The 72,089-nt window shown below is 40.5% G+C and overlaps 4 protein-coding genes and 1 pseudogene across 7 annotated transcripts in view; all 5 read left to right on the plus strand.

Annotated features, from left to right (window-relative positions):
• Positions 1-7,768: 7,768 nt before the first annotated feature.
• Positions 7,769-18,580, plus strand: LOC129846017 (sushi, nidogen and EGF-like domain-containing protein 1). 3 transcript variants are annotated; one of them, XM_055914017.1, is made up of 13 exons: positions 7,769-7,829; positions 7,958-8,030; positions 8,129-8,152; positions 10,357-10,395; positions 11,636-11,674; positions 12,432-12,470; positions 12,953-13,074; positions 15,247-15,525; positions 15,705-15,800; positions 15,971-16,097; positions 17,066-17,104; positions 17,795-17,860; positions 18,149-18,580. In XM_055914017.1, exons 2-13 carry the CDS (start codon positions 7,964-7,966, stop codon positions 18,286-18,288), a joined length of 1,077 nt encoding a protein of 358 aa, XP_055769992.1. In that variant the 5' UTR covers positions 7,769-7,829; positions 7,958-7,963; the 3' UTR covers positions 18,289-18,580. The 3 variants fall into 3 exon arrangements, with proteins under 3 accessions (XP_055769992.1, XP_055769993.1, XP_055769995.1); XM_055914018.1 differs by lacking the exon at positions 17,795-17,860; XM_055914020.1 differs by lacking the exons at positions 11,636-11,674; positions 12,432-12,470.
• An 11,469-nt stretch (positions 18,581-30,049) lies between these two features.
• LOC129846018 (guanylyl cyclase-activating protein 2-like) lies at positions 30,050-36,728 on the plus strand. Its single transcript, XM_055914021.1, has 4 exons — positions 30,050-30,551; positions 32,488-32,637; positions 33,543-33,654; positions 33,953-36,728. Exons 1-4 carry the CDS (start codon positions 30,345-30,347, stop codon positions 34,090-34,092), a joined length of 609 nt encoding a protein of 202 aa, XP_055769996.1. The 5' UTR covers positions 30,050-30,344; the 3' UTR covers positions 34,093-36,728.
• Positions 36,729-51,679: 14,951 nt separating this feature from the next.
• LOC129846021 (guanylyl cyclase-activating protein 2-like) lies at positions 51,680-56,359 on the plus strand. The gene is made up of 4 exons (XM_055914027.1): positions 51,680-51,874; positions 53,775-53,924; positions 54,833-54,929; positions 56,238-56,359. The coding sequence occupies exons 1-4, from the start codon at positions 51,680-51,682 to the stop codon at positions 56,357-56,359; spliced, it is 564 nt and encodes a 187-aa protein (XP_055770002.1).
• A 5,673-nt stretch (positions 56,360-62,032) lies between these two features.
• LOC129846016 (guanylyl cyclase-activating protein 2-like) lies at positions 62,033-65,907 on the plus strand (annotated as a pseudogene).
• Positions 65,908-69,723: 3,816 nt separating this feature from the next.
• LOC129846020 (golgin subfamily A member 6-like protein 6) overlaps positions 69,724-72,089 on the plus strand; it is a 51,306-nt gene continuing 48,940 nt past the window's right edge. Inside the window, exons 1-2 of one of the 2 annotated variants that reach the window (XM_055914026.1) lie at positions 69,724-69,914; positions 72,081-72,089. The exon at positions 72,081-72,089 is cut by the window's right edge and continues 54 nt beyond it. The gene's annotated coding sequence lies outside the window, so the exon portion shown is untranslated. The remainder of the gene's footprint in view (positions 69,915-72,080) is intronic. The other variant, XM_055914025.1, reaches the window with a different exon arrangement.

A 72,089-nucleotide genomic window follows, 5' to 3' on the forward strand; every position in this document is an offset into this window, starting at 1 on the left:
GATTTTTGATTCCGTCTCTCACAGTTGAAGTGTACCTATGATAAAAATGACAGACCTCCACATGCTTTGTAAGTAGGACAACCTGCAAAATCGGCAGTGTATCAAATACTTCTTCTCCCCACTGTATATGCATATCCTAGCTTCTGGGCCTGAGTAGCAGGCAGTTTACTTTGGGCACGCTTTCATCCAAAATTCCGAATGCTGCCCCCATCCTAAAAAAGTAAAAAATCTAACTGCACAGTCCAATTTACAGTAGCTATTACAGTGAAAGAATACCATGCTATTGTTTTAGGAGAATGCACAATTTTGAAAATGAAAAGTTATTTGCATCAAAGCTGGGCATCATTTACAAGTGATAATATATCATTCACAAGAAATAGCTTAATAATGTCACCATCACACTATTCTTGAAGTAATCTTGTCTTTACATATACTAAATAATATAAGTGAGAAATTTGTTTTGATTTAGAATGGACCATTGTCATGCACCTGTCTCGAAACGGGGGCAGCAGAAAAAAATGCATTTAAATAGTGAAAGGAGGACGCTTTTCACGTGGTTCATTTTCATGCCAGCCAGGTAGGCTATACTCCTGTTGTAAAGACACCCAATGTGCTTAATATTAGGAAAGTTGAGAAATACAGAAAATGAGTGTGTAACCCTAACCTTGCATCTAATGGGCATGAAAGAATCCTACATTTACTGATTAGACGTAGAAGTGATTATTCTGTTAACCCGGAGTTCTTCGATGTGGCAGATAATGTGGTCCAAAAGGGTTACTTCACTAGAATTCTTTAACTTCTAATGGCTGGGGGGCAGTATTGAGTAGCTTGGATGAATAAGGTCCCCAAAGTAAACTGCCTGCTACTCAGGCCCAGAAGCTAAGATATGCATATTATTAGTAGATCTGGATAGAAAACACTCTAACGTTTCTAAAACTGTTTGAATGATGTCTGTGAGTATAACAGAACTCATATGGCAGGCAAAAACCTGAGAGAAAATCCAACCAGGAAGTGGGTAATCTGAGGTTTGAGGTTTTTCAACTCTTTGCCTATCCAAGATACAGTGGAAATGTGGTCCGATTGCACTTCCTATGGCTTCCACTAGATGTCAACAGTCTTTAGAACCTTGTTTGAGGCTTCTACTGAGAAAAGGGAGAGAATGAGAGCTGTATCAACCAGAGGTCTGGCAGAGTGCCATGAGCTCAGTCTCGTGCGCTCCCGAGAGAGGTATCTGCGTTCCATTGCATTTCTAAAGACAAAGGAATTCTCCGGTTGAAACATTATTGAAGATTTATGTTAAAAACATTCTAAATATTGATTCTATACATCGTTTGACATGTTTCTACGAACTGTAACGTAACTTTTTGACTTTGTCTGGACCTAGTGCTCGAGCCTCATGAATTTGGATTTGTGACCTAACAAAAAGGCGGTATTTGGACATAAATTATGGACTTATCGAACAAAACAAACATTTATTGTGGAACTGGGATTACTGGGAGTGCTATATCATATTTATGTATCATATTTATGCTCATATATATTATGTTAACTAATAGCAAAGAAAAGTTTTGGAATTAGCCTAATCAAGACCAAATTAAATCTGTGTGACATGATACCCTTTGGATTTATCATTTTAGAATGTCAGTGTACTAGGTAGTACACAGTGCAGGTTTTAATCATGACCAGAGGGACCGTCTAAGTGCCAAATTATCCCTGGTAGATTTAAAACAGAATAATTCTGTGGTTCTGGTGAGAACTGGCAAAATGTTTCACAAACTCATCCATGTTGAGGGAGCATGCCTCATTGACTCAACACTGAGAATTCCGAGGTGACAACCTGTCATCAACCATTATTGTCCTAAGGTGGGTTTTAATCCGTTTTAAAGCTGAGAAGCTTCTCTTGCAAGAAGCACTGCTGACTGGTGTAACAACAAACATCTTACAAAGTCAAAATAGCTCATGGAAGACCTCTTTATAAGGTTCTAGAAACACAACCATGTCAAGGAGAGTAGACGGTCTGTCCCTTCCACGTTTCTCTCTCCTATCAAAAAGCCGCTTGGTTTGATGAACCTCATCTTTAAGGTCCTCTAAATCTGACTCAAGGGTCTGAGCAAAGGCAAACAGAGGCTCCTCATTCAAGAATGCTGTACTCTTTGGGTTGCTCTGCAATCTCTTCAACCTCTTTCCATAGTTCTCCAAAGTAACCCTCACTTCTGTAGTCCTGTAATTTGTCTGTAAGGGAACCTGCTAGACCCACAGCTCTTGCTAGGTCAAGAGAGCTTGATTGGAGTATGTCAGAAAGACATTTGGCATCACCAAGCACTTTACAAAAGGTAACCAAAATCCCTATGAAATGTAAATCTATCTGAGAAAGAAGGCCCCTTGCCTCCACTGATCAATCACCGCTATTTTCAAGTGTGATATCCTGTGGCACTCTCAGGACTGCTGGAAACCTGTCCCTCAGATTACGGCATGCCATATATCTGCATGCCCACCTTACATCCGTAAGTCTCTGTAGCTTCCTGGGCTGCTGTTGTGGATACAGCTCTTTATGAACTGCAAGCCACTTCAGATGAACCTATGAGCCAGATACAAAGTTATAAAGCTTCTGCAGGAGAGCAAAAAAGTTAACTGCCTCATGCACAGATTTTACAGCATCGACAAGAACCAAATCCAAACACTGTGCCTTACATCTTGCACGGATTTTAATCCGTGCAGACACAGCAGAATGCTTTCCGCTCATGACGGATGCAGCTTCATAGCCTTGTGCACCACAAGATTATTTCTGTAGTCCAGACCATGTTTTTCAAGGCAATCAATGATCGTTTTTGTGAGACCTGCTGCATCTAAGCTTTCAGCTGACTGAAAGTGTAAAAAGCTTTCGTGGATGGCCCCGTTGTAATAGTACCTCACAACTAAAGACATTTGTTATTTTTCTTTAAATCTTTGGTTTCATCTGCAATTACAATAAAAACTTCACTTTCTTTTACGTATCTTATTATTTCACATTGTACCATCTCAGCTCAGCCCTCAAGAACTTTGTTCTGGATTTGGTGGCTTGTGTACTTAGCATTGCCACATGCATTCATCCTTTTCTCTATGAGAGGGTCATGCTTTGTTATTTCTTCTAAGATTGTAAAAAAAATACCCTTGTTGTGAGAGTCATCAGACTCTCGATGACCACTCTGCGCTATATTTTGAGTGGCAATGAATAGGAGCACATCTGCATTTGTTTTACTGTAAGTACAGTTTTCCTCCACTTTCTTTTTCCGGTCCTCATTTATGACATCTAACATTGATGAGTTGCTGTCAATAGCCCTTTTATGCTGATTCCAAGCATACCTAGATAGCATTGATATGATGCTCTGCCTTCGAATGGAGCTTAAACCCAGAATCTTTAAACAGAGCCTTTTTTCCAGTTACAAAAACCTGACTGTGATGTGAAGGCAGATTCAGGTGTATTGGGCAGAGAAAAATGCCTACAGGCGAAACAATAAATTGAATCTTGATTTACAGAATATTCAAGCCATGAATTGTCCTTATACCAGGAGCTGTTGAAAACCTTTTCCTAGTACCATGCTGAGTTCTGGGAAATGTTTTCAAACACGGCTGTACAGGACCCTCTTCTCTGGATCTTGACATGTCTGAAATATACATTAAATAATGTGTCATATCTCTATGGAAATGTATAATTAGGGGATCCACAAGATTAGATACTAACAGCTGATAACTAAAATGTGTAGTTTAAAGTATTGACCTGGCCTACCATTGGGTCCTTTTGTAACAGAAGTCTGATATCTCTCCCTTTCTTTTCATGTTTAATTGACCCTATGCAAAAACAAGACAGTCTATGTTTACCTCTAAGCATCCAATTACCAACATTTTAGTCCAATCTCAATCTTAATTACAAATCCCCATTATCATAACTGTGCCTTAAAATCAACTACCAGCCTAAGTTACTTGTTAGATCATGGCTAGCCCTACTCTGCAGTAAGTAACTTAGCTAGCTATAATTTCTTTCACCTTTACGATAGCAAACAGGCTATCTGCAAATTGTGGTAATCTTTTGAGTAACATGAATAGATTGATAATAACAATTGTTCGTTTTCGAGTTCAAGTACGAAAATCTAACTGAGTTAATGGATTTCAAATAGATGAATGTTAAATTGCTGAACACTGACAGCTGTAGCCTACTAGTTACCCCACATTAGAATGAATGTTAACTTGCTGAACACTGACAGATGTAGCCTACTAGTTACCTCACATTAGAATGAATGTTAACTTGCTGAACACTGACAGCTGTAGCCTACTAGTTACCTCACATTAGAATGAATGTTAACTTGCTGAACACTGACAGCTGTAGCCTACTAGTTACCCCACATTAGAATGAATGTTAACTTGCTGAACACTGACAGCTGTAGCCTACTATTTACCCCACATTAGAATGAATGTTAACTTGCTGAACACTGACAGCTGTAGCCTACTAGTTACCCCACATTAGAATGAATGTTAACTTGCTGAACACTGACAGCCGTAGCCTACTAGTTACCTCACATTAGAATGAATGTTAAGTTGCTGAACACTGACAGCTGTAGCCTACTAGTTACCCCACATTAGAATGAATGTTAACTTGCTGAACACTGACAGCTGTAGCCTACTAGTTACCCCACATTAGAATGAATGTTAACTTGCTGAACACTGACAGCTGTAGCCTACTAGTTACCCCACATTAGAATGAATGTTAACTTGCTGAACACTGACAGCTGTAGCCTACTAGTTACCCCACATTAGAATGAATGTTAACTTGCTGAACACTGACAGCTGTAGCCTACTAGTTACCCCACATTAGAATGAATGTTAACTTGCTGAACACTGACAGCTGTAGCCTACTAGTTACCTCACATTAGCTAAACATTTGTATACTGTAACTTAGGACACTGCACTGTATATGCATGTATTTCTAGCACAGATATAAACATAATGTTAGGCTAAATTGGGAACCGATCTCTCTTATCTGATTAACTGTCTGTTAATGGAGCCAAAGGTCTAACGTTAACTTACACAACAACTCAACTTTCATAAAAGTTGTTCAGGAAACCTAAACCTGATGCTAAACCTTAAAACTTACTTCAAATATGATGCCTTCGCCAATCGCGAAAAGAGCTCGTTTAGCTGTGGAAATATTCTCTATTCTTCTTCTGTATGTTCTTCTTATTCTTATTCTTCTGTATCTCGCAACCAACATTAATATTATCTCGTCTCCGATTTGAAAAATGCGCTGCCGAACGTCAAAATAAATGCTTCTTTCAACAAGGGGTGAAATGGGATGTCAATCAGCATCAAACTGCCAGTAGCGAATGAAATTTTGGGGTGGCACACGGGGTGGCCAATCAGATGTCAGGGGTGTCCAGTGCCACCCCGGACACCCCTTTAGCTCCGCCCCTGCAAGTTTGGTGGGCTATTAATGACCATCAGCAGTGTTAGAGCTTGGAGAAGCCTAACTACTGTGACTAAATGGTCACGTGGAATTTGACTGCAGTCATGACTTGTGACTGCCGGTGTGTCGGTAATACAGTCACCATATCAGCCCTAGGTCTGGAGATGGTACAGTATGTACCAGTTACGAGCTGGTATGTTCTGACTGACGCCTTTTACACTCAGTTATCCCAATAAAGGTCAACCTGCCTCCCACACATCTATTAAGGAGGATGTTCTCCCCATGTCACACACATCTGGTGAGGCAACGTGTTTTTCCAGTTCGCATTTTGGCTACCGATGATGACTAAGAATGCTCTTCTTCAATCCTATGAGGTCAACTGTCATTCACAACTCATTGTGTACCCATGTCTAATCTATTGTGCATTTTCCACGCCTGCACTGCATGTCACAAAGGCCCATGAATGTCAAGATTCTTAACATGAACAACAACATTCTTCTACTTAGTCATCATAGCTACATTCCACCTTATTTACCTGCCTTTAACTTTCTTCATACTGCAAGCAATGAGATAAAAAATGGTATCCACAAGTATATCTGAATCTGGGTAAGTAGACAAAAGGTGTCATTGCCAGAATATCGCTGAATCCCTTTATTTACCTGTGTATAGGCTACATATACACTCATGCCCATATGTATTTGGACAGTGAAGCTAACATTTAAAATGTATCTCTATACTCCAGCATTTGCAAATGTTTGGTCCCGCGTCAAATGAAGTGTAGCTTATAAATGCGTCATAAAGCCTTAATAAAGCCTTCATAAGCACTACATTAATCTGTCACAAATCATCTATAACTATATGTCATGCTCTATAAAGGGTTCATAAATGTGGCATAACTGTGTGACATAACCAACCATGTCAAATGTGACATAACCCACTATGTCATATATGACACAAACCTGTGCTTTATAAAGGGTGACATGAACACCTTAATAAAAGCTTTATAAATTATATAAAATTGAGGCATCACAAATTTAGCTATAACCTTGTCATGCATGTTGAAAGATTATTTCAGGGACCACCCATGCGTAAAAATGTATGTGTAAAGGTATTGCTTCCATCCCTCTCCTTGACCCAACCTAGGCTGGAACGATGGACCCTCTGAACACGACAATAGTCACCCACAGAGCATTGTTACCTATAGCTCCACAAAAGCAGCGGCAGAGCAAGGGAAACAACTAACTAGCTAGCCATTTCACACTGGTTATAAATGCTTTGGATAAAAGCATCTGCTAAATGGCATATATTATATTGTCTATTTATATTACATTTCTAGGATGGCCTAAACTTTTTACTTCTTGGGTGCACAGCCAATATTGGATGTGACTCCCTAGAATGCTGTGCTGCAGGATGACACTCTAAAGTGCAGTCACGCACAGCGTAAAACATTGGTAGGGCCCTTAATTATTATTATTATTATATCTTTATTTTGCCTAATTCAGTTTTTTTTCTCCCAAATTCCGCTTTCTCGGTTTTGTTTTGCAAGGATTCGTATTTCCCCCATTTATTTCTAGCTTCGCTCTAATAATCACATAAAAAAATTGATATAATAATAATAATAGGGTGATCTACACACTAGGGGGATTTTTTAGGTCTAAATTTTTAGTGCACCTAGTACCTAGCACTGTTGTTTAGTAAGCTGTGTTTCTGTGCATGTGACAGAGTTCACAAATCAAAATGCCCATGTGTGGTGATACGGGTAAATTAGCTCATTTATATTACCATAAATATAGGTTAAGTGTTTAGATAGATTATATGGCTACCTCAATTGCTATTTCAAATAATTTCAATGACTTCACAGCTGCTAGCTAGCTAACATTAGCTATACCAATGCTAAATTTAGCTAGCTAGCAGGCTCAGCTAAATAAAAATCCCCATAGATACTTTACTACAGTATACCTCATAGCCAAGTTTCAAGCCATGTCATGAGATTTGTAAATTAAATAGGACTAGGTTGTCTCTAGCTAATAACCTTTTATTTTCTATTACAGCAAATCAAGTCCTGATTAAGATATTGAAGGTGAATATAGCTAAGAAACCAGTTAGCTACCCAGGTCTAGGCCTAATTGTTTTGTAATCTCATAATTGAAATGTATGTATTGCATTCCATTTGTTGTTATTCCACCATATTAATTTGATTTGCATATAAAATACATAAGCCTGGTGCCAACACCTGCAGTAAGTGTCCTTGGGGTGATTCATGCATGCCATTGACTATAGGAGTTGGCCACATTCCACCTTATTAACATTCCTACGTATAAACTATACCTAGGAACCAATAGTCCCAACCCAACAGAACTACACAGAAGAAAGGGTGAATACACAGAAACAGGTGAGCTGTTCTAACACATCTGTTTTTTTTTAGAATAGAACATGTAAAATGCAAATGAAGACAGTTTTGAAGAAGGGGATAATGATATTCATGGTTATGACGATAAATATAATAATTTTTGCTTCTAGATTTGAATGGACAAGGAGCTTGTGACAATGAGGAATCAAATTATGCTTTTTGTGCTGTTTCTGTTGATGACGAGTAAGTACTTTATTCACTTTGTATGATGATGATCGTGTTAGTATTTTACATGTGAATTTAAGCTTGCTCACCTTGACCCCCCTCAATTGTTTCAAAAGGTAAAGTGACCACTGCTGATTTTGGTGAGTTTACATTACATCCAATAACTGATTTCAATCCACTTTTCAACTCGGACTAAATTGTAACTGAAACCGTCATGAGATACTTACATAACATGAAACAAGCAGAGATTACATCACTTAGTCTTAGAGGCATAGGTGGTAGTTCCTGAACTAGCACAGATTCATCGATTTTACTTCCTTATTCTACCGAAAGAATGCTTGGTGTGAAAACTACAAGTGTGAAAACTTGGCCTACAAGCATCCTAAAATAACTTATATTTAACTTATATTGTGACAATGTCACAGGTGTGCATGGATGTCTGTGGTATGTGTCTACCACAGGAGGTTGGTGGCTCCTTAATTAAGGAGGACAGGCTCTTGGTAATGACTGGAGCGGAATTAGTGGAATGGTATCAAATACATCAAACACATCGTTTCCATGTGTTTCATGCCATTCCATTGACTCCGTTCCAGCCATTATTACGAGCCGTCCACCCCTCAGCAGCCTTCACTTGTGTGTACACGTGTACTTGTGAGAGAGGGTGGGGAATAGGGAGAATACTGGAGCATGCCTCACTCTCCATTGGCTTGCATTGGAATTGCTTATACTGTATAATATACATACACATTTTGTGTGTTACAGCCTGAATTCAAAATGGATTAAATATACTTTTGTGCTCACCCATCTACACACAATACCCCATAATGATAAAATTAAAACATGCTTTTCGAATTGTTTGCAAATTTTTTGAAAATTAAATACAGAAATATCAAATTTACATAAGTATTCACACCCCTTTGCTATGACACTCCAAATTGAGTTCAGGTGCATCCAATTTCCTTCGATCATCCTTGAAATGTCACTACAACTCTATTGGAGTCCACCTGTGGCCAATTCAATTGTTTGGACAAGATTAAAAAAATAAACACATCTGTCTATAGAAAGGTCCCACAGTTGACAGTGCATGTCAGAGCAGAAACTATACCATGAAGTCCAAGGGACTGTCCGTAGATCTCCTCATCTCGGAGATCATCTGGGGAAAGGTACAAATGTCACGGTGTGCGCTACTGGTTGAAGGTAAGTCAGGTGCAGGAGAGCAGAGATGGGTGATAATAGGCACACTTTATTCATACACAATGAAAATAGCAATATATGCCCAAAGTACACAAAGTACGCCCAAAGTACAAAATAACCAAAACACACAGGCCAAACACAGACCCGGTGCTAACCAGCCTAATACGGGCTACATGTAACAAACAAACAATTTCACACAAAGGCATGAGGGGGAACAGAGGAATAAATACATGTAGTGTGATTGGGAATGAAAACCAGGTGTGTAGGGAACAAGACAAAACAAATGGATAAATGAAAAATGGAGCGGCGATGGCTAGAAAGCCGGTGACGTCGACCGCCGAACGCCGCCCGAACAAGGAGAGGACCCGACTTCGGGGGAAGTCGTGACAATAAAACCATTTCTAGAGTGTTGAACGTTTCCTTGAGCACAAAATATGGAACTACTCAGACTCTGCCTAGCGCTGACCAAACTGAGCAACCGTGCAAGAAGAACCTTGGTCAGGGAGGCGACCCAGAACTACAGTTTTTATCATATTTGTACTGTGTATTTGAGCTTGTGTCCTCAAAAGTGACTACACCGCAGCAATTTATATTTTTCTTTACCAGAAAGGTGAGATTTGTACATTTCTTGGAGTATGCAGCATTAGTAGTTATTATTTATGCCCCTTCATGATAAATAGTTACTTTTGGGGATTACAGTGATTACATTTGAGATAAAAAATTTGTTACATTTAAGTGGTATTGCATATACTATAGGAGTGTGTGTGAGAGAAAGTGTGTGGCTTTCTTTAGATATTGTTTTATATACAGAATATATACTGTAAGACAACATGTTGACAATGCTATGTTGAAAGAACACTTGGACCCTAAGCCCATTATGGATTGGTCACTTGCTGATGTGCCTGATAGTGATCACTCGAGTATGCCACTGTTTTGGGCAAAATGAGAATTGAGACAATACGCACTTACATCCCAGCTGCCACGTGTTCGTATTCAACAATTCAAGACCCATTCCTGAGCATCTCGTGTCCCGCTGCAATCTAAAATCAGTGGGGCTTTAAGCGTTTATAAGAGACCAAATCTAGTATTTTGGGGGCTACGGGGCTTTACAGGAAGTGCTACATTTCTAACCTCTGTCTATATACTCCAGGGAACACTTCAACAACTGATGGCCCTTCAACAACCCCTGGTGAGTTTACATTACACCCAATAAATAGCTGATTTCAATCCACTTCTCAATTCTCTCTTACTGGATTGTAACTGACTGAAACCGTCTCTCATCTTAATGAGATGTTATGTTATATAACACATATTATATATAGGTGGGGTTGTCAGGAAAGAGCTGGGATTCGATCAGTAAAGATGTAGGTGTGACGCGGGCTTGCCACTGACTGGTCCGCCAATCACTGTGCATCACGATTTACATGAGGTTTGGGTTTGGATTACAATCATGTCAATGTTTTGGGATTTAGTGACTAATAATTTTTACACTATGACTGATTACGTTTTCTTATGGCTTTGTCCTGTCCCTCTGCAGCAGACACATTTTGGGCTTTGGGTTTTGGCACTCTCTGGAATGTTGAGGGCTGGTGGCTTTTGCTCTTGCTAAAATATTATTTTTTGAATATTAGAATTAGCAAAAAATGAATAAAATCAGAGCAAAGCGAATCTAATCTATGGAAGTCAACCCCAATTTGGCTCGGTGGTGAATTATTGTTGCTGTCGTGTTGATACTCTTGAAATGTCACAAAATACTTTTTAAATCAACTGGTGGTTGAAGCATGAAACAACGCAACACATTACTCTTAAAATTTCAAAAAAACATTTTAAACCAACCAGTGGCTGCAGCAGGGTAGGGTACTAGGGGTTAAATAGCCCCCTGCAGAACTCCCCCCCCCCCCCCTCCGTAATTCACATTAGACCACAAGATGTCACCAAACTATTTTTATGAATGTGCTTCTACCTGTCATTTAGACCAGGGTTTCCCAAACTTGGTCCCCAGGACCCCAAGGAGTGCATATATTTTTTTTTCCCCCATCACTACACAGCTGATTCAAATAATAATCTAATCATCAAGCTTTGATCATTTGAATCAGCTGTGTAGTGTTAGAGCAAAAAACAAAACGTGCACCCCTTTGGGTCCCGGGGACCGAGTTTGGGAACAGCTGATTTAGACAATGACTAGCCCAGTTAGCGCTAGTTTATGCTAACTTGCTAGCTAGCAACTTCACAAGCAGTAAATACACTTACATCCCTGCTGTCACTTGTCCATATTCAAAAATTCAAGACCCATTCCTGAGCATCTCGTGTCCCGCCGCAATCTAAAATCAGTGGGGCTTTAAGCGTTTATAAGAGACCAAATCTAGTATTTTGGGAGCTTTACAGGAAGTGCTTGTGCTAAGTTTCCAACCTCTCTGTCTATCTTCCAGCGACCACTTCAACAACTGATGGGCCTTCAACAACCCCTGGTGAGTCTACATTACACCCAATAAATAGCTGATTTCAATCCACTTCTCAATTCTCTCTTACTGGATTGTAACTGACTGAAACCGTCTCTCATCTTAATGAGATGTTATGTTATATAACAAATATTATATATAGATGGGGTTGTCAGGAAAGAGCTGGGATTTGATCAATAAAGTTACAGTTGTGACGCGGGTTTGCTACTGGATGGGTGGCCAATCGCTGTGCATCACGATTTACATGAGGGTTGGGTTTGGATTACAATAATGTCCACTTGCCCACTAACACTAGATTAAACAGATGCACTGATTGTGCTCTATCCAATCGTAGCCTCCAGGCAGTGAGACAGCCCTGTCCATTACACAGTGCCTTGGAGACTCGGCATCATTTACATAAAACATTTACATAAAACATTTACATAAAACATAAAACATTTACATAAAACAACAGGTTGACAATGTTATGTTGAAAGAACACCATTCCCATTATGGAATGGTCACTTGCTGATGTGCCTGATAGTGATCACTCGAGTATGCCACTGTTTTGGGCAAAATGAGAAGTCAGACGATATGCACTTACATCCCAGCTGCCACGTGCTCATATTCAAAAATTCAAGACCCATTCCTGAGCATCTCGTGTCCTGCCGCAATCTAAAATCAGTGGGGCTTTAAGCATTTATAAGAGACCAGATCCCGTATTTTGGGGGCTACGGGGCTTTACAGGAAGTGCTACATTTCTAACCTCTCTGTCTATATCCTGCAGTGAACACTTCAACAACTGATGGCCCTTTAACAACCCCTGGTGAGTTTACATTACACCCAATAAATAGCTGATTTCAATCCACTTCTCAATTCTCTCTTACTGGATTGTGACTGACTGAAACCAATGTTATATTAAAAGAACACCTGGACTCTAATCCCTTTATGGAATGGCCCCTTGCTGATGTGTCTGATAGTGATCACTCCAGTCTGCCATGGTTTTGGGAAAAATTATAATTTAAATTTTGTGCACTTGCATTCCAACTGCCACTTGTCAATATTCCAAAATTAAAAACCAATTCCCAAGCATCTTGTGCCCCGCCGTGACCTGAAATCACTTTGGCTGAATTGCTGAAAAATCCCAAGAGTTTCTTCTCCCTTTAGTGTGTGGCATCACCCAAATCAACAACAAAATAGTTGGGGTGAGGATGACAATGCAGAAAGTTGGCCGTGACAGATTGTTAGATATTCGCTGTATGGCCTAATTGTAATGATGTTATTAACGGACCATTTTGTTCATCTCAGGCCCACTCTATCCATTTGGGGCTGGAGACACAGTGAGCTCCCGATCCGATGATGGAAGTTCCCCTCCTATTACCCTGGAGCAGCCATTTGTTTATTTTGGAAAACCGTATCAACAGATATACGTGCGTAAAAATACATGTTTTTAACCTCTCTGGGATAGTATATACATTACATACATTATGGAGTGATAGTAGTACATACTGTATTTATTAATATGTTGCATGTTTTTTTATTTTATTTTTACTCCACCACCCGGAGTACAAATGTCTTTTTGTTTTTTTTAACAGCTTTTCGGCTACATATACATACATTTTACATACACATTTTATATACATGGTACTTTTATATAAAGCAGTCACATAACAATAATACATTACCAAACATAAGCGCTTTAATCCCACCCCTCAGCCACTCTCAGCCCATCCCACCTATCACCATAGACCACCCTCGTTTGGTTTCCATGTGCCATATATTTATCAATTGTGCTGTGATGTTTCAGATCCTTTTTTACCTTTCTTTCCCCTGGATTTCTAACCCCTTGATGTTCTTGTTGGATCTAATTTTAATAGCTAGCATTTCAAAGGCCATAATAAATAGATATGTAGACAACAGACAGCCTTGTTTTACTCCTCTTAAAAGCTCAATACTTTCTGAGAAGTAACCATTATTTACTATTTTACACCTGGGGTTGCTGTACATAACTTTAACCCATTGTATAAGAGATTCACCAAAATTAAAGTAATCCAGGCATTTATTTAAAAATGCTAGTCGTACTTTATCAAATGCCTTTTCAAAATCTGCTATGAAAACCAAGCCTGGTATTTTCAGTGTTTCATAATGTTCAATTGTTTAAATTAATTGTCATATATTATCTCCAATATATGGTCCATGTAAAAATCCTGTCTGATCAGGATGAAAAATATCTGGTAAAACCTTTTTTATTCTATGTGCTATGTATTTCACCAGGATTTTCACATCACAACATTGAAGCATTAGAGCCCTCCAGTTTTAAAATGGACTGGATCTTTATACTTACCACCTGCATCCTGTTTTAGTAGTAATGAAATCAGACCTTCTTGTTGAGAACTTGAACGTCTACCATTTGTATAGGAGTAATTAAAATATGCTAATAATGGATATTTGAGTACATCAAAAAAGTTTTGATATACCTCTACTGGTATACCGTCAAGCCCTGATGTTTTCGAGACTGAAAATATTTTATTGCCTCAAAAAGTTCCTCTTCAGTAAGTTGGCCTTCCCACAGGTCTTTCTGTAAATGTGTTATTTTTAAATTATTATTATTATTATTAGGAAAGAAATCCTTACAGTTAACATCATTCAGTGGAAATAGAGGAGACTGAAAAGAAAACATTTGCTTAAAATATTTCGCTTCCTCTTTCAAATTATAATTTGATGAATCATGGATAACTCCATCATTTGTAATGAGTAACTGTAAATTATTTTTGGTAGAATTTCTATGTTGAAGATTCAAGAGAAATTTTATGTATTTTTCACAATTTTCCATCCAATTCACTTTATTTTTGTAATACATTACACTTGATCATTCTTGAATAAGTACCTCAATTTCTTTTTGTTTTTTCTCTAGCCCATTTTGTGCCTCTATAGTACAATTTCCATTACCTTCTGCCTGCGCTGTTACTTCCTCTATTTCCTTTATTAGTCTAATCTATTTTGACCTAAACTGCTTGTGTTTTAATGATGAGTATAGTATTGAATGGTCTCTAAAAGTACATTTAAAAGTGTCCCATACAATATGTGTAATGGAGAATCATACCAGGCCACACAGATACAAAACAACAAACGACACGTGAAATACAAACCGAAACAGTTCCGTGTGGAACAAACACTGACACGGAAAATAACCACCCACGAAACCCAGGTGAAAAAAGGCTACCTAAGTATGATTCTCAATCAGAGACAACTAACAACACCTGCCTCTGATTGAGAATCATACCAGGCCAAACGAAAAAACCAACATAGAAAAACGAACATAGATAACCCACCCAACTCATGCCCTGACCATACTAAAACAAAGAAATAACAAAAGAACTAAGGTCAGAACGTGACAATATGTTGCATGTACTTTATTTATTCACACATGCATTTTGTCTGATTTTCATTTACTTTCACTTGTCAGTGCTGTAAGCGATGCAAAACCATGATCTTCTCCAAAGATCTGTCCTTACAAATAAACAAATGATGAAGCATAACCAGTTGTGTCTAAACTGTCATACAGGCTTTATTTCCATTTCAATTAAGTAATTTCATTTCAGGTGAACCACAATGGACATCTGACCTTCAAGGAAGCATTTGCCAGTTACACACCATACCGATTCCCTGCATTTTCCTCAAGAAATCTGATCGCTCCATTTTGGACCGATTTGGACAACAGGTGGAATGGTACCATCTCTTACCGGCAGTACAGCAGTGGCAGTGTTCTTCAACAGGCCACACAAGACATTAATCAGTACTTCCCAAACCTGGGCTTCTCTGTTAATTGGGTCTTCGTTGCTACATGGGATAAGGTTGCCTACTACAACAATTTTGGAACAGTAAGACTTTTTGTTGTGGCTCTGTTTCTATTGTCAGCTAAAGTGATGCTTAGTTATTTTTAAGTCGATTAGTAAAAGCCTGTGAAGCTATGATATAAGATGCACATGGGCAAGATTGGTACATGACACAGGAGGCTACAGTATGTATTAAAATGTTTATCTAATTTCCTTAATATAAGGAAATCACCTTCCAAGTGGTTCTGATTGCTGGTGGCCAATCTTCCTTCATCCTGATGAACTATGGGGAGATTGCACCAACAACTCAAAATGTTCAGGTCAGAAGAATGAATGCATATTATACATTTTCATGAAGAAAAATATATGGGTTTATATTCATTATCATGAGCATAAATTGCATTCCTGATGTGAATTATGTATGGATAGTATTTTATCTCTGATACTTTTCATATATTATAATAACGATCTATGATATGTGTATTTCTAGGCTGGCTATGACACAGTCAACTCCATCCACTACTTCTCGATCCCGGGGTCATTTCAAAGCAACGACACAACTTTCAGTTACACCAGCAATGTCAATGTCGCTGGTCGCTGGGCCTTCCAGACAAATGGTACTTTCAACAAACCTGGCTTCAAATCCTATTTCATGTATTTCAATTACTTTAAATCCATTTCAAAATAATTATGCAAAGTTTTTTTAAAGTAGTTTACGTGAACGTATTTGGAAATACATTTGTAAAGTATTATATTTACAGCTACTTCTACTTGATGGCTATGTTTTTGAAACTATGTTTTGAAGTAAAAAAAATATAAGATAAGTTCACCAGGATACACTTTGACATCATCTGGTGTGCAACATCACTTGATAACATTAAATACCACTATTATCACGTTTCTGCACCAAAACTCTGGTATTTCTCCTTATTGGATTTAGCGACCAATAATTTTTACATGGTCCTTCGAGACGGATTTAATGACCAACCGTTTTTTACATGGTCCGTCATTTCTCCGGATTTAGCGACCAATAGTTTTTACACTATGACTGATCAAGTATTATTATGGCTTTGTCCTGTCCTCTGCAGAAGACACATTTTGGGCTTCCTTGGCACTATCTGGAATGTTGAGTTGTGCCGGTGGCTTGTGCTCCATGCTAAAACATTATTTTGTGAATTCTAGAATTAGCAAACAATATGAATTATTGTTGCTACCGAGTTGATACTCTTAAAATGTTACAAAATACATTTTAAAAGTATCAACTGGTGGTTGCAGCAGGGTACAACAGAAAACACAAGAGTGGGACAAATCAAGGTGATCTGCCTCCATTGAAAATGAATGACTTATGGACTGCAAAGAGTTTAATTAAGTAGTTAGTGGAATTTGTCAAAATTCAGGGAGAGAAAGGGGAGCAGGTGATAGGAGTTTAAACAGCTGTACTGCTCTATACAATCGAATCAGCAGGATCGAAGGCGGGTGGGGCTTTAAGCGTTTATAAAGGAGTCCAAATCTCATATTTTGGGGGCTACAGGACTTTACAGGAAGTGCTTGTGCTAAGTTTCCAACCTCTCTGTCTATCTTCCAGCGACCACTTCAACAACTGATGGCCCTTCAACAACCCCTGGTGAGTTTACATTACACCCAATAAATAGCTGATTTCAATCCACTTCTCAATTCTGTTTTACTGGATTGTAACTGACTGAAACCAATGTTATATTAAAAGAACACCTGGACTCTAATCCCTTTATGGAATGGCCACTTGCTGATGTGTCTGATAGTGATCACTCCAGTCTGCCATGGTTTTGGGCAAAATGATAATTTAAATATTGAGCAATAGTAATAAAAAGTATTTTTTTTAACTAACGAGATAAGTTCACCAGGATACACTTTGACATCATCTGGTGTGCAACATCTCTTTAATAACCAGTAAAAGTAGACTTTGCCTTCTTGTTATAAAATAAAATCACATGATGCACGCTAGATGATGTCAAGTGTTAAAATCACTCAAAATTATTTATTTTCATTTTGGGAAAAATGTTAAGTGGGTTATCCATGAAACAGTAAATAAAATGTGTATAGCCTATGACTGATTGATAATATTAAATAGCACTATTATCCCGTTCCTGCACCAAAACTCTGGTATTTCTCATCCTTATTGGATTTAGGGACCAATAATTTTTTACATGGTCCTTCGAGACGGATTTAATGACCAACAGTTTTTTACATGGTCTGTCATTTCTCCGGATTTAGCGACCAATAGTTTTTACACTATGACTGATCAAGTATTACTATGGCTTTGTCTTTTCCTCTGCAGAAGACACGTTTTGGCCTTCCTTGGCACTATCTGGAATGTTGAGTTGTGCCGGTGGCTTGTGTAATGGTAAATACAATTCAAAACCCATTCCCCAGGATCTCGTGTCCAGACTCAATCTAAAATCAGTTTGGCTAAATTCTAGAATTGTTATTAAGTCAAAATTCTAACAAAATTATTCTCACTTTCGTGTGTGGCATCCGCTCCATCAACAACAAAATCGTTGGGGGTGAGGATGACCCTGCAGGAAGTTGGTCCTGGAAGATTGTTACATAATTGCTCAATGATGTAGTTGTTACATTGTTATTCATATTATGCTGCATCTCTGTATCAAACCTCTGTCTCTATTCCTTCCAGCTCCAGCATCTGATGAGCCTTTCGCAATTGATTACTTCTGCATAGATTCCATTTTTTGTAAAGGACAGGGTTTGTCTGGTTCCGTATATATGCTGAGCACTTTGTTAATTCTGGTGTTTCTTACCATTTTAAATAATTGATTCTTACTTTGTCGCAATCTATTGGCAGCCATAGTGCATGTGCTATTGATTCGGGAGATTGCTCTTTCAAAGTGAAGGCTGGAGTGCCCTGGAAGAACGAGAGTGGGGAAGGAGGGAGCCTGTTGTCTAATATTCTAAACAGGATTGTATGTGCAGTCGCGCCTTTGAGTTACTCCAGATCCACTCCCATTTTCCTTGAGCCCTTCTTCCTGGGTGTTTTAATGGGCCTAGCTATTGTATTGATTTATTTGTGTCGATGGATAACTTGAAATATATTTACCTATTCATTAAAGTGGCAAATTCCAATGGAAACAAAGCGATCACTGTGTCACTTTTTGATAAACTGTTGAGGAATGGGGCTGGAGAAATGTAACCCAAATTCATAGGATGGAGCTATGGGTGCAAGGACTGACTGATAACTATGTTAAACTGTTGAGGAATGGGGCTGGAGAAATGTAACCCAAATTCATAGGATGGAGCTATGGGTGCAAGGACTGACTGATAACTATGTTAAACTGTTGCCGGACAGCGGTCAACTCAACGCAGGAGCAACACAGATGTGCTGTCATTTAAAAAAAAATCTAACGTATCCAACGTATCTGTAGCCCAATGTATCTGTAGCCTACAGATGTGCTGTCATTTAAATAGAGTTGTGTTGATTTACTTCTGAGTGTCTGTTTATATTATTTTCTATCATTATTTTGGCCAAGCAGAGTGATGGTAATTAAATGATGGTAATTATTGAGATCTGGATCTGCCCTGCGAAGGATAAACGTTGGACATATTCTTACTTATGGGAGCAATTGTTAACCAATCTCTTGACATACATTTTGTATAGACTTAGCTTATAGACTTAGATAAGTGAGTATCTTTTTACATTGAAGACTTCTGGTATTTTCTCTTTGATAACTGTATTCTTATTGCACAACTGTAATTTACCTGATTACTTTTAAATACATATTGGAACTCTGATTGCAAGTATTAGCTCAAAGTACAGATGTCTTAACTTCTTCACTCTTTGTGGCAGAGAATTTTCCTGCTGCATCAAGACATTCAAATGAGCCTTGTGAGTCCCTGAAAAAGAGCACTTCTCTTTCTCTCCGTGCTGGGGCAGTCGAGTCATTCGGATCAGGGCTTGCACTAAAAATATTTTTCTCGCTCTCAAACGTTAGACCTATGTCCTATTAGGTGATTGGGGACACTGTCCTGTATAGGGTGCCGTCTTTCGGATGGGACGTTAAACGGGTGTCCTGACTCTCTGAGGTCATTAAAGATCCCATGGCACTTATCGTAAGAGTAGGGGTGTTAACCCCGGTGTCCTGGCTAAATTCCCAATCTGGCCCTCAAACCATCATGGTCACCTAATAATCCCCAGTTTACAATTGGCTCATTCATCCCCCTCCTCTCCCCTGTACCTATTCCCCAGGTCGTTGCTGCAAATGAGAACGTGTTCTCAGTCAACTTACCTGGTAAAATAACGGTAAAATAAAAAAATAAAAAATAAAAATTACTGCAACATGTATCTGTAGCCTAACGTATCTGTAGCCTAACGTATCTGAAGCCTAACGTATCTGAAGCCTAACGTATCTGAAGCCTAATGTATCTGAAGCCTAATGTATCTGAAGCCTAACGTATCTGTAGCCTAACGTATCTGAAGCCTAACGTATCTGAAGCCTAATGTATCTGAAGCCTAATGTATCTGTAGCCTAACGTATCTGAAGCCTAACGTATCTGAAGCCTAACGTATCTGAAGCCTAACGTATCTGAAGCCTAACGTATCTGAAGCCTAATGTATCTGAAGCCTAATGTATCTGAAGCCTAACGTATCTGAAGCCTAACGTATCTGAAGCCTAACGTATCTGAAGCCTAATGTATCTGAAGCCTAACGTATCTGAAGCCTAACGTATCTGTAGCCTAACGTATCTGTAGCCTAACGTATCTGTAGCCTAACGTATCTGTAGCCTAACGTATCTGTAGCCTAACGTATCTGTAGCCCAACGTGTCTGTAGCCCAACGTGTCTGTAGCCCAACGTGTCTGTAGCCCAACGTGTCTGTAGCCCAACGTGTCTGTAGCCCAACGTATCTGTAGCCTAATGTGTCAGCGTGGGTTTGATTCCAGCCTGCACCCTTCAGGCACAAATAACTCCATCCCCCCGATTGACTTGATCAGGTTACACATTTCAAATATGGACAGTCCATAGATATTTTACCCTCTCTCTTGATAAGAAATGGCCGTACCAGACACTTTTCGATGACATAAATAGGAAATAAATAAAATAATAACAGTAGGTCTGCCCATTTATTATTTTTCATTCATACAAATAGTCTAGTAAATTGCCACCGTAGATTTGCTTGGTAAAAAATGACATTCTTTACCTCCGCTGTACAGGATGCTTGTCATAAATCACCCTTAGTCTGTTCAAAAAGGACTACGTTGTTACAATTACAATACCAACCAGAGGGCAAACATATCTTGAAAGACTTTGGTTCCAAGCATGACTAAGGGAAACACCGATTTCCTCTTTTAGGGAGCGGTAAGGGAGTGAAGTTTACTCATAGTAACGGTTACGTGGAGAAAATTGGACCTTTGAAATGAAAATGGATGGCCCTCCCTTCAACAAAATATATTTTTACCTTAATAGTACCTAAATGCAAAAAAAAGTATTTTAAAAAAGTGACCCTCCCCTATATCCAAAATAATAATTAAACATAAAGTGGGTAGTGGAGAACATGTCTACCGTTTACCATCACTTCCTGGACAGACCCGAGTCCAGAGCCTTAGATTGCAGTTTAAGAAGCTGTTCTTCGTTCTGTATGCATTACATGGCATTGCAGGAATTTTGATAGTGTACAGGACTGGGGGCCAGGTTTTGGGTTTGCAGACCTGTTAGCAGAATCTTTTTTAATACCGCACAAATCACAGACTGAGAATGGACAGAGAGATAGGCCTATGTGTTCATCATATCATAATTCTCCAATGTCAAATCAGTGTGTCTTGTTTGCAACGAAACTCTCCATTTGCAAATAATTTAATCTGAGACGTCATTAGGAATCTGAGAATGGTAGTAAAGATTTTTATAACTAACCCAAGATGGACCCCACCTTGTCGTTTCTAATTGTCACATCTACTCCCGCTCTGGCGCTCAACGTCACCGGTCTACTAACCACCGGTCCTGGCAACCCATCATTACGTACACCTGACGACCCTCATTACACACACCTGGGAACCCTCATTACGGACACCTGGCAACCCTTATTATGCACACCTGCGCCCCATCATGAGGCACATCTGGATTTCATCACTCCCTGATTACTTCCCCTTTATCTAGCACTCCTTTGTATCACCCATTAGGTAGTATTATTTCCTGTTTTCATGTTTTGACACGTCTCCTGTTTTTGTATTTACTCCATGTTTGTTCCTATTAAACTCACCGACTGCACCTGCTTCCTGACTCCCTGCGTCTCCTTTAAACCAATGGGAATAAATGAGTCATAGAGAGCAGAACAAGCAACGAGGTGGGCAGAGCCAAGCACAAGTTAGAGAGATCCTATTGGCGCGTTCTAGCAGGAATTTGCATATTCCATTAGTGAACACCTACTTTAAAATGGACGTGTGCAATAACTCAATTTGCCTTTGCACTCCTAAACAACACGTTTATTTTTACTTTGGCACTTTCTACAAAACTTAGTCCACTCTGTTCGTAACAGATTCTAGTTTTGGGAACAGAAAACTCTATTGAAATCAAATGTTTCGTTGATGAGAATTTGCAGAATGTCGGCCAAAATCCATCTCATTCCATCTTCTCCCACTGCTGGCCACTGGGCTTCCTGTCAGTACCATATTTGGTAGTGAGTGGAAATGCCAAACGGATGCTTCACATTTATACATCCGGTGAAATATCTGTCTCATAGTTCTATCTGTGATGTTACTTTCAAAAGTTAGGCCTTACTTTCCACCCCAGACAGAGTAGGCTTACCAGCACATAAGCTTTACCTGCTGGCTACTCTTCTTCTGTGGCTTAACCCAACAAGAGAAGGTCACATGTGTTGCCCTAAAAGCTGTCTGGGTTTAAACATCTTCTATTGTACGGAAACTAAAATAATTTAATGAATTGACAGTGACAGAATTAGATTACTTCCCAAGAAAAGTCCCCAAAAATGATCCTCGGCTATCGAGGGTTGTAGCTCAGCCTCTGAATATCAAAGAAACTAAACAATGATATCCCCATATGCATCAGACGGTGTCACGCCTTTCCCAGGTATTTTACAGCTTGATCCTAACATAAAGTCTTGCAGACCAAAGTACTGTTATAGACCACTTTATATAATCAGATCCATTTTATTTTCTTTAAAATAACAAAGGGTAGGCCTGTGTTTAAAACAATTTTCTTGAATTAAAGGCCTATGGGATAACCTCTCATACACCCTCAATTCGAGTCTTGGTTTTAACTTAACAGCCCTTCAATGACACTGAGATAGGCTATTTAAAGAGTGCACGGTGGGTGGAGGAATTGACCGACAAATCCATGGCTATAGCAGCATATTGTAACAACTTTCCTTCGGATGAAGAGGAGCAGGGATTCGACCAAAACGCAGCGAGGTATGATGACATGATTTTAATGAAACAAGACGAAAAAACACGAAACGAAATACACTTGAATAATTAACAAAATAACAAAACGGAGTAGACAGACCTGGAACTTACATAAATACACGAAGAACTCACGAACAGGAACAGACTACATAAACCGAGACAGTCCCGTGTGGCGCGACAAACACTGACACAGGAGACAACCACCCACAACAAACAGTGTGAAAACACATACCTTAATATGACTCTCAATCAGAGGAAATGAAAACCACCTGCCTCTAATTGAGAGCCATATGAGGTCACCCTTAAACAAAGATAGAAACACATAACATAGACTACCCACCCAAACTCACGCCCTGACCATCAAACACATACAAAATAACAGAAAACTGGTCAGGAACGTGACACATATACCCTAATTTCGTATGTTAAACAGGTAGGCTTACTCTCCTCCTGAACTGCCACAGTAGGCCTCCTATGCAGCACAGCCATTGTTTAGGCAGCACACAAACGCTTTTGATTAGCTAGCGCAGAGCAGGCCGGGGCTCAGGGTTGGAATATCCATTAGCAGTGTGTAATGCAGCCTAGTTTTATTTACACCATCCCACCAGCTATCCATAATGTCTATACATCCCATCACACATACTGTATATACATATTTACTTTTAGATTTGTGTGTATTGTTGTGAATTGCTAGATATTACTGCACTGTTGATGCTAGGAACAAAAGCATTTCGCTACACCCACAATAACATCTGCTAAATATGTGTAGGCGACCAATAACATTTGATTTGATTATCTTAGAAATATAACTTTGCTCTGTGCTTCTACAAGCATGCACTTCGTAGCCTATAGGCTATGGATCATTTGATTGAGACCACACTAAATAGCCTATAGGCGCACTTGATATTGCGTGCCCAGTGGCGAATCAGAGATGAGTGGCGACATCGGGGACACAATTGTTACTCCGTATTTCGTATATATTTTTTTATCAACTTACCTAGTAAATACATAGTAATAAACGGGCTGTAAAATGAAGGGGGGGGACTAGCTGAGTATTTGCACCTGTATATTTTCAGACAGGTATGTTATCTTCTACAGGTATGTTATCTTTACAAATGGTTTTAAATACATAAAGGGGAGTGAATGAGTGCACGCTGCATGAGTGGGAGTGAATGAGTATACCTGGAGTATAGCACTATAATGTCCTCACTGACTCTTCAGAGTAAAACACTATAATGTCCTCAGTGACTCTTCAGAGTAAAACACTATAATGTCCTCACTGACTCTTCAGAGTAAAACACTATAATGTCCTCAGTGACTCTTCAGAGTAAAACACTATAATGTCCTCACTGACTCTTCAGAGTAAAACACTATAATGTCCTCACTGACTCTTCAGAGTAAAACACTATAATGTCCTCAGTGACTCTTCAGAGTAAAACACTATAATGTCCTCAGTGACTCTTCAGAGTAAAACACTATAATGTCCTCACTGACTCTTCAGAGTAAAACACTATAATGTCCTCACTGACTCTTCAGAGTAAAACACTATAATGTCCTCACTGACTCTTCAGAGTAAAACACTATAATGTCCTCACTGACTCTTCAGAGTAAAACACTATAATGTCCTCAGTGACTCTTCAGAGTAAAACACTATAATGTCCTCACTGACTCTTCAGAGTAAAACACTATAATGTCCTCACTGACTCTTCAGAGTAAAACACTATAATGTCCTCACTGACTCTTCAGAGTAAAACACTATAATGTCCTCACTGACTCTTCAGAGTATAGACAAAGCAAAAGCTCTCAGGTGGGTTTTTGTAGAACTGAATTTGTGCCACGCATGCTTATCACAAAATATTGCGTATTCAGCCAAGGCGTGGCTTGATAGTGATTACAGTCATTTAACATATGTCATTGGCCATGTTTGAGTCGTCTAATAGGAGAAGACCTTTTCTCTTAATCCCTAAACTCTTAGGAAAAAAAGTGCTAAATAGAACCATATAGGTTTGTCCCCACAGGGGAACCTTTTTTGGTGCTATAGGTAGAACCCATTTCAAAGAGTTTAGCTAGAACCCTCTATGTAGGGTTCTTCATAGAACCCCGTGTATATAGTTATATCTAGAACCCTCTATGAAGGGTTCTACCAAGTACCATTTTATCTTTGGAGGGTTCTTCCTATAACCATCTATGAATGGATCTGCCAGCCTTATTAGCCTTTAAAATGCCATTATTTATGACAATATTTACATACCATAATGTCACACCCTGATCGGTTTCACCTGTCCTTGTGCTCCACCCCCTCCAGGGTTCACCCATCTTCCCCTTTATCCCCTGGGTACTTAAACCTGTGTTTTCTGTCTGTCTGTGCCAGTTCGTTGTGTGTGTTTCAAGTCAACCAGCGTGGTTTTCTCGTGCTGCTGCCTTTCCTATTCTCTTTTGCTAGTCTTCCCTGTTTTGACCTTTGCCTGTTTTCTGGACTCTGTACCCGCCTGCCTGACCATTCTGCCTGCCCTGACCTCGAGCCTGCCTGCCATACAAGTCAGAAACCATTGTTCTAACATGCAGTCAGTAAGGAAAGCAAAGGCTAGCTTTCTCAAACAGAAATTTGCATTCTGTAGCTCTAACTCCAAAAAGTTTTGGGACACTAAAGTCCATGGAGAACAAGAGCACCTCCTCCCAGCTGCCCACTGCACTGAGGCTAGGTAACATGGTCACCACCGATAAATCCATGATAATCGAAAATTTCAATAAGCATTTCTCAACGGCTGGCCATGCCTTCCTTCTGGCTACTCCAAACCAGGCCAACAGCTCCCCCCCTCAGCTACTCGCCCAAGCCTCCCCAGCTTCTCCTTCACCCAAATCCAGATAGCAGATGTTCTGAAAGAGCTGCAAAACCTGGACCCGTACAGATCAGCTGGGCTAGATAATCTGGACCCTATCTTTCTAAAACTATCCGCCGCCATTGTTGCAACCCCTGTTACCAGCCTGTTCAACCTTTCTTTCGTATCGTCCGAGATCCCTAAAGATTGGAAAGCTGCCGTGGTCATCCCCCTCTTCAAAGGGGGTGACACCCTAGACCCAAACTGTTACAGACCTATATCCATCCTGCCCTGCCTATCTAAAGTCTTTGAAAGCCAAGTTAATAAACAGATCACTGACGATTTCGAATCCCACCGTACCTTGTCCTCTGTGCAATCCGGTTTCCGAGCCGGTCACGGGTGCACCTCAGCCACGCTCAAGGTACTGAACGATATCATAACCGGCATCGATAAAAGACAGTACTGTGCAGCCGTCTTCATCGACCTGGCCAAGGCTTTCGACTCTGTCAATCTTATCGGCAGACTCAATAGCCTTGGTTTTTCTAATTACTGCCTCGCCTGGTTCCCCAACTACTTTGCAGACAGAGTTCAATGTGTCAAATCGGAGGGCATGTTGTCCGGACCTCTGGCAGTCTCTACGGGGGTACCACAGGGTTCAATTCTCTGGCCGACTCTTTTCTCTGTATATATCAATGATGTCGCTCTTGCTGCGGGTGATTCCCTGATCCACCTCTATGCAGACGACACCATTCTGTATACTTCTGGCCCTTCCTTGGACACTGTGCTATCTAACCTCAAAACGAGCTTCAATGCCATACAACACTCCTTCCGTGGCCTCCAACTGCTCTTAAACGCTAGTAAAACCAAATGCATGCTTTTCAAACATTCGCTGCCAGCACCCGTCCGCCCGACTAGCATCACCACCCTGGATGGTTCCGACCTAGAATATGTGGACAACTACAAATACCTAGGTGTCTGGTTAGACTGTAAACTCTCCTCCCAGACTCATATTAAACATCTCCAATCCAAAATCAAATCTAGAATCGGCTTTCTATTTCGCAACAAAGACTCTTTCACTCACACCGCCAAACTTACCCTACTAAAACTGACTATCCTACCGATCCTCGACATCGGCGATGTCATCTACAAAATAGCTTCCAATACTCAGCAAACTGGATGCAGTCTATCACAGTGCAATCCGTTGTGTTACCAAATCACCTTATACCACCCACCACTGCGACCTGTATGCTCTAGTCGGCTGGCCCTCGCTACATATTCGTCGCCAGACCTACTGGCTCCAGGTCATCTATAAGTCTATGCTAGGTAAAGCTCCGCCTTATCTCTGTTCACTGGTCACGATAACAACACCCACCTGTAGCACACGTTCCAGCAGGTATTTCTCACTGATCATCCCCAAAGCCAACACCTCATTTGGCCGCCTTTCCTTCCAGTTATCTGCTGCCAGTGACTGGAGTAAATTGCAAAAATCGCTGAAGTTGGAGACTTTTATTTCCCTCACCAACTTTAAACATCAGCTATCTGAGCAGCTAACCGATCGCTGCAGCTGTACATAGTCCATCTGTAAATAGCCCACCCAATCTACCTACCTCATCCCCATACTGTTTTTATTTACTTTTCTGCTCTTTTGCACACCAGTATCTCTACTTGCACATCATCATCTGCTCATTTATCACTCCAGTGTTATCTGCTAAATTGTAATTTTTCGCTCCTATGGCCTATTTATTGCCTACTTCCTCATGCCTTTTGCAAACACTGTATATAGACTTTATTTTTTCTACTGTGTCATTGGCTTGTTTATTGTTTATTCCATGTGTAACTCTGTGTTGTTGTTTGTGTCACACTGCTTTGCTTTATCTTGGCCAGGTCACAGTTGTAAATGAGAACTTGTTCTCAACTAGCCTACCTGGTCAAATAAAGGTTAATTTTGTATTTTTTATAATAATACTGTACCTCCTGAACTGGTTTTGACCTTTTGTCTGTCCACGACCATTCTCTTGCCAACCCCTTTTGGATTTAATAAATATCAAAGACTCAAACCATCTGCCTCCCGTGTCTGCATCTGGGTCTGGCCTTTTGCCCTTATACCATAAGGACTTTCTCTGAGGGCCTAGTTATACTCAACATAGTTGTGTTAGGAAACTCCTGGTTTACAGGTCATATCAGGCCAGCAAGTCACATTATGCTGGCTTGCAGTCATGTGTAATTCCTATTGGAATCCAGCCAGAGTTAGGATATCCAACAAATGTTTATTTTTATTTTTTAGCGCCCACAACCTGCAATTTGAATGACTTGAATGCTGAGACTACCTTTATCATCTAAACTGGAACGACCATCCCAGTAACGGGCGCAATAAGTCGAATAACTACTAACAGATTGGATTAGTTTCTAATTATTTTTAAAAAATCTGTGTAGCATGAAATTAATCAACCAATCAATGTACATCAAAAAACACAGATATTAAAACAAACAATTCTGAATATCACCATGTAAAAGAACAAGCCGGGAAATGTGGTTCTATGTAGAACCCTTCTTGCCTTCCAAAGAATCCTTCTTGCCTTCTGAAAAATCATTCTTTGCTTCCAAAGAATCATCAAGGAACCTTTTCTTCCAAAAACTGTTCTTTATAATGTTAAAGGTTTTAGGTAGAAACCTGTGTCTTACAAAGAACACTTGTCTTTCAAAAAGGGTTCTTCAGATAAAAACAGTTCTTGGTAGAACCCTATCCCTCCACAAAGAACCCCTTTGGAACCATTTTTTCTAAGACTGTAGGTATAACTGATTCATCTTTGCAGTTGAATCCTTCGTTGACCCACAGCCAACCTCGAGGTATTCCTCAACAAGGGTCTTCTGAAGGGAGTTACTCTAACCTGATCCTTGCACCAGAGCTACTCAACTTCTACCTGACTTCTCTATTTAATATCGGACTTGTTTAATGTATCCTTATCAGGGTGAATTGATTCTCACACAACACCTCAACTGAATCATCTCACATTGAATCATCTCACTGAATCATCTCACATTGAATCATCTCACTGAATCATCTCACATTGAATAATCCCACTGAATCATGCACCTCCCCCATATAATAACAATAATAATGATAAATGCACTTTTCCTACTAGCACTGACTTTGCTGATAACTACTTTATTGAGGGAAAATGTACCTGCTACGGTTGTGATATGTTGTTGTCTCACCTAGCTATCTTAAGATGAATGCACTATTTGTAAGTCGCTCTGGATAAGAGAGTCTGTGAAATGAATAAAATGTCAATGTAATTTCCTGTTTCATATAAATCGTCCTTTGACCAATAGCCAACATCGAGGTTTTCCCCACATGGGTCATGTTGAAGAAGCTTTACACCAGAGCCAATCAACTTGTACTTGTGTAATATCCCGTGACACTCTTAGCCCATACCTGACCTTTAACGATATCTCTTATCTTCATCAACTTATAAAAATGCAAAAGGTAGACTGAGATGCTGAAAACAATAGGTCAGGTATGGGTCACTGGAGTTAAAAGCGATTCATTGCCAGAATCTCAATCTAAGGTACTAACTTAGAAAAAAGGTGCTCCCTTGAACCATAAAGGGTTATTTTGCTGTCTGTGTAGGGGACATCTTTTTTTGGTTCCTTTTCACCAATGAGTTCTTCATTTAAAAGCTCATTTCAGGGGTTCCTTGTTGGGTGATATGGTTCTACCTGGAACCAAAAATAGTGTTCCTACAGGGACAGCCGAAGAACCCTATCAGAAACCCTTTTTTCTAAGAGTGAATACAGTCAAGCTGTCCTGGGTCTAGTCTCTTGACAGGCCAGCGTGGGAAGTTAATCCTTCGTTGAACCACAGCCAAACTTAAGGTATTCCCCAACATGCGTCATCTGAAAGTAACAATTGCCCGAACCTTACACCAGAGCCTCGCAAATTCTACTTGACCTCTCTATTTAAACACCTAACTTCTGTTATATCCAGTAACACTCTAAACCCATTTCCAACCTATTGGATATGTTACCTATATTTCACCTGTTCTGATCTCTGTACACATACTATTTTGACTTCAGAAGTGGCTGTTCAGTGAAAATGTATTTATTAATCCTCAAGATAGTGATGGGTGATCATTTGCCCATGGCCTGACCAACCTCCATTCCAGGTGTGAAAAGGTTTTTATAACATAAATGCAATTGTGAAAATGTTTTATAATATATTAACACAATAAAACGAGTTGAGTCACAAAAGTTATAGGACATATACTCTCTATTTGGCACACTGTAGCCTTGTAGGTCTACAAATTACATCGTCCAATTGGATCAGGTCTGCAGATTACTAAATGCCGATATAGGACAAGTCTTGCTAAAAATAAATTAGCCTGGGGCTAACGTATGTATATCCCACATGATGTAGCCTATGTTGTCAGACCTATTTGCACGCACAACCATCAAAGGCAACGATGCAGGGAGCAGAGAGAAGATACGAGGTCGAATTCTTAAAGGTTTAGAATTTTATGAACCTCGGAGGTAACCGTGTCCCCAGGCTATTGCGCACAGCCATATCCGAGACTAGCCCACAGCTGGATTTAAATTTACGTGTTGTCTTTTTCACACTTTGACCTTTTTCACTCCGATTTACAATGGGTCAAAATCAGCAAGCTCAGTCAACCAGCGAAGAAGAGTTGGAAGTATCGACAATTCAAGACCTCTACAGGAGGCTCATCAATGAGTGCCCCAGCGGTTCGTTGCACTTGCACGAGTTCAAAAGGATGTTTGGGGTTCAAAACAATAATTCGCCGGAATCGCAATACATGGAGGGCATATTCAGTGCGTTTGATATGAATGGGGTAAGATTCTGAATACAAAACAAGCAGACCTGGGTCAATTGCATTTACTGTAAATTATGTATTTGCATACTGTAACAAAACATGTTGTATTGGTGTAGGCCTAAAGTTATCATAGACCCCTCCCCCTCAACTCAAGCGTTTTCAACATCTAATTTAATTCATGAACATAGATTATACAATTTTAGTACAATACTATTATTAATATTGTTTTCTAGAATATGGGTTTCCCAAAATGTGTGCTCTTTCCACATGTAGGCTAAGCTATTTGTCTGTACACTGTCATACTTCATTTGGCCGTATGCTTAATTAAATAGCCTAAAGGTAGATGGCCATAATACCCCTCTTTCCATAAAGTGGGCCAGAGTGTAAAGCCAAATGGGTCGTTCCACCTCAAAAAGGACAAGAAAGAAGATTTCAACACCAACCTTCTCAGATTGTTATGAAATCGTTTTTGTATTCTTTAAATATAGTACCTAACATCCAAATTTGACCATTATTTTTCTAACAATGACTTAGACATCAAAAGCCACCCATGGACCCCCCCATGCCCAGAAAAAAAATCAATAGAGGCATGCTAAGACAAAAGAAATGTAACACAGTTTGTAAATGATAACACATTAGTGTAGGAAAATGAAGAAATTGATTCAAATGCTGGAAGTGAATGCTGGAATTTAACAATTAACTATGCAAATAAGCAAAAGCTGTGTGCATGAAGGAAATAGACACCTGGCTGAAATAGAAGCCTGTCTCTAATAAGCACCTGTTGGGTTCAGGAATTTAATGAAATAAACACCTGGGCTATTAATTACATGTTTATGTTAACTCAATGGTGTTACTTATAGATTATATGGATATGAAGTGCAAAAATGCTAATAGGTACCATTGACTTGCATTGGATTTTCTGGTTTGAATACCCAAGCCGACAAGGTGAAAAATCTGTTGAAGTGCCCTTGAGCAAGGCACTTAACGCTAATTTGCTCCAGGGGCACTGTACTACTATGGCTGACCCTGTAAAACAACACATTTCACTGCACCTATCTAGTGTATGTGACAATACAACATTTTTACCCTAGTGGTCAGAACATGGTAATATCAGGATGTAGGATGGGATATAAACCTAACAACTTCCATTACTAATTTCTCTGAATGGGGGAAAAAAACATCACCAAATTCACTGAGAATACATTACATATGATGAAGAAATAATACTCAGAGGAGAAGCTCCATATTACTTATCAGACATAGAGAACTGACACTATAAACTCGTTGTTGGGGTGGGATTGGAGTGTAGGGTCCGTGGGTGGCTTTTGGACATTTCTTTGGATTCCTCACGTCTTACTCCTTGTTAGAAAAAAGTTCAGGTCCAAATCGTATCTTAGGTACTATATGTATTGAATATTCTATGAATCGTATAAATTAAAATGTCCAATTTAGGTGCAATCAATTAGCTTAATTTCTCAGAAATCTAATTATATTTCAAAAATTATGTTGGAGGAATGCTAATAGTATCTGTTTTTAACTACAGAAACGACTTCAGAAGAATCTGAGTGGGTGTTACGGGCTGCTGAATTGACATGGAAAGATCCAAATGGAAATAGGGCCACACTTCCAACAAGGCCCAAGACAATGCTGTAGGCCAGTTAAGCTATCCCACAGTTACCACCAATGTAACAATTGAAATAGGAAATAGGCTCGATGCAGAAGTCTAAAAATGTCCACAACTCTCTGGATGATTATCTGGATATAGGCTACCTGAAAATACATATTTGACCCAGGTCTCTTTCCCTATGTTATCACAATCCACCACGATCCCATGATATACCTTTTGTTTTACATATGCCCCACTGTCAGGGATGTTATGTATTTCTTACTTGGAGAACACATAAGGATTTTTATTGAGGCTGTAGTTGATCGTGATCGTTTGTCTCTATTACAGGACAACACCATGGATTTCATAGAGTATGTTGCTGCGCTAAACCTTGTGCTTCGAGGACGGCTCGAGGATAAACTAAAGTGGTCTTTCAAGGTGTTTGACAACGATGACAATGGGCGACTGGACAGGCACGAGCTGAGAATAATTATAAGGGTAAGGGTTCGGGCCGAAGTGCGACCTATAGTAACATTCTAAGCCAGTGTTTCTCAACATGGCTCCTGGTAGGGATGTGTTCTACAGCACACTATAGCTCCTTATCAATTAGACACTAAGCCGTATATATCTGCTTGGGTCAGGGAACCACTAAACTCAAAGCCTCTGAGATTCAACTATTTATCAAACAGAAAAACAACAACAAAGTTGAATAAACACATTTCTATTGTAGATACTGCACTTTGCCCTTGCATTGCCCATATAGTTCTGGTCATTCAAAGGCAGAGTGTATCTGCATTTTAGGGGTCATAGATCAAATCGGTGGTCATGGTTGATATGCATAAACATTACTTCATAATAAGATGATACGTCATTGCATTATCACATATTTACCTACAACCTATTTGGATGGCTAACAATAATACTTTAAAGCCATTTTTCTCGGATTCACTGTTGGCATAGTTACTGTATTGGCAGTATTGGAAGTACTCTAGTTAGAATAATTCAAATGAATTACATTGGGCCATTTCATTCAGGCTTCTTAATTGGAGCAATTTATAGGGTAATTGAAAAGCTGTGTGCACAGTGGCTGCTCAGGATCGAAGTTGAGAAACCCTGCTCTTGGACTTGAAGGCCGTAGTCCGATGCTCTACTGTTCCCCCAAAGTGTGTACTTGTATACGCCCGCTTATGGATTTAAAAGCATTGAATTGGTGTAAAGAATATGGTAGGAACTTTCTCCAGCCGTCCTCATACGAACCTGTTGATTTAAAATGCACACATGTGGAAGGGTAGGAAATCTCTCAAACCCTTTGAGGGACCAATATATGGAATGTCAAGATATTCTGCAAAACGTAACTATAACAGTTGATTGATGTAACATTCCTCTGTTTGTGATGTCTGTAGATCATCTACAAGATAAAGAAAGGTTCTGTCAGTGACGAGGCAGGCCAAATCCATCTTACACCTGAAGAGGTTTGTGACCGTATCTTCCAGAAGATTGACGAGAATGGTGACGGTGAGTACTGGAGCACTTATTTGTGTATTGTGACGGCCTTTAGCTCTTACTGTAGCAGGATGGTCAGATATGTCAGAAATAGTGACATAGTGAGACACTATTAAAATAATGACCCATGTATGGCTTGATCTACTCAACCGATGGCGTGGGAAGTGGATGAATTGTGACTACTTGTGAGATCTGAAAAAATTTGGAGTGAGCTATCGCCTTTAACTAATTCTTGATGATACAGTATAATGACAGAGTGGATACACATTAGGTAGAATAATAAGGCTCTCCTTGTTGTCTTTGGTTCCAGGTCAGATAACTCTGGAGGAGTTTGTGGAGGGGGCAAAGAGAGACCCCTGGGTGCAAAAACTCATACGCCTGGATATCAACCCCAGTTACTGGGTCCACCAGCACTTGAGTGACAGAAAACTCCAGAGTCCAAAACGATGAACTAAAACGTCAGACAGGGAGGAAGAGGACATTGGTTCTCTCTATTAAAGAGGATCTGAACCAAAACAACAACTTCTCTGGTTGAAAACGGCCTGTATTCATTATCATCGACTCTACTCCCATAATAGGATGATCATAAAGTCAGTATCTCTCAAAATGGGGATTTGCTAGATTTAGGAAATTAATGACGTTGCCAAATCCTTGGATATTTGAGGAATGTGTATGGATTTCAATTATTCCCAGTATACTCACTCTTCGAGGAGTCAGAAGAAAGCGGATGTTTCCAGTTTATGGATACAGTATTTTCAACTTCCATTTCTCCTGAAAAACGGATGTGGGGACTTCGCTCAGGCATCTTTTTGCATCTGCTACATTAGGTTAGAGCATCCGGCATGATATCCAATTGTAGCAGCAGAATCAACCTACAGCCCATTTCTTTACAGACAGCAGAAATTCCCAATTGAGTCATTAGCATACATCGCCTCAGGACTTATTTGATTTTGCCCTTCTCCTACAATGACCTTCTCCTACAATGGGTTTTGAGAAGGAGGCGAGGAGAGAGAACACGAAGAGTATGCATTTGAGTTTCTCCCATTCAATTTGTCGGGACATGCTCTGCAAGGTGTCGAAAGCGTTCCCCAGCAGTGCTGGCCCATGTTGACTCCAATGCTCCCCAAGTTGGCTGGATGTCCTTTTAGGTGGTGGACCATTCTTGACACACAAGGGGAACTGTTGAGCGTGAAAAACCCTGCAGCGTTGCAGTTCTTGACACAAACCAGTGCGCCTGGCACCTACTACGATATCCTGTTCAATGGCACTTAAAACTTGTGTCTTGCCCATTCACCCTCTGAATGGCACACATACACATTTCTTGTCTCAGTTGTCTCAAGGGTTAACAATCCTTCTTTAACCTGTCTCCTCCCCTTCATCTACACCACAGGTGTCAAACTCATTCCACGGGGGGGCGAGTGTCTGCGGGTTTTCGCTCCTCCCTTATACTTGATTGATGAATTAACATCACTAATTAGTTAGGAACTCCACACACCTGGTTGTCTAGGGCTTTATTGAAAGGAAAAACCAAAAACCTGCAGACACTAGGCCCTCCGTGGAATGAGTTTGACGCCCCTGATCTACACTGATTGAAGTGGATTTCTATGTCATGGAAAGAGAAGGTGTCCTTAATGTTTTGTACACTCTGTGTATATGCCAATATCAAAATAAATGCAATACATTTTTTATAACATTAAGATAAGTATTGATACTGTAGTACATACCCAGCTAGCACTTTTGGTTCCTTGGAAGTTGTGGGAACATGTGTTTTTGGTTTCCCATTGGTTCTGGGAACGAAGCCATATGTTTCCTGATCGGTACAACTGAATATTTTTTTAATGTTCTGAGAATGGAAGTAAAAATGTATCCTGTTCAGGGAACATTCATTTTTAGGTTGAAGGGAGGTTCTGAGAACATTTTACTATGGTTCACTGAAAGTTTTCCTGGGAGGTTTTATTAACGTTCTGAGAGCGAAATTTTAGTTTATTTGAAGGTAATTAAATAATGCTCTGAGAACATGTTTCAATAACACTGTTAGCTTAAGCAGTTGTGAACTCCAAGCACAGGTAGAACACATGGAAATTCATCTTCTTAGACATTAACCATATAAACACATTCATTTCTTATTGTGGCACGGTGTCAGTAGGATTCAAACCTATGATCTTCTGTTCTCTATCCATGGAATTAGTCCATTGCGCCACAGGGATGCCTTGTTTTTCTTTACTCATACAAAGCAGTTCAATTTAGTCTATTCAAACAGACCCCCATTTCAAAGGAAACAAGCACTCATTAAGTTCAGGTGTGGCCAATTAGTGGGCACAGCCAACACACCTGAACACACTTAACAAGATAGAGGCTAGAGGGAGTTTTGTTGACGCTGAGAACATAATGTATATGTTGTTAAATAACATTCTTAGAACGTTCTTTGAACATTACTAATGTTTTCTTAATGTTCTGAGAACATGACTTTACATAGAACCCTGAGAAAACCTGCAGAAAACGTTATGCTGAAGTACTGAAATTCCCACCCAAGAAACATGGTTCTCAGAACATGATGTACCAGGGTATCCCTTCACCATTCCCAGAACCTTGTGGGAAGGTTGTATGCAATATAACCACAGGACAACCATGCTCTCACCAAGCTCTAAGAAACATATGTGTCAGGATTTGGCCAGGATTGTTCCGGTTTTGGTCACTAGATGCCCCCATTGTGCTTTTTTGACCCTTTTGTTTTCCCTTGTTTCCAGTTATTATTTGCACCTGTGCCTCGTTTCCCTTGAATGTATTTAAACCCTTAGTTTTCCTCAGTTCTTTGCTCTGTGTTTGAATGTTAGCACCCAGCCCTAGTGATGCTGTGAACATTTTGTTGCGCCTGTTGGACTCTCTTGTGGTACTCTGTTTTTGTTCTCGTTTATTTATTTTTGATTATCTTTTGAGGCTTTTTCCTGCTGTACCTACCACCTTGTGGATTTACCGTTTGACTTGGAGGATTACCTTTTTCTCTTGGAATTACTTTTGACGTTGTGGATTTATATTTTGCCCTGATGAACTTTCCTTTTTACTTTATTAAAACACCGTCTCTAGTACTGCTGTGTCTGCCTCATCTTCTGGGTTCTGCCGACTATTAGTGGCTCAGTTTGCTAAGTGACTGTTTCTCACACCGGAGACCTGAGTTCGTAACCGGGTCCTGACACATATGGATCTCAGAATGTTATGTGTTAGCTGGGTACCTTACATATTGTAAACAACATATACCCAATATACAGTATGTCCAGGTATATGTGGACGTTTTCAATATATGAAATGGTAGAAACAAGTAAGCTTACCAGGCAAATACTGTAAATAACAATAGAGACCACACACAGTGAGAATGTAGCCATTTCACAAATCATTTCCAGAGTTGCAGCCTGGATATTTCGATTGGTCACACTTTTTTTAAATAGTGCCTTTTTTCACAAATAGCCATTTAAATACTTTAACTGTTTTTGCTGGCAATTGAGTCATAAGAGATGGTTGGTAGAAGATAATTCACAAGAACTTCAGGTAAATTATCTTTGAATACAGAGTACTGATATTTAATATTCTTTAGATATGTTTTGAATCTTCAATATTTTAGAATCTTGAAATGTGCTCTTGATTTTGAATTCTTGTTCATTAATAAGTGCAAATGTTAGTATGTGGTCATACTAAAGTCAAAATAGTTACCATGTTTTTACATGGTTGTCTATGGCACTGCAATTAAAGCGAGAGTTTTGGATCGACCTGTTAAACAAACCTTCTATTAAGGCAAGTCGTCCAGGTCCTGACTCCTGAGGCAGCAAAGCATCCCCAAACCATCACACTACCACCCCCATGCTGACCGTTGGTATGAGGTTCTTACTGTGGATTGCAGTGTTTTGTTTTCGCCAGGCACAACGGGACCCATGATGTCCAAAAAGTTATAATTTTGAATCAACTGTCCATAGAACATTCTTCCAAGGGTCTTGATGATCATCCATGTGCTTCTTGGCAAACTTGAGTCAACTTTTTTGGACACCATGGGTTTTGGAATGGCCTAGTCGAGTTCATGTTTGAAAACCCACAAATGTCGCTGAGTTACATCAGTTCTGCAACCAAGAGTGGGCCAAAATGCCTCCAGAGCGATTTGAGAGACTGATCAACAACAACAGGAACCGTTTGCTTGCAGTCATTGCAGCTAAAGGTGGCTCAGGCAGTTATTAAGTGTAAGGGGGCAATTACTTTTCACACAGGGAAATAGGGTGTTGAATAACTTTGAGTTTACACATAACAAAAAGTGTTTTACTTAAAATAAGGATCATTTTTGGGGATATTTGTAAACTCAGGTTCCCTTTATCTAATATTAGGTTTTGGTTGAAGATCTGACACTATTCAGTATCAAAAATATGTTTCTGAACACATATATTAATGTGGATGCTACCATGATTACGAATAATCATGAATGAATCGTGAATAATGATGAGTGAGAGAGTTAGAGGTGTAGGGGAGTGTATGTATTTATATTATACAATAGTATTTTCCAAACACAGTACAATGCTATCGTTGTAATGGTATAACTTGTGGTCCTGATTCTTGTGCCCAACTTCTTTCCCACTTCTTTCCCACTAGGTATATCCCTGTCACTTACCACTACACAGCCAGCCTGAGATACGATAATCCAATAGTCTGTCCCCTTCTTCTGCCACGCATTCATTAGGCAAGGATCAAGTCGCAATCTCCTCCCAATCAAAAGCTGTTTCATCACCATTGGCTATCAGACATCCCTCAGAGCAAAAGATCTGGTCAACCAATAACATCTCTATTTCAACATAATGTTTGTGTAATTATGGTGAGCATCAGCATAGCACACCATAGCTATGCTGGGTGAATTTGCTACGTTTCTTCAATGTAATCCGTTTAGGTCTCATTTTAATGTAGGGTGTCAAGGGTTCATTTCAAGTTAAATTCATGTTAGTTGAAAACAGAATCAAATATCAACCAATGTTGGAAAATGTTCTGTCTTTGCCTGGTGGCATGTTGTTTTTACCCATAGAGTTATATGCCAAGTATCTGTTGGCTAGGACCCAACAGTACAACCCCATTATACTGAACCTATCCTCAGGTGTAATTCAGTCTGAAGAGGTGGAGAAAGTCACCATACACACAGTGTCCTCATCATCATTCATTATTCATTACTACATTTAGCTAACATTAGATAATTGATACAGAGATTCTTACCTTTGCCTCGATTTGGCAGTCTCATCCAGATCACGGCATTAGTAGATATTTATGATAGCCATATTAGCAGCTAATTAACATTTAATTTTGGGGAGTAACTACAGACAAATATATTGATAAAGCACCATGTCCTAGAGAGATTTACACGGTTATCAAAACGTCACGCCCTGGTAAGCCGACACGAAACACAGCCCTTATTTTAAGTGTTTCTAAAATCTCCTATGGGAAACATTGATGGTGGAAAAACGATTGGAACAGTTTCCCTGTTAAACCACTAGGTTTTATGGGTATTATGGCTCATACTGTCATTCTCTACTGCCACACCTGTAGGGAATCAGAGGAACATCCCCTGCTTGGCAGTGTAATTTCGACTGATTAAAGTCAAATCATAGGCTTTCAGCATCACCAGTCTGGTGTCCATTAGGTTAGGACACCATCAGCCTCAAGCCACCGTACACCACGTCATCGAGCCACAGTCAGCTTTCACCTACCAAGGCCAAAACACTGCCAAGCCAATTACAAACTCCAGATAATTACTATGTATACCATTAACACCGCCCAGGTACAATACCTCAGATGAACCACGTAGAGGCACTATTCTGTTTTCTGTGATTTAACTGTATGTCTACACAACCAGAACAGCACAGGGTCTCTCTGTGGTCATTTGGATGCTATTGCACCAAGGCTTGTGGTTTTGCTTTGAGTGACCCCACGGCAGCCTTTCCTGTAGCTCTGTGTTGGCTGTCTTCCATTGGTAGGTGAGAGGTGGTGGTGGTCTAACCTGGCTGTTGTTATGCAACACCTGGCCAGTAATAGCACTAATGCCATTTAAGGTAATGCTATACTAGTATCTAAGCCTTTAGGGCACTAGTACAGATGTTGGATTTTAGCCAATTTGCTACAGCAGGAAAATAATCTTGCAGCAACAGGAAATGTGAATTATATGTGGTTTATAATTAATGGCTATTTTTGTAGGGGTTGACACACTTAGGGCAAATCAAGTCTGAAATGTGAAAGTGGAAATTACACATTTTAGAAGTATTTTTAAAATTCAAACACTGCTGTGCTGGAAAATTCTCTGCAACAAAAGAGAGTTGAAATTATGATCCTACATCTGTACGTGTACTATACTGGGCATCTGAAGGAAACAGTCCTACTTCCATGACTGTAACACTCTGGATGGTCTATTTCAGGCAGAGAGAACCCTCACTCACCTTACTGACTACAGATGTATAGAATGCCTAAATCTGACTACATGTGTTTATTGTAATGATGCATTGTTTCTTTGCATTAAAAGAAGAGTTGTAGTGCAGGCTAGAAATGTCCAGTCAGACTGGCACCACATCTGCATTTCTTCTACTTAACGAGAATCATTCTTTTTTTCTAAGACAATTTATTAAATGTTTTCATATTTAACAAAAAACAATCACACAATATACCAAACTATACATGTGCCCAATGCAACAACAACAAATAAAGTACCAAAAAAAGAACTAACACAAACTAACATACCATAACTAACAACACAAACTAACATACCATAACTAACAACACAAACTAACATACCATAACTAACAACACAAACTAACATACCATAACTAACAACACAAACTAACATACCATAACTAACAACACAAACTAACATACCATAACTAACAACACAAACTAACATACCATAACTAACAACACAAACTAACATACCATAACTAACAACACAAACTAACATACCATAACTAACAACACAAACTAACATACCATAACTAACAACACAAACTAACATACCATAACTAACAACACAAACTAACATACCATAACTAACAACACAAACTAACATACCATAACTAACAACACAAACTAACATACCATACCATAACTAACAACACAAACTAACATACCATACCATAACTAACAACACAAACTAACATACCATAACTAACAACACAAACTAACATAACTAACAACACAAACTAACATAACTAACAACACAAACTAACATACCATAACTAACAACACAAACTAACAACACAAACTAACATACCATACCTAACAACACAAACTAACATACCATACCTAACAACACAAACTAACATACCATAACTAACAACACAAACTAACATACCATAACTAACAACACAAACTAACATACCATAACTAACAACACAAACTAACATACCATAACTAACAACACAAACTAACATACCATAACTAACAACACAAACTAACATACCATAACTAACAACACAAACTAACATACCATACCATAACTAACAACACAAACTAACATACCATAACTAACAACACAAACTAACATACCATACCATAACTAACAACACAAACTAACATACCATAACTAACAACACAAACTAACATACCATAACTAACAACACAAACTAACATACCATAACTAACAACACAAACTAACATACCATAACTGACAACACAAACTAACAACACAAACTAACATACCATATCATAACTAACAACACAAACTAACATACCATACCATAACTAACAACACAAACTAACATACCATAACTAACAACACAAACTAACATACCATGCCATAACTAACAACACAAACTAACATACCATACCATAACTAACAACACAAACTAACATACCATACCATAACTAACAACACAAACTAACATACCATACCATAACTAACAACACAAACTAACATACCATACCATAACTAACAACACAAACTAACATACCATAACTAACAACACAAACTAACATACCATACCATAACTAACAACACAAACTAACATACCATAACTAACAACACAAACTAACATACCATACCATAACTAACAACACAAACTAACAACACAAACTAACATACCATAACTAACAACACAAACTAACATACCATAACTAACAACACAAACTAACATACCATTCCATAACTAACAACACAAACTAACATACCATACCATAACTAACAAAACAAACTAACATACCATACCATAACTAACAACACAAACTAACATACCATAACTAACAACACAAACTAACATACCATAACTAACAACACAAACTAACATACCATAACTAACAACACAAACTAACATACCATAACTAACAACACAAACTAACATACCATAACTAACATACCATAACTAACAACACAAACTAACATACCATACCATAACTAACACAAACTAACATACCATAACTAACAATACAAACTACCATACCATACCATAACTAACAACACAAACTAACATACCATACCATAACTAACAACACAAACTAACATACCATACCATAACTAACAACACAAACTAACATACCATACCATAACTAACAACACAAACTAACAACACAAACTAACATACCATAACTAACAACACAAACTAACATACCATAACTAACAACACTAACTAACATACCATAACTAACAACACAAACTAACATACCATACCATAACTAACAACACAAACTAACATACCATAACTAACAACACAAACTTACATACCATAACTAACAACACAAACTAACATACCATAACTAACAACACAAACTAACATACCATAACTAACAACACAAACTAACATACCATAACTAACAACACAAACTAACATACCATACCATAACTAACACAAACTAACATACCATAACTAACAACACAAACTAACATACCATAACTAACAATACAAACTACCCTACCATACCATAACTAACAACACAAACTAACATACCATAACTAACAACACAAACTACCATACCATACCATAACTAAGCTACCATAACCATAGCTTAAGAGCTTGTTAATACATGTTCTCTGTAGTGGACAGCAGGATGAGATAACTATGGTTTTTACCTACTGTCCCCGTTTACTGCAATGTAAAAAAAATCATATTCCTAATGGCCACTACAGTGCACATACATTTCACTACACTCCAAACTCATCATTAAGCTTGAGTTCCTGGGTCTTGACCTCGCTATGTGCAACTGGGTCCTGGACTTCCTGACGGGCCGCCCCCAGGTGGTGAAGGTAGGAAACAACATCTCCACTCCGCTGATCCTCAACAATGGGGCCCCACAAGGGTGCGTGCTCAGCCCCCTCCTGTACTCCCTGTTCACCCACGACTGCGTGGCCTTGCACGACTCCATCTCAATCATCAAGACGACACAACAGTGGTAGGCTAGATTATCAACAACGACGAGACAGCCTAAAGGGAGGAGGTGAGGGCCCTCGGAGTGTGGTGTCAGGAAAATAACCTCTCACTCAATGTCAGTAAAACAAAAGAGATGATCGTGGACTTCAGGAAACAGCAAAGGGAGCACCCCCCTATCCACATCGACGGGACAGTAGTGGAGAAGGTGGAAAGTTTTAAGTTACTCGGCGTACACATCACGGACAAACTGAAATGGTCCACCCACACAGACAGTGTGGTGAAGAAGGCGCAACAGCGCCTCTTTAACCTCAGGAGGCTGAAAATATTTGGCTTGTCACCAAAAACCCTCACAAACTTTTACAGGTGCACAATCGAGAGCATCCTGTCCGGCTGTATCAACGCCTGGTATGGCAACTGCACCACTACAACCGCAGGGCTCTCCAGAGGGTGGTGCGGTCTGCACAACGCATCACCGGGGGCAAACTACCTGCCCTTCAGGACACCAACAACACCCGATGTCACAGGAAGGCAAAAAAGATAATCAAGGGCAATAACCACCCGAGCCACTGTCTGTTCACCCCGCTTCCATCCAGAAGGCGAGGTCAGTAAATGTGCATCACAGCTGGGACAGAGAGATTGAAAAACAGCTTCTATCTCAAGGCCATCAGATTGTAAAACAGCCATCACTAGCACAGAGGCGGCTGCCTACCTACAGACTTGATATCATTGGCCACTTCAATAAATGGAACTCTAGTCACATTAATAATGCCACTTTAAAAATGTTTACATATCTCACATTACTAATCTCATATGTATATACTGTATATTGTTTCCTACACTATCGATTGTATACTATCTATTGCATCTTAGCCATTCTGTCACTGCTCATCCATTTATTTTATATTTATATGTTCTTATCCTATTCCTTTACTAGATTGTGTGTATTAGGTTCTGTTGTGGAACTTGTTAGATATTAGGTTTTGCTGTGGAATTGTTAGATATTACATGTTACATGCACTGTCGGAACTAGAAGCATAAGCATTTCGCTACACTCGCAATAACATCTGCTAACCATGTGTATGTGACCAATAAAATTTGATTTGATTTGACATACAAAAATACAACCTTTTTTTCTTTGTCAATTCCAAACCCTTGTGATGAAAAAACATAGAATTCCAGAACTTGTTTTTTGCTGGGTCTCAGGATATAGGTTGAGTCTCAGCTTTGAATGCCATAATACTATACATCTCGCCCTGACAGGCAAAGCAATTTTTCTATGCTAACCAACATGTTTCGACAGAGATTTTGAAGAATACATCAACCTGTCTGACTATAAGTACTCTAATATTTACATTTTAGTCATTTAGCAGATGCTCTTATCCAGAGCGACTTACAGTAGAGTGCATACATTTTATTACATTTTTTTTTTTACATACTGAGACAAGGATATCCCTACCGGCCAAACCCTCCCTAATCCGGACGACGCTATGCCAATTTTTCGTCGCCCCACGGACCTCCTGGTTGCGGCCGGCTGCGACAGAGCCTGGGCGCGAACCCAGAGACTCTGGTGGCGCAGCTAGCACTGCGATGCAGTGCTCTAGACCAGAGCGCCACCCGGGAGGCCTAATATACTGCAGTATAGGTACTCTAATATACTATAGGTGTAACGGCTCTCTTTCAGTGAGTGAGTAGACCAAGGCGCAGCGGGTGATGAATACATAATGTTTATTTGACAAGACGGAAAAACACGAAACAAAATACACTTGAATGATAAACAAAATAACAAAACGAACTAGACAGACCTAAACTATGAACTTACATGAAACGAGGAAACACATGAACAGGAACGACCGAACGAACGAGACGAGACAGTACCGTGTGGTGCAAAATACACAGACACAGCGACAATCACCCACAAACAAACAGTGAGAACAACCTACCTTAATATGACTCTCAATTAGAGGAAAACGCAAAACACCTGCCTCTAATTAAGAGCCATACCAGGCAACCCAAAACCAACATAGAAACGGAAAACATAGACTGCCCACCCAAAACTCACGCCCTGACCATCACACACATACAAAACAACAGAAAACAGGTCAGGAACGTGACAGAACCCCCCCTCAAGGTGCGAACGCCGGGCGCACCAGCACAAAGTCCAGGGGAGGGTCTGGGTGGGCATCTGACCACGGTGGTGGCTCAGGCTCCGGACGCTGTCCCCACACCACCATAGTCACTCCCCGCTTCTGTATCCCCCTCCCAATGACCACCCTCCAACTAAAACCACCTAAATGAAGGGGCAGCACCGGGATAAGGGCCAGCACCGGGATAAGGGGCAGCACCGGGATAAGGGGCGGCAGGTCCTGGCTGAGGGACTCTGGCAGGTCCTGGCTGAGGGACTCTGGCAGGTCCTGGCTGAGGGACTCTGGCAGGTCCTGGCTGAGGGACTCTGGCAGGTCCGGGCTGAGGGACTCTGGCAGGTCCGGGCTGAGGGACTCTGGCAGGTCCGGGCTGAGGGACTCTGGCAGGTCCGGGCTGAGGGACTCTGGCAGGTCCGGGCTGAGGGACTCTGGCAGGTCCGGGCTGAGGGACTCTGGCAGGTCCGGGCTGAGGGACTCTGGCAGGTCCGGGCTGAGGGACTCTGGCAGGTCCGGGCTGAGGGACTCTGGCAGGTCCGGGCTGAGGGACTCTGGCAGGTCCGGACTGGGTGGCAGCTCCGGACTGAGTGGCAGCTCCGGACTGAGTGGCAGCTCCGGACTGAGTGGCAGCTCCGGACTGAGTGGCAGCTCATGACTGAGTGGCAGCTCATGACTGTAGGGCAGCTCATGACTGTAGGGCAGCTCATGACTGTTGGGCAGCTCATGACTGTAGGGCAGCTCATGACTGTTGGGCAGCTCATGACTGAAGGGCAGCTCATGACTGGAGGGCAGCTCATGACTGGAGGGCAGCTCATGACTGGAGGGCAGCTCATGACTGGAGGGCAGCTCATGACTGGAGGGCAGCTCATGACTGGAGGGCAGCTCATGACTGTAGGGCAGCTCATGACTGTAGGGCAGCTCATGACTGTTGGGCAGCTCATGACTGAAGGGCAGCTCATGACTGTAGGGTAGCTCATGACTGGAGGGCGGCTCATGACTGGCTGGCGGCTCTGGCAGCTCCTGACTGGCTGGCGGCTCTGGCAGCTCCTGACTGGCTGGCGGCTCTGGCAGCTCCTGACTGGCTGGCGGCTCTGGCAGCTCCTGACTGACGGACGGCTCTAGCGGCTCCTGACTGACGGACGGCTCTAATGGCTCGGGACAGACGGGCGGCTCTAATGGCTCGTGGCAGACGGATGGCTCAGAAGACGCTGGGCAGACGGATGGCTCAGAAGGCGCTGGGCAGACGGATGGCTCAGAAGGCGCTGGGCAGACGGATGGCTCAGACGGCGCTGGGCAGACAGATGGCTCAGACGGCGCCCTGCTGAGGCGCACAGTAGGCCTGGTGCGTGGTGCCGGAACTGGAGGTACCGGGATGACGGCACGCACTTCAAGGCTAGTGCGGGGAGCAGGGACAGGGCACCCTGACCTCTCGAAGCGCACTATAGGCCTGGTGCGTGGTACCGGAACTGGAGGTACCGGGCTGAGGGCACGCACCTCAGGACGAGTGCGGGGAGAAGGAACAGTGCGTACAGGGCTCTGGAGACGCACAGATGGCTTAGTGCGTGGTGTAGGCACTGGTGGTACTGGGCTGGGGCGAGGAGGTAGCGCCGTAAATACCGGACCATGTAGGCGTACTGGCTCCCTTGAGCACTGAGCCTGCCCAACCTTACCTGGTTGCATGCTCCCCGTAGCCCGTCCAGTGCGGGGAGGTGGAATAACCCGCACTGGGCTGTGTTGGCGAACCGGGGACACCATGCGTAAGGCTGGTGCCATGTAAGCCGGCCCAAGGAGACGTACTGGTGGCCAGATATGTAGGGCCGGCCTCATGACATTTGGCTCAATGCCCAATCTAGCCCTACCAGTGCGGGGAGGTGGAATAACCCGCACTGGGCTATGCACCCGTACAGGAGACACCGTGCGCTCTACTGCGTAACATGGTGTCTGCCCGCACTCCCGCTCTCCACGGTTAGCCTGGGAAGTGGGCGCAGGTCTCCTACCTGCCCTCGGCCCACTACCTCTTAGCCCCCCCCAAGAATTTTTTGGGTAGTACTTGCGGGCTTCCAGCCTTGCTTCCATGCTGCCTCCTCATAACGTCGCCTCTCCGCTTTCGCTGCCTCCAGCTCCGCTTTGGGGCGGCGACACTCCACTGGCTCTGCCCAGGGTCCTTTACCTTCCAGGATCTCTTCCCATGTCCAATCCTCCTTTTCCCACTGCTGCTGTCGTTGCTGTCCATTAACCCGCTGCTTGATCTGGGTTTGGTGGGTGATTCTGTAACGGCTCTCTTTCGGTGAGTGAGTAGACCAAGGCGCAGCGGGTGATGAATACATAATGTTTATTTGACAAGACGGAAAAACACGAAACGAAATACACTTGAATGATAAACAAAATAACAAAACGAACTAGACAGACCTAAACTATGAACTTACATGAAACGAGGAAATACATGAACAGGAACGACCGAACGAACGAGACGAGACAGTACCGTGTGGTGCAAATTACACAGACACAGCGACAATCACCCACAAACAAACAGTGAGAACAACCTACCTTAATATGACTCTCAATTAGAGGAAAACGCAAAACACCTGCCTCTAATTAAGAGCCATACCAGGCAACCCAAAACCAACATAGAAACGGAAAACATAGACTGCCCACCCAAAACTCACGCCCTGACCATCACACACATACAAAACAACAGAAAACAGGTCAGGAACGTGACAATAGGTACTCTAATATATTATAGGTACTCTAATATACTATAGTGATAGGTTTGGATTTATGAACTTTAAATCCTTTTTAATCTTTAGTTGTAATAGAGAAATGGGGGGTGCAATAGCTGAGGGGCTACACCAGAGGTTAATGATTATCTGTAGGAGAAAGGTATATGGTGGGGGCAATTAAGCTTGGAATGTACTGAGTGTAGGGAAAGCAATCACATGTGGCAGGCATTGATAGGGGGAGAGAGCCAGGGATTAGTGACGAAGGGGGGTCGAGGTCAGGCCAGGTCACGTTTTTTATTTTTATTTTATTTTACCGTTAATTTACCAGGTAAGTTGACTGAGAACACGTTCTCATTTGCAGCAACGACCTGGGGAATAGTTACAGGGGAGAGGAGGGGGATGAATGAGCCAATTGTAAATAAAAGTTTATGGCCCGTATCACTTAGTGTCCTGCCTAGCAGTAAAGATACGTTTGTTCAGATGTGTAGGAGGAGACTCAGCCTAGGAGAAAAGGTTAAATATCAGTGATTGTGTGAAAATGTCTTTGTTTAATGCAGCTGTATTGACCCTGTGGGAAGAATAAACTTGGTTTAAGCTTTCATAGTGTCCGTCAAGATTTTACTCTGAGAATTAGAACCTAACAATAGGTACTGTAATGTTTCCAACTGGCACACCCCATCAGAACCCTAAATATAAGCTTTTCTTTACTCCATTGTTTGTAAACAATGTATTTGTAAACAAACACTGTATAGCCTCAAAACGTTTAAAACTATAATTTGGATCTCATGGATGGTCAGTCTTTGCAATTGCTGATTAAGAGTACAGTACACACACTCAAGAGCATCAGCCAATAGTACAGTGAGTTAAAGGATTGCCATTTGGTTGAGTGACAGGCACAAGCCTAAGTAGGGAGTATGTCAGGACATGCCAACTATCCACTGCCTTAGACACTGTGAACCATCAGATCCTCCTCTCCACCATCTCAGGGTTGGGCGTCTCAGGCTCTGCTCACTCTTGGATTGCATCCTACCTGGCAGGTCGCTCCTACCAGGTGGCTGGAGAGGATCTGTGTCTGCATCACGTGCTCTCACTACTTGTGTCACCCAGGGCTCGGTTCTAGGCCCTCTCCTCTTTCTCATTACACCAAGTCACTCGGCTCTGTCATATACTCACATGGTCTCTCCTATCATTGCTATGCTGATGACACTCAACTACACATCTCCGCGTACCTGTCAGATATCTCAGCTTGGATTTCGTCCCACCACCTCAAGTCCAACCTTGACAAGAAGGAGCAGCTCTTCCTTCTGGGGAAGGCCTGCCTGCTCCAAGACCTCTTCATCACGGTTGTCGCCCTCCCAGAGTGCATAGAAACTTGGCGTGACCCTGGACAACACCCTGTAGCTCTGCAAACATCATAGCAGTGACTCGCTCGTGCAGGTTCATGCTCTACAATATCCTGAGAGGAACACCTTTCCTCACACATTAAATAGTGCAGGTCCTAATCCAGGCACTTGTCATCTCCTGTCTAGACTACTGCATCGCTCTGTTGGCTGTGCTCCACGCTTGTTCTAGCAAACCCCTGCAACTTCTCCAGAATGCCGCAGCCCACCTGGTGTTCAACCTTCCTGACTTCTCCCATGTCACCCTGCTCCTCCACACACTCTAGTGTCTTCCAGTCAAAGCTTGCATCATCTTCAAGATCCTGGTGGGAGGGCCCAGTCAAAGCTCTTCTCTGTCCTGGCACCCCAATGGTGGAACAAGTTTTCACCTAAAGTCCTTACACCAGAGGCCCTGCCTATCTTTCGGGAACATCTGGGACCTTACCCTATGAAGAGTATCTTACCTTAAAGAGTATCTTAAATAACTCTCATGGCGCATTCGGGCAGGTAGCGTTCTCCTGGCATCCGCCAAACCCAGATTTGTCCGTTGGACTGCCAAATGGTGAAGCGTGATTCATCCCTCCAGAGAACGTGTTTACACTACTCCAGAGTCCAATGGCGGCGAGCTTTACACCACTCCAGCCAATGCAAGGCATTGAGCATGGTGATCTTAGGCTTGTGTGCGAATGTTTGGCCATGGACACCCATTTCATGAAGCTCCCAACAAACAGTTATTGTGCTGGATCCTATGACAGTGCCATGTTGAAAGTCACTGAGCTCTTCAGTAAGGCCAATGTTTGTCTATGTATGCTCAATTTTATACACCTGTCAGCAACGGTTGTGGCTGAAATAACCAAATCCACTAATTTGAAGGGGTGTCCACATACTTTTGTATATATAGTGTAGCTATCTTAAGATAAGATAAGAGTGTCTGTTTTAAATGACTAAAATGTAAAACATAAACATAAACATTTTATTGTATGTATGGGTACAGAGATAAGCTAGTCATCAAAAAATTATGTTAAACACTATTGTTGCACACAGAGTGCGTCCATGAAACTTATGTGACTTGTTAAGCACATTACTCTTGAACTTATTTAGGCTTGTCATAAGAAAGGCATTGAATACTTATTGACTGAAGACATTTCAGATTTTTATTTTTAATTAATTTGTAAAAATGTCTAAAAACATAATTCCACTTCGACATTATGGGTTATTGTGTGTACACTTAGAAAAAAGCTGCTATCAGGAACTGTCACGTTCCTGACCTATTTATGTTAGTTTTTGTGTGTTAGTTGGTCAGGACGTGAGGTTGGGTGGGCATTCTATGTTATCTGTTTCTATGTTGGTTTTGGTTTGCCTGGTATGGCTCTTGATTAGAGGCAGGTGGTTTGCGTTTGCCTCTAATTAAGAGTCATATTTAGGTAGGGCATTCTCACTGTTTGTTTGTGGGTGATTGTCTCCTGTGTCCGTATGTTATGTTCGTACCACACTGGACTGTAGCGTTTGTTTGTTTCGTTTTCGTTTCGATGTCGTCTGTTTCCTGTACGTAAGTTTATGTTTAGTTATATAAGTTTATGTTCAGGTTTCGTCAACGTCGTTTTGTTATTTTGTAGTTTGGAAAGTGTTTGTTTCGTTTCGTGTTTGCCATCATCGTTGTTATAATAAAGATGGCTTATTTCCCTGAGCCTGCGTTTTGGTCTGAGGATCCTTCTCTCCTCACCTCATCTGAGGATGAGGAGAGCGTCACCCGTTACAGGAACCAAAAAGTGTTATTTTGCTGTCCCCATAGGAGAACCCTTTGAAGAACCCCTTTTGGTTCCAGGTATAACTATTTTGGTTCCAGGTAGAACCCTTTTGGGATCCATGTAGAACCCTTTCCACAGAGGGTTCTACATGGAACCCAAAAGAATTCTACCCGGAACCAAAAAGTGTTTTCCTATGGGGACAGCCGCAGAACCCTTTTGGAACCCTTTTTCTTAGAGTGTAAACTAGTGATACAAAATCTTTATATTTAATCCATTTTAAATTCAAGCTGTACCACAACAAAATGTGGAAAAAGTCAAGGGGTTTGAATACTTTCTGAAGGCACTGTATGTCAGGAAATGCCTAGGGAGTATGGCAGGACATGCCTAGGGAGTATGGCAGGACATGCACTCTTGAATGGTCAGGTGAGAGCTCACCTTTCTTTTGGCAAAGGATCGAGAGATTTCTTAGTTAATGTGATTGAAAGGTTAAATATACAACTCTGTCCAGTCCCCCATTAGGCCATGGTATCTGGCAAGTGGAGTAAAGGCATTTAGTTTGATGGACCGTGTCAGCAGATGCTTCGGTAGCCACTTGTAGTAGCCAGACTTTAACTTTTAACATTTATGTTGAACTATATTTGCTTGAATTCTTGTAGAAAATATATTCTACCATCCAAGTGAACTGTAACAATGGGTCAAGCAGAAAGCCACAATGAGGAGATGGATTTGGAGCAAATTCAGGAGCTGTGTATGACTTTTATGAAGGAGTGCCCGAGCGGGGCTTTGCACCTGCATGAATTAAAACGGATCTTTGGTATACCAGCCAGCCGCGAGGAAGAGACTTTGTACATTGAGACTGTCTTCCATTCATTCGACACAAACAGGGTAAGTGAAGTGGGTAAAACATTTTTCAATCAGGAAATAATGTAATTTAAAAAAAAATCCATTCTATTCATCCATTGTGCTGTTAAAGGGACAGTTCACCCAAATTACGAAATGTAATGTTGGTTTCCTTACACTGTAAGCAGCAATTCATGCTTTGGTTTAGTTTCCCTGGCACTGTTTCCAAATGATAATCTCATGGTGCTGATATTAAAAAATGTTGTGCATCATGTTCAAATCATCTACAGTGCCATCAGAAAGTATTTATACCCTTTGACTAATTCCACATTTTGTTGTGTTACAGCCTGAATTCAACATTGATTACATGTATATTTCCTCTCACCCATCTACACACAATAGCCCATAATGAAATGTTTTGAAATGTTTGCAAATATATAACTATTTAATGTACATAAGTATTCACACCCCTGAGTCAATACATGTTAGAATCACCCTTGGCAGCGATTACAGCTGTGAGTGTTTCTGGGTAAGTTTCTAAGAGCAATCCACATCTGAATTGTACAATATTTGTACATTATTATTTTCAAAATGTCAAGCTCTGTCAAATCTGTTGTTGATAATTGCTAGAAAACCATTTAAGTCTTGCAATAGATTTTCAAGCAGATTTAAATCCAAACTGTAACTCGGCCACTCAGGAACATTCACTATCTTGGTAAGCAACTTCAGGGCAGATTTGGCCTTGTCTTTTAGGTTATCGCCCGCAGAAAGGTGTATTAATCTCCCAGTGTCTGGTAGAATGCAAACTGAAACATGTTGTCCTCTAGGATTTTGCTTGTGCTTAGCTCCATTCTGCATCTTTTTATCCTGAAAAACTCCCAGTCCTTAACAAGTACAAGCATACCCATAACATGATTCAGCCACCACTATGCTTGAAAATATGGAGAGTGGTACTCAGTAATGTGTTGCATTGGATTTGCCCCAAACTTAACTTTGTATTCAGGAATTGCTTTGCCAATTTTTTGCAGTATTACTTTAGTGCCTTGTTGCAAACAGGATGCATGTTTTGGAATATTTTTTATTCTGTACAGGCATCTTCTCACTCTGTCAATTAGGTTAATATTTTGGAGTAACTACAACATTATAGATACATCCTCAGTTTTCCCCCAAACCAAACATATTAAACCCTGTAACTATTTTAAAGTCGCGCTTAGCCTGATAATGAAATCCCTGAATGGTTTCCTTAATCTCCGGCAACTGAGTTAGGAAGGACACCTGTATCTTTGTATATTAATAACTTCACCATGCTCAAAGGGATATTCAATATCTGCTTTTAAAATATTTACCCATCTACTAATAGGTGCCCTTCTTTGCAAGGCATTGGAAAACCTCCCTGGTCTTTGTGGTTGAATCTGTGTTTGAAATTCACTGCTCGACTGAGGAACCTTACAGATAATTGGATGTGTGGGGTACTGAGATGAGGTAGTCATTAAAAAATCCCGTTAAACACTATTATTGCAACTTATTATGTGACTTGTTAAGCATTTTTTTCTCCTGAACTTATTTAGACAAACCATAACAAAAGGGTTGAATATTTATTGACTCAAGACATTTCAGCAGATTTTTTAAAATGAATTAGTAAAAAAATAATAATATGTGATTTCCCTTTGACATTACGGGGTATTGTGTGTAACAAACATCTCTCAATTGAATCCATTTTAAATTCAGGCTGTAACACAACAAAATGTGGAAAATGTCAAGAGCTGTGAATACTTTCTGAAGGCACGGAATACATTACTTTGTTGAGCTTCACAATCTATTTGAGATACTTTCGATTTGGACATAATGTACGAATAATGCTAATACCGGTATCATGACATAATTTTGTAATTTGGGTGAACTATCCCTTTAACTATCCCTTTAAATCCATGTATTGTTTTCACAGGATAACGCATTGGATTTTATGGAGTATACGGCCGCTCTTCACCTGATATTGCGGGGGAATCTTGAGGATAGGTTAAAGTGGTCCTTTAAAATCTACGACAAGGACGGAAATGGCAAGTTAGACCGACAAGAAGTGAAAAACCTAATTCGGGTAAGAAATTACACATAATCTTCCTCTACATTATGCTATTGACTGGCTGCTTCGTTTTGGCCTGCAGTTGGCTACTAGTAATTGTAGATCAGTTAGGCTAGGCTATGCACCTTCTTTTCTAAGGGTAAGAACAGCTGGACACATTGTAGTATAATCTGCAGTACTCAGTTTTCTAAATTGTATAACTTGTATAATACTTGTATAATACAGGTATTACATAAAACTAATGTTATTAGAGCAGTGCCTTAATATGCTGCAGATCAGGGATTAGGATCAGGTGAGGGATTAGGATCAGGTCAGGAGAAGCGACTACGTGGGATGACTGGGGTTTTCACAAATCTAATTCCGTCCGTACATGTTATTGGATGAAAGGATGGGAGGAGCAAGTGGCTTTAATACCAATTATTCTTGGGAACACCTAGCCCTGATCCTATAGCTTATCTGGTTCTGAACTGAACCAGGCTCCATGCCTAGAGGTCAGCTGAGTTCACGGCTCTGGTATTTACTGTATATATAGGACCTCAATCTTTTTCCTTTGTCAATTAAAAAGGCCTAATGTCACACTATTGTTTGTGTAAACATTTTTTTTCCGTTTCAAAGTTGTGTTACCCCACTGATGATATGATATAGAATATATATATTATATTATAATTTTGTTACCCATCTGCTTTAAATGTTACCTTATGTGAACTCAGTAAATTAAGTTCAGATAAACAACACTAGACAAAATATTATTTCTATCATATAAAAGTTTATACAACTTTACATTGTTCGTCAATGGGGTAAAGCCATCTTTTTATGTTGAAAGCCTTTTAAATGTATACCATTTGAGATGGGATAACTGTGTAAAAAACACTTCTGTCAAATACCACACTGTATGTAATTAAATGTATCTCATACAATTGCAGATCATTTACAAAATCAAGCTTCATACAACTGCCATAAACATGACACCTAATGAAGTCTGTGACAGGATCTTTGAGCTGGTCGACCAAAATCATGATGGTAAGTGCCCGGTTAAGATATATTCATATATACGGCAGAACATGCATTCAAATCTGTACCAAATATACAGGACTTTCATCAAACCACCACAATGAACAATCTGTGTTCTAAGGGCTTACATGTAATGCCATCTTCCATCAGCGAGAGACAATATGCCTTTGTCACTGAACTTTACACACTGTTCAGTCTGATGTAATGGCCAGGATTAGGTAATGCTAGTGCTAATTGGTGGTCCATTTGAGGGGGACTTTGCTCTGGCATCCTCATGGTCAGGTGCTACCTGGCCCATTATACAGAGGAAAGATGGCGGTTTTGCCATTGGTTTGTTGTTTTATTTTTAATAAGCATGAATGGCTTCCTACTTTTGATAAGCATGAATGGCTTCCTACTTTTAATAAGCATGAATGGCTTCCTTCTTTTAATAAGCATGAATGGCTTCCTTCTTTTAATAAGCATGAATGGCTTCCTTCTTTTAATAAGCATGAATGGCTTCCTACTTTTAATAAGCATGAATGGCTTCCTACTTTTGATAAGCATGAATGGCTTCCTACTTTTGATAAGCCTGAATGGCTTCCTACTCTTAATAAGCCTGAATGGCTTCCTACTTTTAATAAGCATGAATGGCTTCCTACTTTTAATAAGCATGAATGGCTTCCTACTTTTAATAAGCATGAATGGCTTCCTACTTTTGATAAGCATGAATGGCTTCCTACTTTTGATAAGCCTGAATGGCTTCCTACTCTTAATAAGCCTGAATGGCTTCCTACTTTTAATAAGCATGAATGGCTTCCTACTTTTAATAAGCATGAATGGCTTCCTACTTTTAATAAGCATGAATGGCTTCCTACTTTTGATAAGCATGAATGGCTTCCTACTTTTGATAAGCCTGAATGGCTTCCTTCTTTTAATAAGCCTGAATGGCTTCCTTCTTTTAATAAGCATGAATGGCTTCCTTCTTTTAATAAGCATGAATGGCTTCCTACTTTTAATAAGCATGAATGGCTTCCTACTTTTGATAAGCATGAATGGCTTCCTACTTTTAATAAGCCTGAATGGCTTCCTACTTTTAATAAGCATGAATGGCTTCCTACTTTTGATAAGCCTGAATGGCTTCCTTCTTTTAATAAGCCTGAATGGCTTCCTTCTTTTAATAAGCATGAATGGCTTCCTACTTTTAATAAGCCTGAATGGCTTCCTACTTTCTTACTAAGTTGGCACTACATCCGAGTTATGTCAGTAACCTTATAACCTGAGAAAGATCTTGAATCATTGCCCACCAAAATGTATATATTTTTCCTTCTATTACAGGCCAGATTTCCTTCACTGAGTTCATGGAGGGGGCCCAGAAGGACGAGTGGGTCATGAATATGCTCAAGCTGGACGTCAACGCTAGTGGCTGGGTCATGCAGAACTGTGTAAAAATGACCTGAGCCCTCCAAACAGGTTCTCCCATCTACACAGAGAGGGGTTGTGTCCCTCAAATGGCATCTGAGTTTAGTCTTTTTCTCACAAGAAACGTGATGCCTTGGGCCTAAAGATCTGGCTCTGCCACCATGTTTCCTTGTGGTGGTTCAGGCATGGAGCACTTTCCTCCGTATCACTTCTCCTAGTTGTTCTTTTAACATGCTGTCCATGCACGTTGATGTATGTCGGAACAACAGGCGTTCTCTTTTTGAGTGCTGACCAGCTGACAGGATGGAGTCTCATTCAGCACATGACTGTCATAGCTCACTGGAACTCTGGTAGATTTCAAACAGAGTTCAAAGGTCATATTGTGTGATATGATATTACACAGGGTCACTATCTGCAGTTTGAGTATTTACATTGCATTCAAATGTAAAAGATTATGGAATTCTATACTCAGTAATATTGTGACGATGGTTATGAAATTATCATATTAATAATATTATGTAATCAAAATAATTATTTCACAACCTTATACTTTCAAGTACGAAGTAAGCAGCCATTTCAAAACATTATATCAATGCAAATATCATACCGTTCGTAACCTAAATGTGATATCATGTTATGTTACCCATATTTATTTGACCTACTATAATGTTTAAGGAATTTATATCACATCAGAGAACTTAGAATGGGGATATGTTATATTATTCAATGTCAAGTACTTCAAATCCTTTCGTCATACCTGTCAAAAACAACGAGGCATCACAAAAAAGCTTTAAAAACCAATACAAATCAGCAGAGTTTAAACTGTGAACCAAACTGTTGGCTACAGTCGTGGCCAAAAGTTTTGAGAATGACACAAATATACATTTTCACAAAGTTTGCTGCTTCAATGTCTTTAGATATTTTTGTCAGATGTTACTATGGAATACTGAAGTATAATTACAAACATTTCATAAGTGACAAAGGCTTTTATTGACAATTACATGAAGTTGATGCAAAGAGTCAATATTGGTGTTGACCATTCTTTTTAGAATGATGTTGACCCTTCTTTTTCAAGACATCTACCTCTTAACTTCTGGGCCACATCCTGACTGATGGCAGCCCATTCTTGCATAATCAATGCTTGGAGTTTGTCCACCCGCCTCTTGAGGATTGACCACAAGTTCTCAATGGGATTAAGGTCTGGGGAGTTTCCTGGCCATGGACCCAAAATATCAATGTTTTGTTCCCCGAGCCACTTAGTTATCACTTTTGCCTTATGGCAAGGTGCTCCATCATGATGGAAAAGGCATTTTCACCATGATGGAAAAGGCATCTTCACCTCACTGTGCATGCAGATGCACTCACACCTGCCTGCTGCCATTCCTGAGCAAGCTCTGTACTGGTGGTGCCCCGATCCCGCAGCTGAATCAACTTTAGGAGACGGTCCTGGCGCTTGCTGGACTTTCTTGGGCGCCCTGAAGCCTTCTTCACAACAATTGAACCGCTCTCCTTGAAGTTCTTGATGATCCGATAAACTGTTGATTTAGGTGCAATCTTACTGGCAGCAATATCCTTGTCTGTGAAGCCTTTTTTGTGCAAAGCAATGATGACGGCACGTGTTTCCTTGCATGTAACCATGATTGACAGAGGAAGAACAATGATTCCAAGCACCACCCTCCTTTTGAAGCTTCCAGTCTGTTATTTGAACTCAATCAGCATGACAGAGTGATCTCCAGCCTTGTCCTCGTCAACACTCACACCTGTGTTAACGAGAGAATCACTGACATGATGTCAGCTGGTCTTTTTGTGGCAGGGCTGAAATGCATTGGAAATGTTTTTGGGGGATTCAGTTCATTTGCATGCAAAGAGGGACTTTGCAATTAATTGCAATTCATCTGAACATTCTTCATAACATTCTGTAGTATATGCAAATTGCCATCATACAAACTGAGGTAGCAGACTTTGTGAAAATTAATATTTGTGTCATTCTCAAAACTTTTGGCCACGACTGTACCATTGTTGCAAGTTCCCAAAGAGGTTATTTTAAGTATTTTATGGCAATTTCTTTATTGTAGTCTACATTTTGGAATATCTTTACACATTTTTAAGCTTTACTATTGTCCACCACATCACGATTCCACAAATTGTATTCTCGATACTTAAATCAACCCTTTGATGAAGAATTAACCATTTGATTAAGAATTCACCTTTTGATCAACATCTAGTCAGCAAGTGCTGTGATATTTGATCCAAGTAATGACTAAAGATAACACAACAGATCATTCTAGATAGAACAATCCTCATACAAAAAAATATATAATTTTGAATAGAATTATGTGCATTCAACACATTTACACCAAATATCTATATTTCCATTTTGTTTAATCTAATGCAAGCATGTCCCATTAAGTGGTCTCACCATAGCAACCATTCTTTGTTTATTTATTTGACAATCGATGCACCCATCATGATAAACCACAGTCTTATTGTTGTCGCATAGTTGAGAGGTGTACCTGTAAGTAAGCATTTAATTGTACTGTGTATGTACACCATGTGTATCCTGTGCATATGACAAATAAACTGGATTTGATTTGCAAAGCCACCCAGCCATGTAGGAATACCTCAGGGAGAAAGAAGCTTTCCACTAGTATTTTCTTGGGTGGGTGTCTCAATGTAAAAACCTCCTTGCATCCATGACAAGGGTTCCCAGTATTGGTCTTCATGTAGCCTACCACTCTGGGGTATTATGCAGGTTATATGTCCAAATCAATAGTCAGAGTGGCTCAGCTGAAAACCCACATTCAAGAGGATACTGGTGGACCATTGTTTTGAACTCTTGATCCACTCTGTTACATGATACTGCGATACATAACATTTCTACGCACAAGGCATCGTTGTCTCAGAAGAGAGGTTTGTTCAAACAGTAAGGCACAAGAGTCCATGCTATATCATGAATATAGACACAGGTAAATGCCGTTGTTCGTCTTGATGTGCTTATCACACCCTGATCTGTTTCACCTGTCCTTGTTATTGTCTCCAACCCCTCCAGGTGTCGCTTGTTTTCCCCAGTGTATTTATCCCTGTGTTTCCTGTCTCTCTGGGCCAGTGTATTTATCCCTGTGTTTCCTGTCTCTCTGTGCCAGTGTATTTATCCCTGTGTTTCCTGTATCTCTGTGCCAGTTCGTCTTGTATGTTTCCAAGTCAACCAGCGGTTTTTCCCGTTCTCCTGCCTTTGCTATTCTCCTTTTCTAGTCCTCCTGGTTTTGACCCTTGCTTGTTTCTGGACTGTGTACCGACCTTCATGACCATTCTACCTGCCTTGACCTCGAGCCTGTCTGCCACTCTGTACCTCCTGGACTCTGAACTGGTTTTGACCTTTTGCCTGTCCACGACCATTCTCTTGCCTACTCCTTTTGGATTATTAAACATCTTAAACCTCAACCATCTGCCTCCTGTGCCTGCATCTGGTTCTCGCCTTGTGTTAGGACTATATTGTGTCAGGACTATATTCATTATAGTGTAGTGTCACGTGCCTTACTGCTTTTAAAAAAAGGGTCACAACATGCATACAAATACCGAGCAATCAGCATCGAGGATCCAATCAGCATCCAGGATCCAAACTACCCGTTTTATAACAAGAAATCACACCCAGCTGTCTGATTCTCTGTGAGGATGGAAGAGTGAGAAAGTGGGGAAGTGAGAGAGTGTCCAGGGTTCATGAACGGTCTTCTCTATGCTCTCCAATGTGTATACAGTACATTCACTGTGAACCTTTTAGACACTCCAGATGCACTGTATTGTGGACTTACCTGTGATGACTTACTGTATTACAATGTAGTTTTATACGGATTCTCTGCCGTATGTCTCTTTATCCATATGTTATATGGATTCTCTGCCGTATGTCTCTTTATCCATATGTTATATGGATTCTCTGCCGTATGTCTCTTTATCCATATGTTATATGGATTCTCTGCCGTATGTCTCTTTATCCATATGTTATATGGATTCTCTGCCGTATGTCTCTTTATCCATATGTTATATGGATTCTCTGCCGTATGTCTCTTTATCCATATGTTATATGGATTCTCTGCCGTATGTCTCTTTATCCATATGTTATATGGATTCTCTGCCGTATGTCTCTTTATCCATATGTTATATGGATTCTCTGCCTTATGTCTCTTTATCCATATGTTATATGGATTCTCTGCCGTATGTCTCTTTATCCATATGTTATATGGATTCTCTGCCGTATGTTTCTTTATCCATATGTTATACGGATTCTCTGCCGTATGTCTCTCTTTATCCATATGTTTAGGGCTGTATATCCATATGCAGAATATAAAGTGGATTTAGGTCACCTGTAGGTTTTTGATGACTTTTATTCATATAATTAATCCCCTGTGCAATTAATGAAGGGATGTATCCTCCTAACACACACACACATGCACACACACTTCCTTATGCAACATGTGTTGTGAGACACCTCTGTATGCCTTTTCCGTCCGTCCGTCCGTTCACCCCCAGTCTGTTTTTTTAGGTGATTGATTCCCCTGAGGTTAACTGTCCTCTTGGGGTCAGACTACAGTAGGTTGATAACACGGTGAAAGGTGAGTGTTCAGCTAATACTTTAACTGGATTTCACAGCTAAGGCTAATTATTACACAACACACTCACACACACAACATTTTTGTTCAGTGTCGCAGCTAAATGCATATCGGGATCTAATGACTACTTCACATTTGTTTTTCTGGAATGTAAAGTTGGAGGCTTTGCCTTGTTCATGTATCAGAGAGCACAGGTGTGAGTTACACAGTGACCTGGGACACACACCTGAAGTTAATTAAATCCACTAAGTCAATTAATATATGAACTACTGGCAAACACTCTGAAACACATATACAAAGTGCTTGCTTAGGCTATTCAGTCATCTCAAATTGTTCAATGAATGAATACACTCAAATAATCCTAGCTATTTACCCACATACCAGGTCATTGGCATGTGGTATTCAGTGTTTAATGAATATATCCATATGCTTAAACATGAATCTACTCAGGTCGCTCTTGCAAAATAGATGTATTCCAATGAGACTGCCCTGGATTTAAACTAAAGTTGAATAAATACCAAGCAAATGAAGCTTCATGGTAGCTTTGGTGACTTGTCTGATAAAGAGCAGAGGCAAATTTTGAGTGGGCAACATAAGGCTAATTAAATGACTTAGACTTTGTGGTCTGAGTAGGCTATACCCTCTTAGAAAAGGATTATTCGGCTGTCCAGATAAGACAACCCTTTGAAGAACCCTTTTTGGTTCCAGATAGAATCATTTTGGTTCTAGGTATAACCCTTTTGAGTGTGGAGGGTCATCGGTTGACTTCACCAATCATTAATATTGGTGAATTGTTAAATAATCCCCTCAAATATCCAAAGAATGGAATAGTACCTTATCTAACACGGGTTTTGACACTTGATGCATCTTGATTTGTTCCCGCCTGTCTTGATTGGATTGCTTTATAACGGATCTAAATTATCGCCAAATGTTGCAATGTTGGGTTAATCCTCAAACTCATTGACGTGGGCGCAACCCTGGTGTGTGGTCTCTGAGCGTGTTGAATTAATGGCTGTGGTAGATGACTTTACCATCGTTTTGAAATCGATTCAAGTTATTCATTGAAACTTCATAGAGTACCTTTAAAGGACTTGAATCTGCTCAACCATGGGTCAGTCGCACAGTGAGCTAGACGACGAGGTGGCCCTCACACATATCCAGGAACTCTACCGAAAGTTCGCCAGTGAGTGTCCCAGTGGCAACCTGCATTTACACAAATTCAAGAAAATCTGAAATTAACAGCGATTCGATAGAGGGTTCCGCATACATGGACAACGTGTTTCGATCGTTTGATGCAAACCATGTACGTTTTTAGGTACCTCTGTACTGATTTATTAAGCTAAGCAGCTTCAGAGGAAGGGATCATGGACATCAGTAGGCTAGTAGACTTTGTCAGAAGCTGAGACAGTTGTATATTATAAAACGAGTCATTAATTGTGATAATATCTTGGTTATATAGCCTATAGAAACACAACATTAAAGATATGAATTAAAGGTAAGCAGGTAGCCTAGCTGTTAAGAGCTTTGGACCAGTAACCGAAAGGTCGCTAGCCTGGTTCAATCCCCCAGCCGGTGATATGTATGTTGATGTGCCCTTGAGCAAGGCACTTAACCCTAATAGCAACTGCAAGTTGCTCTGGATAAGTGGCTCAAATATAAATGACTAAAATGTAAACGTCTGCCCTGGCTTCTACGCACATTCTGTTTTGGATTTCCCCGCGCGCTGTCCGTGGTTCTGAAACGCTCAACTACGTAACAACGTCACACAGAGATTCTCACCTACATCACATTCATTGGTGTTTAGTTTATTTAATTCCTTGTCTTTCCCTCTAAAATTATTATTTATTTATTTTGTCCATAGGACAACACACTAGACTTTATGGGGTATGTGGCAGCAGTGCACCCCGTTCTTAGAGGAAAGCTCGAGGACCGACTTCAAATTTTATGACAGAGATGGAAACGGACACCTTGACAAAAAGGAGCTAAAACAAGTTGTCAAAGTACGTGTATAGGGGTTTCATGTTTAGATGTGTTTTTTTGATCATTATTTTGAAGTACCCTGAAGCTAAACAGCGGTGTATGCTGCCAGAGATCCTCTCTGAACGTAATGTATATAAACAATATACTGTGTATGATCCTCTCATCAAATTGAGATGCCTTAACATTTCCCATGCTAATTGTACTCCTTTTTAATGAACTGTGCATACCAAAACCATATAACCAGCAAGCCTAATTATATGCAGGGATATGACACTATACATTTGATATGATACGACATAGAGCATATTGAGCCATAAAAAACACCTTTGTGTGTAGTGTACCATCATCTGCTTCAATCTAGACTAAATGTGTGTATGGACCCTGCTTCCACTCACCATAGTAAATTCATTTTCTCATGTCTTCCTCTCTCTGCAGATCTTCTACAATATCAAGAGGCATGGGAACCCTTCTGAAACAGAGAACCTGACCCCTGATCAAATCACTGACCGGATCTTTGACCTGGTGGATAAGAATAAAGATAGTAAGTCTATACATGTGAGGTGTCTGTCTATCATTAGAAATGTAGTATCTGTGTATGCCTGTATTTGTGCAACATACTCATTACATTGTGGGTGTAGTAAGGTCATGCTAAACATTTCAGCAAGGTAAATGAAGGTGTTTGCGCAGAGCCAGCAATGTTGAGATGACGAGAGTGCAAACATTTGTTCGCACCATTGGTGTGCGTGGCCAAAGAGCTCTATTTTAATGTCATCTGACCATAGCACCACCGGGAGTTTGCTAAACGGCATTGGCACTTGGATCGGAACCGGCGATATGGTCATATGACACGAACATAGAGGTATTTGGCCTCGCTCACCAGCGGTGGGTTTGGCCTTCGAAAGTACAATGCATCTGCAGAAAATACCTCATCCCTACTGTAAAATATGGTGGTGGATTTTTTATGTTGTGGGGCTATTGATATTCCACTGGTCCTGGGGAACTTTAAGGTTAACGGCATCATGAACTTTACCAAGTACCAGAACATTTTAGCCAAAAACCTGGTTGCCTCTGCCAGACTAAAACTTAGCTGCAAGTGGGTGTTCCAGGAAGACCATAACCCCAAGCACACATCAACATCCACAAAGAAGTGCTTAATTGACCACAAAAATCAACATTTTGCAATGGCCATCTCAGTCTCCGGACTTGAACCCCATTGAAAAGCTGTGGTTTACATTGAAGAGGGCAGTCTATAAGTGCAGATGAAGGATATCAAAGATCTGGAAGGATTCTGTATGGAGGAATGGTCTAAGATCCTTCCCAATGTGTTCTCCAACTCATAGTTTTTGTCATTGAAAAAGACTCAATAGCGTTATCCTCTCAAAGATGAGGTATTGAAAGATTTTGAAAACAGGGGTGTGAATAATTAAGACCCCTACCTTGTTGAGAAAAGAATATTGCTTGTTAAACGAAATTGTTTTCTCTGAGCAATTGTATTAAAATAATATAATTTACAAAATGTTCTCTGGCATACAATCTAGCTCAGTATTTGAATTATTTATTTTATACAGTAATTTTTGCTCACTTTTATCGAGGGTGTCAATCATTAAGGTACCGACTGCATATATAAACTGAGTGTACAAAACATTAAGAACACTTGCTCTTTTCATGACATAGCTTTCACCTGGTCAGTCTATGATCCCTTTTTGATGTCACTTGTTAAATAAACTTCAATCAATGTAGATGAAGGGAAGGAGACAGGTTAAAGAAAGATTTTTAAGCCTTAAGACAATTGAGACATGGCTTGTGTGGTTTGTGTCAAAATCTGCAACACTGCTGGCTTTTTCAAGCTCAGCGGTTTCCCGTGTATGAAGAATGGTCCACCACCCAAAGGACATCCAGCCAACTTGACACAACTGTGGGAAGCATTGGAGTATTAGGTACACCCATCTAGTACCGGGTCGGATCCCCCTTTGCCTCCAGAACAGCCTGAATTCTTCAGGGCATGGAAACATTGCTCAATCGGTACTAAGGGACCTAACATGTGCCAGGAAAACATTCCCCACACCATTACACCACTGCCACCAGCCTGTACCGTTGACACCAGCGCAGGATGGGGCCATGGACTCATGCTGCTTACGCCAATTCCTTTACGCCAAATCCTGATCCCTGTTCCTGTAGCATCAGCTACAGGAACAGGGATTCATCGGACTAGGCAAAGTTTTTCCACTCCTCAATTGTCCAGTGTTGGTGATGGCGTGTCCACTGGAGCTTCTTCTTGTTATTAGCTGATAGGAGTAGAACCCGGTGTGGTCATCTGCTGCAGTAGCCCATCCGTGACAAGGACCGTTCTGCACACCACTGTTGTACTGTGCCGTTATTTTTCTGTTTGTGGCCTGCCTTTTAGCTTGCACGATTCTGGCCATTCTCCTTCGACCTCTCATCAACGAGCTGTTTTCGCCCACATGATTGCCACTGACTGGTTGTTTTTCACACCATTCTTGGTAAACCTTAGACACTGTTGTGCGTGAAAAGGCCAGGAATCCGTCCGTTTCTGAGATACTGGAACCGGCGTGCCTGGCACCGACGATCATACGCTCAAAGTCCCTTAGGTCACTTGTTTTGCCCATTTTAATGTTCAATCAAACAATAACCTGATGCCTGTCTGCCTGCTTTATATAGCAAGCCATGGCCACGTGACTCAAAGTCTGTAGGAGCGTACCATTTTTGTGACCTGGGTGGTGTACCTAATAAACTGGCTACTGATTATGTATTCGGCATATATGTACAGTATATATCTATACACACATATATACAGGTATTCCTTTCATTCTCTATCTCTCCCGTTTCCAGGCCAGATTTCCCTGGAGGAGTTCCCGGATGGGGCTCAGAAGGACCAGTGGGTGCTGGACCAGCTCAAGCTGGACGTGAGGCCCTGTGGGTGGTTCCTAGAACAGCAGAGGAAGAATGTGGAGGAAGAACTGCAGAGGAAGAACAACAAGTGACCTTCAAGGAATTGGATTCCTACAACGATATATGTAAGATATATAGACAATATATTGATATGGACAAAGGACAGAGCAATTAACAAAACGCATGGTGCCATATCGTACAATCCTGTAAGAGAGATGAGAGATTTGTGGCCGGTTTTAAATTCGAGATGACATGAAGATTTCCCCTTTTTCACGACAATCAACTGCCAAAAGCTCTGCATGATTTAGAATGATGGCCGGGATGAAAAAAACGGAGGTATGCAGAAAGCGCTGTCCCACTACCGACAGGTCATTATTTGTGATGGATGTTATTTGGGGTCTCAATTTTTTCACAAAAGGGATATCAGATCTGCCCTACTTCAAAGATGGACGCCCAAAATAGTGGCCAGAGACACTGAGGCCGAATCCCAAATGGACCCATAGACACTACGTCAGGGATCATCAACTAGATTAAACCGCGAGCCGATTTCTTTTCTGGAGAGGAGGGTCAGGGGGCCTGAACATAATTACAAATAATTTGTAGACTGCAAATTGACTGTAAGAAGCCCTAACAGATATAATGTTTGACTAAAACATAATATCAAAACTTGCTTACGTTTGTATACGATCACGTCTCTCGTTATTCATGGGAATACTTGGGAACAGATTTCTTAAATTAAAATCCCTTGGAGCTGATTTCCTGGTGTTTTTCCAGTCTTATGTCCAACAATGAAAATTCCACACAAAAAAAGTTTTTTTTTGCTCAGAAAACTTTGGGGGCCAAATAAAACCATGGGCCGCCAGTTGGGGAACCCTGCACTACGCCGTATGCACGTGTGGAGATCTGAGAGGATTTGACAGGTGTACGTAATATGTTCAAAAGGTCCACCTTGCCTTCTGATTGGCTGGGTGTAAGTTTCACCATATTGCTTATACCAATCAAATCCTTTCAGATCTCCACAAGTGCATACGGCGTAGGGTCTAAGAGTCCATTTGGAATTCGGCCTGACCGGACACTTGACACATGTCAGCATATGTGTTGCATGTGCACTTCAGACACCTTGTGAGTGGAATAGGGTTTCTAAATCCCCTCCTTTGGTGAAATGTTTTCCTCAGCATTCTTAGAACCAGGGGGTAGGAAACCAGCTCCTTGGGGCCTGATTAGCTATCTTGGCTAATGGTCCCTGTCAAAACAACAATGAGAAAGGATAAGGTTTTTAGCTGAATAGTCTAAAGAGCGGAAGGCCTAAGGCCTCAGTGAGGAATAGACATGAGTCATGTTCAGATAGTATTTCCAGGTTTCACTCTGTTTCCGACCATTTTTGTCCCGTTCCGTGACTGGTGAACAGGACCCTGGCCTACCACTTACCAGCCACTCAGTCTCAAAGACCAGGAGATGAACAAGGGAAGCAACTGAGGCTTACTATGTAAGAGGTTTAGAGCTTTGACAATGTTTGAGCTACCGGTCTCATATAAGGTAACTTTTGAAACAGTCCACAGTGTATCCACTTTTTCCCAGCTTCGTATGAGTGTCTGTCTTCAGTACAGTCTTTCTGTGTGTTTGTGTCATTGTTATTTTATTGTGTTTAGGAGCCACCTTGTTTGTGTATCGTGAAAATGTTTCACATGCAATATCCTTAATGTCTATAATACTGTATATCTGTAGTAGTAAATTAATACAATTTCTTGAAAAAAATAAACATTCTTCGATATTGCTATGAAGTTGAAGGTTTAATGGCAAGTGAGATTCTGGCCACAGTCAGTGTACAAAAACAGCAGCATATTCCCGTTACATGATTGGCTCTTATTCCTGGGTTAAAAGTATAAACTAAGCAACAAACATTTAAGGTAAGAAAAGTAAGAATGCTGTCTTAAGCTCTTTCAAGTTTAAAGAGAGGCATTACACTGATGGCCATTACACAGGTTCAAATGTCCGACCAAAGCTGACCAACAAGGAAGAGAAGGGCAAATCAGCCAATCAAGAGCTTGGGACATTAAGGTTCCATCTGCATTTTAGTCTAAATGCAGTTATTGACATAGGTTTGTTCTGTTCAATGTTCTCTCCCTATACAGTACTCTATATAGGGAGAGATTATCTCAGAATCCTTTTTTTGCAGTTAAAACCTCATAGTCACAAGCTCTCGTAATGACACATTTACTTTTAAAAGTCAAATATAAAACATGAACACAATCAAAAATATAATGCAATTATAACAAATGTATATCAGCTGCAAAAATATAAACAATGGAGACATAGGTTCTTGTTGAGTGTGTGGTTATAAGAGAAATTACATGGTAACGGAATTATGCTGAGACTCCAATCTTTCACTTTAATGCCAAACAAAAAACAATGATTTCAAAGCTGAACAAAACATACAACTATGCACAATGACTACTTTGACCAATTTATACAGTAAATAATAATAGTATATTTAGTGGAAGAATTGCAGATGCTGAATTTGGTAGCAGAATTACAGTTTAATCTCCCTGTTTTATTATGTTTCCAAACTTTGTATCTGCACAGTTCTTCCTGTTAATGTGTTTTTGTAAAATTGTTAAAATGAGTCATTGTGCATAGAGTTCTATAGTTTGTTAAAAAGATACCTTGGAATTTTGGCAATGAAGACCTTTATCTACTTCCCCAGAGCCAGATGCTATTTTTATGTCTCTACCACAGGAGGTTGGTGGCACCTTAATTGGGGAGGACGGGCTCGTGGTGATGGCTGGAGTGGAAAAGGTGGAATGGTATTAAATCCATCAAACATGGTTTCCATGTGTTTGATGTCATTCCATTTGCTCCATTCCGGCCATTATTATGAGCCGTCCTCCCGTTAGCAGCCTCCACATCCAGTATGAAGGAAGTTAGAGGTAGTTTCATGAGCCGCCGCTAACTAGCGTTAGCGCAATGACTGGAGGTCAATAGTATTTACTAGCATGCTATCAGTTACCATAGACTTCCAGTCATTGCTCCAACGCTGGTTAGCAATTGTGCTAATGCTAGTTAGCAACTTACTTAACTGCATGCAGAGACAAATGGTATCCACGAGTTCATCTGACTCTGGGGAAGTAAAGGGCTTCATTGCCAAAATCCTGAAGTATCTCTTTAAACTTTGAAAATCAATGTGTTTTGTTCAGTATACATTTTAAAGAAAATAAATCAGTCTCAGTATAGGACAATTGTAGACTCCATCAATTTGGAATCAAATTCTTAAATCATAACATTTTAAATTGTTAAAATTACTGAAGATCTACAGACTTCAGGGTTGATTTATTTCCTCCAACTTGAATTGACCGATTTTACACGGCATTAAAAAACCTTAAAAGTTGGACCCTAGAAACCTAGATAAGCTCCCAAGTGGCGCAGCGGTCTAAGGAACTGCATTTCAGTGTTAGAGGCGTCACTGGTTCGAATCCAGGCTGTATCACAACCGGCCGTGATTGGGATCAAAAAGAGCGGTGCACAATTGGCTCAACGTCGTCCGTGTTTGGCCAGTGTAGGCCGTCATTGTAAATAAGAATTTGTTCTTAACTGACTTGTCTAGTTAAATAAAGGTAAAATGAAAAAATTAACAACGGGGATGGGCGACCATGCGACCCACTTTTGAAGGCCCTTGGATCAAACCCCCCTAAAACAGAATACAGCTTTGTAGTGAATTACCATTAATAAAATAAAACAAATAACAGAACAGCCAATTGTTGCATGATGAGCTCAGATTTTTTGTGCCCCCCCATCATCAAAGTTGCCCATCCCTGGGCTACACCAATGACTCACTGTATATATGAAGGGCTACACATACTGTACTTATAAAGATGATATACCTCGGGCAAGCGCACGCAGCATCGCAGTAGGAGCGTCGTTGCCTGCCTTCACAGCGCGTGCGTGCCTTCGCTGTTTTTATCCACCTGACGAACATGGCCGCTGATGATTGAAGGATACCTCGGATCTCTTGTGATTTCTTAACTTGAGCAATAAACATGCGCCATTTGACGATTTCATTATATAAAATGTGAATGAACATCTTTATGAAGCGATAAATTGGGTAAGCGTTTGGGTTTTGCTGTCTGACAAGTGCAAGCAGCTGCTAATGCTAGCTAACGTTAGCAAAATTGTCAGCTGCCGACTGGCTTAGATAAGGTTTCTAGCTGACAAATTATATTATAATACTCATTAGGTAACCTTTAGTTATATAGTGGAGGCAACGTTATAGAACAGGTTTTGCTTGCTGATACATTTCGCATGCCAAGTCGAGCTGGCTAACGTAGCTAACTAAGATGTAAATGTTACAGCAACGTTAGTTAGCTAGGTAACGTTACTTAAGGGGCAGGCAACGTTAGCTCCTGTTTTACAGGCTGGATAAGAGCGTCTGCTAAATGACACATGTAAATGTAGTTAGCAAGTGTCAGCCCAATGAACGAACATGAACTGAACAAGCGCCTCCATTCCAGCTAGTTTACAATGGTTTGCGGACATGTACAAACACGTGAACAGTCAACCGGGTATCTTTCAAAGCCATTATTAAACCATTACTAACTACCATGCTATTAAGGATTTCCAAACCAGCAGCCAAAAGATGACTATATATCACGTTACTAATAATGTCGATGATATTCAGCGGTGCCTGCGGCTGATAATGTCATAAACCTCGTAGGGCCAACCCAGCATTTTTCTGCTTGAGATTATTAACGTTGTTCTGTTACGGGCCAGTGAAACCGAGGAATGAGATTTGGGCAGCTGGGCACAGAGGGAGTGGCAGGACTTGCTGTATGCATGAGTGAACTGGTTTGGCCTGATTTTCTCCTGGCTGTATGTCATGTGACATGTGCGTCAAACAGCTAAGTGCTTTTGGCTGCCAGCATCTCAGGGCACTCAGTTAAATGATTGGCTTCCAGCCCTTGTTGTGCAATTTAACAACTCACCTTACCTGTCTAGATTGCAGAATCATAAACAACCCACTGCTCATTGTCATTAGTAGCAGCCAGAATTGAGTGATTCCTCACTCCTCTCCACTAACATGATCTCAAATCAAATTGTATTAGTCACATGTCCCGAATACAAGTATTTTTTTCACCTTACAGTGAAATGTTTACTTATGAGCCCCTAACCAACAATGCAGTTAAAATAAATATGAATAATAATAATAAGAAATAAAAGTAACAAGTAATTCAAGAGCAAACAGTAAAATAACAACAGTGAGACTATATACATGGGGGTACTGGTACAGAGTCAATGTGCGGGGGCACCGGTTACAGACCTGGACCTGTATTCACAATGAGTCTCAGAGTGCTGATCTTGGATCAGTTTAGTCTTTTCAGTCATAATGAGTAAGGTTATATGGACAGGGGGGGTCCTTGATCAGCACTCCTACTCTGAAACGCTTTATCCCTGGCATGTAACAAGCTGTTCATGGAATAGGCTAGTCTGTGAGTGGGAACCAATGTAGCCTCACTGTGTTGCACTCGAAGGTGCAGTAACCTAACAAATGGGTGTATTCATTAGTTGGATTCCGTTGAAAAACGTCAGTTGCAACGGGGTGAATACCGTAGGCCTATGTCTTATCTTAGTCTTGCGTTATGTCAGTTAGGCTATGGATAGACACCATTTCACAAACATAGGCTATTTGACACCCTAGTGTAGATGTGCAAATTAAAACGTAAACGGATTTGCTGTCACAAGAAGAAAACAAATAAAAACAATTTTTTAGAGTTTGCTTTAAAACATGTAAAAAATCTACTATATGTAAGCTTGCATGCTTGTTTTCACTCATACATTCCACACTACTCACAATACCTAGGCTAGTATTGGGTCCTAGAGCCTGAGGATCCTCTTGGGGGACATTCCAACATTTCTGTGGACCGGGATATGTTTGGTGTTCCCAAATTAATTATGTGGCACAGGCCTTCAAAAAGCCCCAGGATCTGAAACTGACATTGCTATGTTTTTGTTGTTGAAAACAGCCCTCAAGACAGCTCCGTGACTCAACTTCTGATGCAAGACCTTCAGAGCTTCACTGAAGCTTGAATTTGATAGGCCGCTTAAGTTTTAGCCTAGCCGCAGTAGTGCTTCTAGCTCAGATGAGGTTTAGTCATTGTTATCCTGATTTCCATTGAATGTCCTGTGTTAGTTGTCATGGTTATGTGTAGGGTAGCCTATTATTTTAAATGCTTTGGTTGTGGACTAAATGTCCCTGTTGTTTATTTGACCCCAGGAAGTAGCA

This window comes from Salvelinus fontinalis, unplaced genomic scaffold, assembly GCF_029448725.1.
Source record: "Salvelinus fontinalis isolate EN_2023a unplaced genomic scaffold, ASM2944872v1 scaffold_0429, whole genome shotgun sequence".
Taxonomy (NCBI): Eukaryota; Metazoa; Chordata; class Actinopteri; order Salmoniformes; family Salmonidae; genus Salvelinus; species Salvelinus fontinalis.

Excerpts from the sequence above, each read along its gene's own strand:
- LOC129846017 (XM_055914017.1), top strand. The coding sequence starts at position 7,964 with ATGGACAAGGAGCTTGTGACAATGAGGAATCAAATTATGCTTTTTGTG. Across the intron at positions 12,471-12,952 it reads TGGCCCTTTAACAACCCCTG|GCCCACTCTATCCATTTGGG; the intron begins GTGAGTTTACAT and ends TGTTCATCTCAG. Across the intron at positions 17,105-17,794 it reads TGGCCCTTCAACAACCCCTG|AAGACACGTTTTGGCCTTCC; the intron begins GTGAGTTTACAT and ends TTTCCTCTGCAG.
- LOC129846018 (XM_055914021.1), top strand. The coding sequence starts at position 30,345 with ATGGGTCAAAATCAGCAAGCTCAGTCAACCAGCGAAGAAGAGTTGGAA. Across the intron at positions 30,552-32,487 it reads GTGCGTTTGATATGAATGGG|GACAACACCATGGATTTCAT; the intron begins GTAAGATTCTGA and ends TCTCTATTACAG. Across the intron at positions 32,638-33,542 it reads AGCTGAGAATAATTATAAGG|ATCATCTACAAGATAAAGAA; the intron begins GTAAGGGTTCGG and ends TGATGTCTGTAG.
- LOC129846021 (XM_055914027.1), top strand. The coding sequence starts at position 51,680 with ATGGGTCAAGCAGAAAGCCACAATGAGGAGATGGATTTGGAGCAAATT. Across the intron at positions 51,875-53,774 it reads ATTCATTCGACACAAACAGG|GATAACGCATTGGATTTTAT; the intron begins GTAAGTGAAGTG and ends TTGTTTTCACAG. Across the intron at positions 54,930-56,237 it reads GGTCGACCAAAATCATGATG|GCCAGATTTCCTTCACTGAG; the intron begins GTAAGTGCCCGG and ends CTTCTATTACAG.